The sequence below is a fragment of the Polypterus senegalus genome, unplaced genomic scaffold (assembly GCF_016835505.1).
Source record: "Polypterus senegalus isolate Bchr_013 unplaced genomic scaffold, ASM1683550v1 scaffold_2407, whole genome shotgun sequence".
NCBI classification, from domain to species: domain Eukaryota; kingdom Metazoa; phylum Chordata; class Cladistia; order Polypteriformes; family Polypteridae; genus Polypterus; species Polypterus senegalus.
The window spans coordinates 1-57,270 of NW_024383620.1; the positions used below are offsets into that span (position 1 = coordinate 1).

At 50.7% G+C, this 57,270-nt stretch overlaps 9 non-coding genes across 9 annotated transcripts; 6 read left to right on the forward strand and 3 right to left on the reverse strand.

The window, feature by feature from the left end:
* Window positions 1-19,827: 19,827 nt before the first annotated feature.
* On the forward strand, window positions 19,828-19,900 carry trnad-guc. Its single transcript has one exon. It is a non-coding gene; the product is annotated as a tRNA-Asp (tRNA).
* A 98-nt stretch (window positions 19,901-19,998) lies between these two features.
* On the forward strand, window positions 19,999-20,070 carry trnaw-cca. Its single transcript has one exon. It is a non-coding gene; the product is annotated as a tRNA-Trp (tRNA).
* A 301-nt stretch (window positions 20,071-20,371) lies between these two features.
* trnan-guu lies at window positions 20,372-20,445 on the reverse strand. Its single transcript has one exon. It is a non-coding gene; the product is annotated as a tRNA-Asn (tRNA).
* A 907-nt stretch (window positions 20,446-21,352) lies between these two features.
* Window positions 21,353-21,425, forward strand: trnad-guc. The gene has a single exon. It is a non-coding gene; the product is annotated as a tRNA-Asp (tRNA).
* Window positions 21,426-21,524: 99 nt separating this feature from the next.
* Window positions 21,525-21,595, forward strand: trnaw-cca. Its single transcript has one exon. It is a non-coding gene; the product is annotated as a tRNA-Trp (tRNA).
* A 296-nt stretch (window positions 21,596-21,891) lies between these two features.
* trnan-guu lies at window positions 21,892-21,965 on the reverse strand. The gene has a single exon. It is a non-coding gene; the product is annotated as a tRNA-Asn (tRNA).
* A 19,952-nt stretch (window positions 21,966-41,917) lies between these two features.
* trnaw-cca lies at window positions 41,918-41,988 on the forward strand. The gene has a single exon. It is a non-coding gene; the product is annotated as a tRNA-Trp (tRNA).
* A 293-nt stretch (window positions 41,989-42,281) lies between these two features.
* trnan-guu lies at window positions 42,282-42,355 on the reverse strand. The gene has a single exon. It is a non-coding gene; the product is annotated as a tRNA-Asn (tRNA).
* Window positions 42,356-43,410: 1,055 nt separating this feature from the next.
* On the forward strand, window positions 43,411-43,481 carry trnaw-cca. The gene has a single exon. It is a non-coding gene; the product is annotated as a tRNA-Trp (tRNA).
* The last annotated feature ends 13,789 nt before the right edge of the window (window positions 43,482-57,270 follow it).

Consider the following 57,270-nt stretch of genomic DNA (forward strand, 5'->3'; position numbering starts at 1 on the left):
GGGGAAACTACGGGCCGGGGGGCCCCCGTGGGCTGAACCTTGGCGGTACGCGCCTTTGGGAAGGAAAACAATCAGGTAAGGGGAGGCGACAGGTTAACGCGAGCCCCGGTTGGACGACCGGCCCCCCCGGCCAAGGCAGGAAGGAGGAAGAGAGCCGGCCCCGGGCCATGGGCCGGCAGGAGGAAGGACGAATAGGCCGCGAGCGGCGACTTGCAAGGTTATGGGAGAACAGTGAAAAGGCAAAAACAAGCTCAACCAAAAAAGCCCGCAAAAATCCCAAAAAAAGAAAAATAATAACAAGACGGTAAAAAATAATAAACCGTAATAAAGTAAAGAATGTCAAATTAAGGGATACTTTATCAAGCGCATAACCCTAAACAAAGTTATAAGAAGTAGTTTTTACACCTGAACCCCGTAACCCAAAAATATAAAACATAAAAAATTACTGCAACATACCCAATAAAAAAATAATGAAAAAAATCAAAAATCCCCGCAAGAGGCAAAACGATTTTACCCCAGTAAACACTCGCCTCATGCCGTAGGGTTATACCATGTGTTGGAACGGGGCAATTCCCAGGGGGTCGCGACAGGGGCTCCCTTCACAAAGCGCCCTTCCCATTTGGCCCAAGAGTGGGAGCCCCCCGTGGAGCCGGGAAAACCCGCGGAGGTCGGGCCCAGCCCCTGTTCCCCCCAGCGCCCTCCCGCCAAAAACCCCTTCGGCCCGCCGAGGCAAAGCCCGGACTAGCCCCTGCTTAGGCCGAAGGGGTACGAGCGCGCGAGGCGCTCGTGTTAACCGCGGAATGGTGGCAGACCCCTTGGCTTTGACCCTTGGAACCCCTCCTGATGAAAACCCCCCCGAACTCCCCGTAACGCAAGCAACCCGCGGACCCCGGGGGGACTGCTGGGAAGCTTGCTGACCCCGGCATTTCGGGCAGGAGCCATCCTTAACGGAAAAAGGGGGTTTTTGGGGGAAAACAGGACCTTGGCCGGGGGAAGCGCCTCGATTTTGTGCCCGGCCGACCCGGGGGCCCTGGCCCGGGGGCCCCAGAGGGTCAGGCCGGCCCAACGGTTTCCGGCCGGGAAAGGGCCACCGGCGATCGAATTGCCAAGCCAGTTAAAAAAGGCAAATGTAAAAAAAAAGAAAAAGCATACTTATAAACAAATTCTACTACTCCACTACTACCGAAAAAAATAAAAAAGAAAAATAGAAAGGCAAAAAATCGGACCAAGAAAAAGAAAAGTGCTTAAGGCGGTTTAACGCCTTTTTCAATTCCGGAATCAGTCCCAATGACTGCTTAAAAAATAAAAATCAAACTAAATAAACCAATTACAATACTACTCCCACTTAAATGAATATTAAAAAATGATAAATTAAAAAAAGAAAAAAAAACGCTAAAAAAAGTTCCCTGAAGGAATTTTGCCCTCCCGTGGGGGAACCATCCTCTATTCCAAGGATGGGTTTCCCCCGGGTTCTTCCCCGCCGGACCCCTTTAACTTAACCCCAAAAAGGCCCTCCACTTTGGCAATTGAAACGCGTCACCCCAGGCCAGGGACCCATAGGAGCGTTTTCCGCGCGCCTGACCCGACGCCCCGTCTCCCCCCACCCCCACCAAACCCGAGCGTTGGCCCCCCGGCATGGGGGGTTTTTCTTACCGGTAAGGAGTTTTCCCCCACCAGCCCTTTTCGGGTTGGCTTTGGGGGGGAACCCTGGCGGCAGTGCACTTCAGCGCCCATGGCCCCCGCCGAAACCTTAAATGGCGCTACGAAAGAAGCAGCCGCCGCCGGAGCAAAAAGGCCTGGAGTACTGGCGCCTTTAAGGGATGTAATCCCCGTCTGAGGGCGACATAAGAGCCTCTTCAGGAACGCTGGCGAACGCGTACTGATTAGGCCACAGAGACTAACCGGCTGGCCAAGGGGAGGTGGAGCAGCCCAGTGGGTCGAGCAGGATGGCTCCAGGCGGATGCAGCAGCCGGCCTCCTTAAGGAATTGAAACGATCACAGAGCTAGCCAAATCAAGGATGTCACGTCAGTTTATGGCAGGAAGAGGACCGGTCAGTACGGACCAGATAGAACAATAATTCACCACACTATAACAAGTAAGCACCAATAAGAACGAAAGGGAGTCGAGAAACGCCGCACAAGTTTAACTCCAGGCCCGGGAAAAATGGACAGTCACAGGGCAGATCGTAATCGCTTCAGCCAACTGGGTTAACATGGCAAGTGTCAATTAGTCCGAAAACAAAAAAGATAATAAAATGCAATGCCTTATATAAAATATCAATAATACCACCTAAAAGCTAATAATTAAAAAATAAAACGAAAATTAAATAAATGAATAAACTGGTCAAATAAAATAAAATAAAGCAAGCAGCCCATAATGAAGGAAAAGCGATGCTCCATTTTTCGCGACGCTGTAGCGTCCTAATCATCTGTGCCGGTAGGTTCCCCGAAGGTCGTCTTTCACCGGACCGGCGTTGCTGCGAAAAAATAATTGCCCCATCAATACTATATGCAACTGTCAATCTATCCCACTACTCTGGATTTCAAAATGAAAATAGCATGGAAAACTTGAAAGACAAAACACGCGCCCACGGAAAGGCATGTTCAATCTGTTCTAAGCCGACCGTGAACCCCTAGCTCATCTGCTCCTCGTAGTACCAGCGGGAGCATCCCCGCCCACGCGGGCCGGTTGATTCCCTAGGGGGCGGTCTTTGCCCTACCACCGTTTAGCTGCTCCACAGAAAGCACCAGCCCTCTTCGTGGCATCTTGCTACCTCGGCGGCGACCTGTGGGCAACGGTGCGCTCTGACTCGGATCAGAAGCGATGTTGAACACCCGGGTCATAGGCCCAACCCGACTTACGCAGGCTCAGCCGTACGTGCCCAGCCCACTGTAAAAAAGACTAGATGGAGCTAAGCTGAGCCCTGACTGATGGCACGCTCGACCTTGGCTTTTAAACGGGCAGTTGGTGCTCTTCCATCGGCGCTAGAGGAGAAAGCTCGGTGCTTAAGGCGCCGACGCCGACGTTCTGGGGGCTGCTTGCAACCGCCCACCGGGCACTTCGTAGAGGTTTGGTCAAAAGCACGCAGCCCTGGTGCGAACCACAACCTTTCGTTAAACCAAGCTAACCGATTGCGCAACAAGACTCGACAACCGGTCAAAGATGGTAGAAGCCCAGAAAATAAAAGAAAAATGACTGATACGGCAAGGACATGCAAGCTACTCCTTAAGGCAATGAAAGATAATCAGATGTCAAAGAAGTAGACGCAAGTTATGGCAGTACAAGCGGGACGTTGAACGAGCTCCTTTGCCTCGAGCTCCGCATGAAACGAATCGTTGCAGTTAACAGGCAGAATGCAAGAGGAAGGACGAGAATCCACACCATAAATCTTACTCAAGGCCAGAGAAAAGGATCTCACCATACCGTCATATTCAAATAGAAAGGATGGTTCAAACACTTGGCAAAGATAATAAAGAACCAGCAAGAAGTAAAATACATAAGCAATGCTTTAATACCACTGTAATACTCCCACTACTACGAACTTCAAGGAATCAGAATATCAAGAGACTGATAACTGCTCAAAAAAATAAGTCTAACCGCACAATGAAGGAAGCGTCTGCACTTTACGCCGACGCTGATGGCCCCAATTCATTCGGTTGATAAGAAGGACGGCGTTCAAGCACCAGGAACCGCTATCCCGACGTCAAATCCATGCTTATACCCAAAAAACGCAATCACCCCACTACCTGGTACATTCAATAACAATAACCTGCGGAGCTTGATGCAATAACACTTGCGCCAATAGGAAAAGGCGTGCTTATCTCCCTGAGTGATGACGCCCCTAGCGTCTTGCCCCGTGCATGCGAGGTACCCGGCCTCTGAGCAGGAACTGGACAATCCGACGGGAGGCTGTCTTACACCTGACACTTAGCCCTACATGAAGGCAGACAGCCCTTGCAGCAACTTAGGCTCGATACGCGGCACGTGCGACGGTGCGCTGCGCCAAGCAAGGCGGCAGCTGTCAAATAGGCGGCATAGCCCGTCTGATCGCAGGGACGCAGTCGGTCTTATCCCAGCCGCCAAAAAAAAAAAACCCCCAGTAGGGCAAATCAGCCTGACTGCAAGCGCAACAGGATTTAAAAGGGCCGGAAAAGTACTTCAACAAGACAGCTGAGGTCAGAAACTCGGCAGCAAAGCAAGCATAATCCATTCAAAGTGGAAGATAAAAATTAAGAAAAACAAACCTAGAGACATGCTGGCAGGATTTTGTAAATACCCTGGGCTGCACTGGTCGCATAACATACCTTCGGGTTAAAGCGAAGGCCAATGATAAGCCGAGACCGAAAGCTACGGCTGGCCAAGTGGTGAGCAGCCGTGATGCCAAGCATACTGATCCCAAGGCAGGATGGAAGCATAATGCCTTAGGAATTGAAAAAATAAATCAAAGCAAATAAGAAATAGGCAGCATGCTAGGCAGGGAACTACTCATCACGCTGAGTGATAAGGGAAACAACTAAGCACGCCTGAGTAGGGAGCGACTCCGCAGGAGGCGGTGCAGCCGCAGCCTAACTGTCTGCCCGGCGAGAAAAAGTGGAATCCCCACCAGGCAGTCAGTATGGCGCCGCCAAGTGCGTCAACATAGAAGGCCGCTAGTCCTAAAAAGTGAATCAAATCCTACATCATGCCGTCAAAGACAGCCACTTCCTACTTATACCCAGCAATAATAAAATAAAATACAGAAAATTACTAGACTGAAAACGGTCAAGACAATGAGCAAAGCACCTAAAAAGAGGAAAGGGTGCTGCACTTTTGGTACGTGGCGCGTCGACGCCCTAGTCTGTGGCCGTTCGTTCCCCGACGGGAGGCGTCTTTGCACCTTCGCCTTGCTCTCAAAATGCACCATGCTCGATGCAACTGCCAACCTCTCGCCACTGCTTGGTACTCCAATAATAAAAGACTGGACAACTGCCAAAGAATAAAACGGCCGCAACAAGGAAAGGCCTGACTGACTTTTCCCCCGAGTGAGCCGCCTAGCCATCTGCAACGTGATAGGGTAGATCCAGCTGTAAGGGAGACCGGGTTTATCTGAGGGAGGCGGTCTTACCGACACCGTTATGCGGCCTTACGGAGCGCAGCTCTTCAGGCAACCAGGGTCCACGGCAGGCGAGACACGGCACCGTACGGGCCTACGATCCAAGGCGGGAATACCCGGGTCTAGTCCAGCTGTACCAACGTTGTCAAACTTTTGCTCCAGCCATAAAAAAAAAAAAAAAAAAAAACCAAAGTAAATAACGCAATACTACTCAGCACTGCCAAATAAAATATAAAGCCCAGTAGTGAACTAAAAACGCTGAAGTAAAGAAAACAGGCTTAAGGAGAGGCGCCGATGTCCTTGGGAGGCTGTCTTTCAACCCTAACCAGGTCACCCTTGCTGGTTGGGATTTGCGAAGTGACCTACGAACCCTGTGGTCAAACCATAACCATCGTAAACACAAGAACTAAACGAATTGCACACAGAAGCGAAATACCGGCTAACAAGGAAATGGAACAACCCAGCTCCGTCTGACGGAAAGACCAGCAGCATAGCGCAGTATCTCTTCGATTGAATATAGAGATCAGCTAAGCAAAATGGACGACGGTTTATGCCACGGAAGCGATGCTTGCCTAGGCCCCGCTCCGCCACGAGCGACCCTCTGCATGTTAGGCAGCAGAGCTCCAGAGGAGGCGCAGCCAGAGCTAGCAGCCCTAACTGTTTGACTCAACAGGCCGGGAGAAAAGCAACGCACCGGCCAGCGTACGCTTAGCCCCTGGTTCAAACATTTGCCAAGGTGCAAGTAGTCCGTAAGAAGCAAAAATAAAAAGTAAGAGCATTCTTAAACCTATGCTCCCTGCTACAGCAACTGTACATAAAAATACAGAAATTAAATGAACGGATAACTGTCAAAGAAATAAGACTGCAACGCTGGCTAGAAGCGGAAAGGCCCATGCTGCACTTTTAGCCCCTGACGAAGGCGCTCCTATATCTGGCGGTCGATCCCCGAAAGGAAGAGGTCTTTGCACCTGACCCGTTGCAGAAGCGAAATATAAATCACGCAGTCTATAACACGTCAATCTACCCAATACTACTGTCTACAAGTAATGAAACTAAATGGTAACTTGGAAAGGAAGAAAACACGGCGCAGACGGGAAAGCTGCATTCCACGTTGATTAAGTAGCGCGTAGAACCGTGAGTCAGCTCCTGTTAGTAAGTGTGAGAGTACTCCCGACGCACAGGAAAGAATTGATCACGGAGAGCTATCTTTGCCATGACCACGTTAATTAGTCCAACAGAAGAAAGGCAACTATGAAATCTAGTCCATCAGTAACGAACCTGTAGGCGCAACGAGCGTCTGACTAGATAGAGCGCAGTAAATCACGCGAGGTATGTCCCAGCCCCAAGTCTCCGCCACGCAAGACGCTTCTCTTACCATAACCTAAAAAAGACTTAAACTGAGCAAGCCGGTCCGACTATGCAAACGTAGCTTTCTAAACAGCCGATGAGGTACTTCACACGGCAGCTGCGAGCAGAAAGCTCGTCTTAAGGCACGCTCATGGTTGTAAAGCAGTGACTTGAACCCTTAACGGGCAGCTCTGCGTTGGGATTTGCAATATTCTGCGCCTGAGGCCCGACCCAATCTTGGATTAAGGCGACCCCGGCAACCGGGATCGGCAAAGACTGAGCTGCCGCTGCAAGGGGTGGGCACCCTGAGCTGTACCGAGCGAAAGACGAATGCCAAGCGGAGACGCCTCTTTAAGGCATCGCATGACTACAGAGCTCAGCAGTAAGAGGATGGAGGACATGGTTTATGGCGAGAGGAGGCCGTTCTCTGGGAGCTTTCTTAACCCCCTGAGACCGCTTCTCAGTTAGGAGCAAAGACCGCTAGGCGCGCGCCTGAGGCCAGCAGCCCAATGGCCTTGCCAGGCGGAGAAAGAAGCCACAGGCCAGATCGATCGGTCAGCGGTTGGTTAACATTGGCAATGGCAAGCGTCCAGTAAAGAAGTTAAAAAAAATAAATAAGCACGTATTACGAAATACAACCGTATCTATGCATACGCGCTAATTCGAGTAATAGCGCAGAAAGACCAAGACTGAATAAGCTGGTCAAGAAACTAAAGTAGAAGACGGCACGTGAAGGAAAGCGCTTACTTTTTCAGGGAGCATGATACGCCTCTAATCATCTGGAGGGTACACTTCCGGACAAGGATCGTACTGAACCCCATGACTCTCGAAAAATATAAAACCAATACGCTAATAGTCATAATAACTGCAATATACCATACTACTGGAAATTAAATAATAAAACTGGATAACGAAAAGAATAAAACAACGCACCAGGAAGGCATACAGCTGCCACTTTTCAACCTGCGCAAGCGCTCCCAGCATCTGTATCATAGAAGGGTGAGATCCCACTTCACGGAACGGTTGAATTACCATGAGCTGTACTAACTGACAACCCATAGCTTCTGCTAAACGAAAGGCAAACAGCCCTTCCATGAGCAATTAGGTCACAATCGGGTGACCGGTCACGTAGGCGCTCCGACTCCGATGAAGGCTGCGTGTCTGAATCACGTCGAGGTCCATGGTCCCACCCCTGACCCTCAGCCAGCGCAACTTCTTATCCCACCCCGCAAAAAAAAAAAGCCTAATGACGTGAGCAAGCCCAGTCCGACTATTGCACGCGCTGGCTTAACGAAAGAGGTGCACATCACATCGAGCGTCGAGCAGAAACTGGGCTTCAAGCCCCGCAATGTGCTGAGCGGCTCTTTGCAACCTTACCTAGGCACTTGCTGCTTGGTTTTGCAAATGCCCTCGCGCCCTGGGTGGCTGACACAACCTCGGGTTAACCGCCGCGGCTTACCGCTCCAAGACCTCGACCCCCGGTGGCAAGGTGTGAGCAGCCCAGCTGCGGAACTGAACGCGACTGCCGAAGGCAGGATCATAGCTGGCCCTTCAAGGCAATTTGAAACAGATATCAGGCTCGGCACAGAAGGATGGCTCGACTGGTTATGGCGGACGAGTACCGTTCACTGGCCCGGAGCCAGCCGGACTGACGCCGGCTGCAGTTAGGCCGGAAGGCCCAAGGACGCGCGGCCGGAGGGCAGCCCCAGGCTGACCCAGGGAGGAAGTGAAGCCCAAGGCCGACGTTGCAGGCGCCAAAGTTAGTAAATGGCAATGCAAACGTCAGAAAGAGTTGGGTAAAAAAAAAAAAAAATGCAATCATACAATAAATACAACTATAACTACGCTCACTAACGCTAAAATAAACAATACTACGAAAATTAAATAGAACTGAAAAACGGCAAGAAAATAAAAGCACACGACGTAATCAAGGAAAGCGTGCTGCATTTGTCACGCTGCGCGTATAGGCTCCCTAATTCATTCCGGGTTGATTCCAGCGGTAAGGTCGCTTTGCACTGACCCGTAGCCTCGAAAATAAAAACCAATCCCAATACAAGAAGCAATGTCAAACTTCCACTATACTGGTACATTCAAAGTAATGAAAATAGACTGTAAATTGAAAGAAATAACACCCCGCATTGAAGGGAAAGCGTGTATTCCCGCTGACGTGATAGACGCCCAGCCACTCTCCGTTAGTATAGTGGTGAGACGCCTCACCAGGAGACCGGGTCTCGAACCCGAGGAAGGCGTCTACCGCCAGCCAGTTAGCGTCCCTCCACAGAGAAGGGCAGCCCTCCGTCAATCTTGTCTATCCGGCGGCGACCTCGCGCCTAAGACGCAGGTCCTGACTCAATCGAAGGCCGTTCAAACCGCAAGGTCATAGTCCCACCTGCTTGCCTAACGGCCGCCTTCATATCAGCCCCCAAAAAAAAAAAAAAAACCCTCGAGACTGGAGCAAAGCTGGCTCTACATAGCCACTGGCGCCCTTGGCTTTTTAAAGGCCGAGGTGCCTACCGGCAGCTGACGTAGGGAAATGGGCTTAAGCCGCCGCGTCGGTTCGCTGGGAGGGCACTTTGGAACCCTACGGCGCCTACTGCTGGTTGGCAATGCAGCCCCGCCGTGGCTCGAACCCAACCTTCGGTAAGCCGACGCGCAACCGGATCGGCCCAGTAGACTGAGACCGGCCAGGAGATCGAGCAAGCCAGCTGATGTCTCAGCGGTGAGCAGCCGCAACAGGATGGCAGGCTGGCCTCCTTTTAAGGCAATTTGAAACGATATATCAGAGCTCAGAAGTGATATGGCACGGACATTTATGGCAGCGAATACGACGATGAACCTTGCCCACTGAAACGACGCTCAGTTAGCAGGCAACCCAGAGAAAGTCGCCAGAGGCACAGCTATATGCCCTGCCCAGGGCGGGAGAAAGTGAAGTCCCAAGAGGCCAGTAATGATCCACCAATTGCCGTTCAAAATTGAAAAATTGCACCAGTAAGAATTGAAAAAAATAAAAAACTAATGCATTCTAAAATACAACGCAATACTACTCCACTACTACTGCATAATAAAAAACAGAAATTAAAGAGCTGAAAAACTGGTCAAAGAAAATACAGAATAGAACCGTACTGAGGAACAAGGAGTGCACTTTTCCCGAGCTGATGACGCCCCCTATTCATCTGCGTTCGATTCCGAGGAAGGCTTTGCACCTGACCGCCGTTAGCTCCATAAAAATAAAAACCAACCTAATCTAATGCAACGAATACACCCCACTACACTGGACTTTCAAATAATAAAATAGACTGGAAACTGAAAAAAATAACAAGCGCGATAGGCGAAACGGCTAGCTTCACTCTTTCCAGCTGGCGTGATCGCCCTAGCACTGCTCCCCCGTTGTATTGGATACCCGCCTTCACATCAGGACGGGTTGAAATCTAGCTGAGGCTGTCATCACCGACTCAGACGCTCTTCTCCGCCCAAGAGGAGCACAAGCCCTCCGTGGCAACTGGCAACGCATCCTGGCTTAAGCCGTGGGCACGCTAGCTGGCGACCAGATCAAAGCGCGGTTCAACACGGCCAGGTCAAGGCCGCTCTGGTCCTCGCACCTGCAGCGCCTTCTATTCAGCCTGCAAAAAAAAAAAAACTCGAGCTGGAGCAAGCCCCAACCCGTATGCCAGCGCCTTTGCTTACGGGCCGATGAGGTCCACACGGCAGAGCAGGAGAAAGCCTAGTTAGAGCGAGCCGCCACGGTTGACGGTAGACCCGTTTTGCAACCTAACTGGAGCCGTTGCTGGCTGGGATTGTAAATGCACCTTCAGGCCCAGGAGGCTCGAACACAACCTCGAAACATCGACCGCACCGACACTCAGAATGAAGCACCGAGGAGCAAGGATGGAGCAAGCCAGCTAGATCGCGGATGACGCTCCGGAAAGGATTGCACGGCAATCCATTTCGTCACAAGAACGATAAATAGAGCTAGTCATAAAGGAAGGATGGCATAACATGGCTTAATGGCAGACGAGTACATTAACAGAATACTGTCCCAACTCACTACGGAATAGGAAATATAAGACGGCAGAGAAGAGGCGCACGAAGGAGCGCCAATGGTTTGACTCAGCGGCAGAGAGGAGTGCCACCAGGGCCGTCATACCTGATCCTTCCAGCGGTTAAAAATTTGGCAATTGCTATCCATAAAAATTGAAAAAATAAAATACATATCCATCAATCAAACAACGTAAACTACCCACATACTACGCTAAATAACATAAAAATACAGAAAATTTAACGACGGAATAAACTGGAAAAAATCAAGCAAGCGCTTGCATGAAGGAAACGCGACTATACGAGACGTGCACCTGAAGACGCCCATTCTTACTGCCGGTTGCTACCGACGAAGGCGGTTTTGCACTGACCGCCCAGTGGTCTGAAAAACAAGTCCAATCGCAATACATAATCCAACTGTCACTACTCCACTATCGTATACCAAATAGAACCCGCATGGTAAAGCCTTAAAGAAAATAAAAAACGCTCAGAAGGGAAAGGCATGCTTCTCTAGGACGTGACCTCAGCTCATCTGCCTGTCATAGGGAGACCGCTGTCAGCGGGAGACCGGTCGATCGACGGGAGCGAGTCTTTGCACCTGCACCGTAGCTTCGTCTTCGCCGAAAGGCAGACAGCCCTCCCTGTGACTTAGGCTCCAATCGGTGACAACCAGCGTAACAGATGCGCTAGCGACAGATGCAAGCCGCATCAACTCGAGGATGCAAGCAGAAGCCCAGACTCACTCGGCAAGTGAAATAATCACAGCCCGCACAAAGAAAAGCCTGGAACGTGGCAAAGCGAGCTCCTGACTTGCGGCTCCCGAAGGTGTAAACTGGACTGAGGAGTGGAAATCTACATCCAGAGCACGAGAGAGCTCGTGCTAAGCGTCTGATCGGCCGCGATGGAGGCGTTTAACTAAAGCAGCCGCCGGTGGTTGCAAAATCTCAAGCCGCCTGGGCTGAAAAAAAACATTCCGTTAAAGTCAACGCTCCCAACGACAGCCATGACTACCGGCGAAAGGAGATGGACCTCCAGAACGTAAGCAGCACACGCCCTGGATGGCAGCTGCCTCCTTAAGGAATTTGAACGATATATCAGATCTGTCGTTAGGAAGATCAGAAGGTCATTCGCACAGCCAGGAGCCGAAATTATACCACGCAAAACCATTGCCTCCACTTGCCGGACCATCTGATTAAGGCAGGCAACCAGAGAAGGCAGCGAAGGCGCAGCAGCCCTAACAGGCTTGGCGCGCGCATGAGGCCCCAGGCCCAGATCTACGCCCTGTTGCCATGGTGAAGTCACACTTGGCCTGGGTGCAATAATCCCAGCAAAAGGTTGAATAAAATAAATCGCACCGCTTACAAAAGCACTGTCAATCTCTGCACTATTCTAAAATAAATGCTAATCGAAAGTAAAGACTGAATAACAGTCAAAGGAAAAGTCAAACGCGAGCTGGAGTGGAAAAGCGAGTTGCACTTTGTCACGCGAGCCTGAGAAGCTCCCGTACTCATCTGTGCCGGTATTGCCGCGAAGGAGGCTTGCCTGACCGTCGCGACGTCAAACCTGAACAATCGGTACAATAACGCCTCCAATCCTCAACGTTGGTCAATCCAATAAGACAGGTAGAATTGAAAAAAAATAAAACAACGCTCCTGGGCGAAAAGTCAATCTTCACTTTCCGCGAAGCTGATAGACGCCCCAACTCATCTGTCCTGCAGAAGTGGCAACCCGCCTGGCATGCGAGACGGGTTGACCCTGACGGGAGGCGTCTGCCGACCCCGTTGCATGCCCACAGAGAAGCAGCCAACTTCGTGGAATTAAGCTCATCGGCAGTCACCATTGCGCGCAACGTCCCACTGACTCACGATGAAGCTGTGGTTCAAATACGCAGCAAGCCCAAACCGAAACGAGCCTACGTCCTTCTATGCAGCATGCAGACCATCTCGAGACGTGAGAAAGCCTGAGCCTGACTATTGGCCAGAGCATCTTTGGCTTAAACGGCGAGAGACGCTTATTATCAGCCGCAGAAGGGCAAGCTCCTGCTAAGCGTCTGCAATGTCGCTGGAGCTGTTTTTGCAACTAACCAGGAAGCCTTGCGGTTAAGGATTTGCAATCACTATCACGCCCTGTGCTCTACCCAATCTTCGAAAACACCGACGGCAAGCGGCTCCAAGACCGAGCGTCTGAGCAAGGAGTGGAGCAAGCCCATATGCCTAGGGCAAACTCGCCGAAGGACATGGCAGCGGCGGCTTTAAGCCATTTAAAAATGAATCAAGCTCAGCAAAAGAAGGCGCTGACTCACTTGGCGCAGCGATGACGGTTCCACAGGCGTCTTGCGAGCCCCGCAAGGGATGCGCTCTGATTGCAGGAGAGCACCAGAGGGGCAGCGCGGCCCAGCCGAATGCTTGACTTCAGGGCGGGAAAGACGAGTCGACCCCAGGGCCAGACAGTATCGCGCTCAGCCAAGGTTGATTCAACTTGGCAGGGCAGTGTCCATGAAAAGAAAATAGCAGCAAATCGCCATTACTAGCAAACCACTGATGTATCAACCCAGGCTGCTATATTAAACCAATCAGCAATTAAATAGACTGAATAAACTGGCAAGAAAAAGTAAAAACGCTGCAAATGAAGGAAAGCACCGACTTTATCACGTGGAACCTGAAACCGCCTAATTACATTGCGGTTAGATTCCAAATGAGGTCGGCTTGACCGACCGCCACTTGAGCTCCTGAAAATAAAATAACCAATCGCTATTAATAATCAACAGTCAATACTACTCCCACTACCGGTCATTCAAAATAATGAAAATGAACGTAAACTTGAAAAGAAAAAACAACGCGCACAATGAAGGAAAAGCGAGCTACTCTCAGTCAAGGAGTGAATGAGACGTCTAGCAATGGCTCCCTTATACCTGGAGATACCTCACGCAGACTGTATTCTCTAGACCGGAGGCTGGCTTGACCTGACCACCCGTTAGCTCTTCCCACAGAAAGGCAGCAGCCCCCTGGGGGCAATCTTGGCTCCTCCGGTCGAACCTTGGGCAGCAAGTACGCGCGTGACTCAGACAGAAGGCTGGTGCTAATCAGTCAGGTCAAGTCAGCCCAGACTCCCCTAAGCAACGCTTTCTACCTAGCCTGCAAAAAAAAAAACCCCTGAGAACGTGAGCAAAAGCCCGAGCCTATCCATCGCCTTGGTTAAAGCCAGTGAGGTGCACTTCATCGGCAGCTGCGAGGGCAGGTGCCTGTAAGCTGCGTGACGGTTCAACGCTGGGAAGGCCTTCTTGCAATCCTAACCTGGGACCCTTGCTGGCTTGGATTATGACAAATGCACCAACTGCCTCCAGGGTGGCGACCCCAACCTTCGGTAAAGCACGGCTCACTTTCGCCAGATGCGAGCTAGCGCCCGAGAGGTGGGACCCACTATGTCTCGACGGGACGACTGCCCAAGGAGGATGGCGGCTTTCCCTGAACGATTGAAACGTATATCAGAGCTCAGACGAAGGCTGGCAGCTTGGTTTAGCGAAGACGGGCGTCGACTCGGGCACTGCCGCCGGAACTGACGGACGCCTGCAGTCAGGCAGCAGGCCGGAGACCGCCGAGAGCCAGCAGCCCAACTGGTCTTATCCAGGCCCGGAAAAAGCCAAATCATAAGCGAAAGCAAAAGCGTTCGCAGCGTAGCTAAATTGGCCAAGTAGCAATAGTCCAAGGTGTAAAAAAAATAAAAAAAGCAAGCCCATTCAAAAAGCTACGTATTCTCCATCTGCTAATACAAAATAATAACCAATTAAATAGAACTGGAAACTGGTCAAAGAAAACAAAGTAAAGCAACGTACAAGAAGGAAAAGGCAGCTGATTTTTGTCACTGCTGAGCTGATAACGCGTATCCTGTCCGTGGATTCGACGGAAGGTCGTCTTGCCCCGACGCAGTGATCCGAAAATAGAACCAATAACAAATGGACATTCAAACTACCCTACTGGTTATCAGAAAGATGACAAGACTGGAAACTTGAAAAAACATAAAACAGCCCGCAATGAGGAAAAGCGTGTCACTTCCACGTCTAGACGTGAGACGCCTAGCATCTGCCTCGTTATAGTGGCACAGCCTTCACGCGGAGACGATGATTCCCACACTGGAGGCTGGTCCTTGTACGCCACCGTTAACTTAACATCAACACAAGAAGGCACAAAGCCCGTGCAATCTAGGCCCCTACCGCTCGAACGGATGCAACGTAGCGCTCTGACTCCAGATAGAAGGCGCGTGTCAAATCACTGGCAGTCTAGCCCCGACTCGCATAGCCTACGCTCTTCCACCCTGCGAAAAAAAAAAAAAACCCTAGAACGTGGGAAAACGCCGATCCACCATTCGGACCTTCAACATGGCATTAAGCAGGTATAAAATCACGGAGGGACAGGCAACCTTGTTAAAGCGGCCAGCGACGACGTGCCGCGGAGGGCTCTTTGACTACCGCAGCCTTGCGGCCTGGATTCTGAAATGCCAGTCGCCCTGGGTGGGCAGAACACCACCTTCGTTAACAGCAAGCGCCACCGTTGCCCAAGGGACTCGAGCGGCTAGCTTAGAATGGAGAGCCCAGCATGTTCAAACATGCAGATGCCCAAGCGGAGGCGCGAAGTCCATTAAGGCAATCTGAAAAATATCAGAGCTCAATCAACAAGCGCATGGACATGGTTTATGGCGTAAGAGGCGAAGACAGCCACTCGCCTGTGCCCGGTCGCACTTGACGGAAGCTCATTAGCAGGAGAGACCGAGGAGGGCGTTAGAACGCCAGCAGCCTACTGGCTTGGATTTCCGGAGATAAGTAAGTCCTCCGGGCCAATATAACCTTACAGCCAAGTGGTTCAAACATTTGGCAAATGCAAGTCCAGTAAAAGAAGTTAAAAAAAAAAGCAATGCCATTACTAAGACTGACTCCAATATACCCACTACTACTGGAAATTAAAAATAAACTACAGAAAATTAAATAGAACTGAATAATGGTCAAAGAAAATAAAGAAAGCAACCGTCAAAGGAAAAGGCATCTGCACTTTTGGTACGCTGACGCGATAGAGCTCCCTAATTCATCTGTGCCGGGTTGATTCCCGCGGAAGGTCGGTCTTTGCACCTGACCGCCGTTGAGCTCCTCGGAAAATATAAAATCCAATCGGCAATATAATAGCAACTGTCAATACACTCCCACTACTACTGGTACATGTCAAAAATAAGAAAATAGACATGGATAAACTGAAAAAAAATAAAACAACCGCCCAATGAAGGGAAAAGCATTACTTTTCACGTCTGACGTTGATAGACGCTTAACTCATCTGCTCCTCGTTAGATAGAGTGAGTATCCCCGCCTGTCACGCAGAACCGGGGTTCATTCCGACGGAGGCTGGTTAGCACCTGACCACCATTTGCGTCTCGTCTCCACAGGAAGGCGCTGCACAGCCCTCTTCCGGGAATCTTAGTCCATCGCGGTCGACTCGTGGGCAACGGTACGCTCTACTCCGATCAGAGGCTGGTGTTCAAATCACGCCAGGTCATAGTCCCGCCCCTGACTCCCGACGGCTCGCCGTCTTATCCCAGCCCCTCAAAAAAAAACACCCTGGGATGGAGCAAGCCGAGCCCTGACTATTGGCCACGTCCACCTTTGGCTTTAACGGGCCGAGTGAGGTGCACTTCACATCGGCAGCTGACCGGCAGAAGCTCGGTGCTTAAGAGCCCGCTTCGTCGATCTGGTTTGCTGGGAGGGCTGTTTCTTTCAACCCTTAACCTGGGCAGCCCTTTGCTGGCTGGGATTTTGTCAAATCACTAGGCGTCCCTGGGTGGACTCTGAACCATCAACCTTCGGTTAACAACCAACCCTAACATTCGGCCAGAGAACTCGAGCTACTGGGTGGCCAAGGCGATGTGGGCAAGCCCAGCTGATGTGTGCAAGTGACTGACGCCCAGAAGGCAGGATGGCAGCGCGACCTCCTTTGCAGGCAATTTGAAAGCGATATATCAGAGCTCAGTCTAAAGGAAGGATGGCACGGCATGGTTGAGGAAGGCAGGACGTTCGACTGGCTCCCCAGCTTCAAGCACACGGACCGCTCTGCATGTTAGGGGCAAGAGCACAGAGGAGGGCAGCGGGAGAGCCCAGCAGTCCTAACTGGTCTTGACTCAGGCCGGGAGAAAGTGAAGTCGCCACTAGGCAGATCAGTAATCGCGCTCAGCCAAGGTTGGTTCAAACATTTGGCCAAGGGAAGTAGTCCAGTAAAAGAAGTTGAAAAAATAAATAAAATGCAACGCCATTACTAATAATCAACTGTCAATACTACCCTACTACTGCTAATAATTAAAATAATAAATACAGAAAATTAAATAGAACTGAATAAACTGGTCAAAGAAATAGAAGTAAAGCAACGCGCAATGAAGAAAGCGAGCTGCATTTTATCGTCTGACGCGATAGACGCTCCCTAATTCATCTGTGCGGTTATTCCCACGGAAGGTCGGTCTTTGCACCTGACGCCCGCTGAGCTCCTCGAAAATATAAAATAATCGCTAATACTAATAATGCAACTGTCAATACTTCCATACTACTGGTACTATTCAAAATAATGAAAATAGACATGGGTAAACTTGAAAAAGAAATAAAAACGCGCCCAATGAAGGAAAAGCGGCTTCACTTTTCTCACGCTGGACGTCTGATAGACGCCCCTAGCTCATCTGCCCTCGTTAGTATAGTGTGAAGATCCCCGCCTGTCACGCGGAGACCGGTTCATCCGACGGGAGGCTGGTCTTTGCACCTGACCACCCGTTTAACTTCTCGTCCACACAGAGAAGGCAGCACAGCCCTCTTCCCTGGAATCAAGCCTCCATCCGCGGTCGACCTGTGGCGCACCGTAGCGGCCTGGGCTCAGATCAGAAGGCTGGTGTTCAAATCACGCGGTCATAGTCCCAGCCCCAGACTCCCCGCAGCGCCCCCCGTCCTTTCTTATCCCAGCCCTGCAAAAAAAACCCTCGAGAACGTGGAGCAGCCCGAGCCCTGACTATTGGCCACGCCGTACCTTTGGCTTTTAAACGGCCGCAGGAGGTGCACTTCCATCGGCGCTGACGAGGCAGAAAGCCTCGGTGCTTAAGAGCGCCAGTCGATCCGTGTCTTGGAGGGCTGTTTGCAATTTAACCGGGCAGCCCTTTGCTGGCTGGGATTTTGTCAAATGCACCTCGGCGCGCTGGTGGGCTCGAACCACCAACCTTTCGGTTACAGCCAACGCTACAACCGATTGCGCCCACAGAGACTCGAGCACCGGCTGGCGGGGATGGTGGAGCAAGCCAGCTGATGTCTCAGCGAGGACGATCGCCCAAGGCAGGATGGCAGCGCTGACCTCCTTTTAAGGCAATTTGAAACGATATATCAGAGCTCAGTCATAAAGGAAGGATGGCAGACTGGCTTTATGGCAGGAGCGGAGGACCGTACTGATGGCCCTGTGCCCGAGCTCCGCACTTGAGGACGGGTCTGCATGTTGGCAGGCAAGAGCACCAGAGGAGGGCCGCCCGAGAGCGCCAGCAGCCCTAACTGGTCTTGACCCCGGGCGGGAGAAAGTGGAAGTCGCCACCAGGGCCAGATCAGTGAAGCGTCCAGCCAAGTGGTTCAAACATTTGGCCAGTGTGCAAGTAGTCCAGTAAAAGTGAAAAAAATAAATAAAATGCAACGCCATTCTAATAATACATGCATACACTCCCACTACTACTGCTAATAATAAAAATAATAAATACAAAAATTAAATAGAACTGAATAAATGGTCAAAAGAAAAATAAAAAAAACAGACGACAATGAGAGAAAAGGCGATGCTGCACTTTTTGTCACGCTGGACGCTGATAGACGCTCCCTAATTCACTGTGCGCTTCGACCCCCGACGGAAGTCGGTCTTTGCACCTGACCGCCCGTGGCTCTTCGAAAATATAAATCCAATCGCTAATACAATAATGCAAACTGTCAATACTAATTCCCACTACTACTGGTACTATTCAAAATAATGAAAATAGACATGGATAAACTTGAAAAGAAAATAAAACAACGCTCCGCAATGAAGGGAAAAGCGGCTCACTTTTCTACGCCTGACGCTGATGACCCCCCGCTCATCTGCCTCGTTAGTATAGTGGTGAGATCCCCGCCGTCCGCTGGAGACGTTCGACTGCGGGGCTGGTCTTTGCACCACCCCCGTTTAGCTCTCTCCACAGAGGCAGCAGCCTCCGGGCAATCTTAGGCCGCCGCGGCACCTGGCGCAACGGTGGGCCTACTCCAGCGAGGGGTGTCAATCTCGGTCATAGTCCCAGCCTGACTCCAGCGCCAGCCGCCTTTTATCCGCCGAAAACCTCGCGGGAGCAAAGCCGGCCCGACTATTGGCGCCACTTTGGCTTTAACGGGCGGGAGGTGCCTACCGGCGCTGGAGGCGAAAGCGTGCTTAAAGCACCATTGTTTGCTGGAGGGCTGTTTTGCAACCAGGGCAGCCTTGCGGCTTGGGATTTGTCAAATGCGCCCCTGGTGGGCTCAAACCAATTCGTTGTAAGCGAACGTGCCACAGGCGGCAGTGGCAAGGGATGGTGGAGCAAGCCCAGCTGAGTCTCAGAGACTGACTGCCAGGCAGGAGGCAGCGCCCTTGCAATGAACGTTCGAGCCAGCAAAGGAAGGATGCCGGACATGGTATGGCGGGCAGGCCGGTTCGACTGGCCCACCGTCCGACACGCCTGCATGTTAGGCAGGCAAGAGCACCAGAAGCAGCGGCAGCGCCAGCAGCAACTGGTCTTGACCAGCCGGAGAAAGTGAAGTGTCACCAGCCAGATCAAATCTCAGAAGGTTGTAAACATTGGCCAAGTGCAAGAGTCCAGTAAAAAGTTGAAAAAATAATAAAATGCAATGCATTCTAATACAACTGTCAATACTACTCCCACTACTACCGCTAATAATTAAAATAATAAATACAGAAAATTAAATAGAACTGAATAAACTGGTCAAAGAAAATAAAGTAAAAGCAACCGTCACAATGAAGGGAAAAGGCGATGCTGCACTTTTGTCACGTCTGGACGCTGATAGACGCTCCTAATTCATCTGTGCCGGGTTCGATTCCCCGACGGAAGGTCGGTCTTTTGCACCTGACCGCCCGTTGAGCTGCTCGAAAAATATAAAATCCAATCGCTAATACTAATAATGCAACTGTCAATACTACTCCCACTACTACTGGTACTATTCAAAATAATGAAAATAGACATGGATAAACTTGAAAAAGAAAATAAAACAACGCGCCGCAATGAAGGGAAAAGGCGATGCTTCACTTTTCTCACGTCTGGACGTTGATAGACGCTCCTAGCTCATCTGCTCCTCGTTAGTATAGTGGTGAGTATCCCCGCCTGTCACGCGGGAGACCGGGGTTCGATTCCCCGACGGGAGGCTGGTCTTTGCACCTGACCACCCGTTTAGCTTCTCGTCTCACACAGAGAGGCAGCACAGCCCTCTTCCGTGGCAATCTTAGGCTCGCATCCGGCGGTCGACCTCGTGGCGCAACGGTAGCGCGTCTGACTCCAGATCAGAAGGCTGCGTGTTCAAATCACGTCGAGGTCATAGTCCCAGCCCCTGACTCCCTGCAGCGCTCAGCCGTCCTTTCTTATCCCAGCCCTGCAAAAAAAAAAACCCCTCGAGAACGTGGAGCAAAGCCCGAGCCTGACTATTGGCCACGCCGTACCTTTGGCTTTTAAACGGGCCGAGTGAGGTGCACTTTCACATCGGCAGCGGGACGAGGCAGAAAGCTCGGTGCTTAAGAGCGCCGCCGTCGATCGTGTCGTGCTGGGAGGGCTGTTTCTTTGCAACCCTTAACCTGGGCAGCCCTTTGCTGGCTTGGGATTTTGTCAAAATGCACCTCGCGCGTCCCTGGGTGGGCTCGAACCACCAACCTTTCGGTTAACAGCCGAACGCGCTAACCGATTGCGCCACAGAGACTCGAGCTACCGGCTGGCCAAGGGATGGTGGAGCAAGCCCAGCTGATGTCTCGAGCGAAGTGACTGACTGCCCGAAGGCAGGATGGCAGCCTGCCTCCTTTAAGGCAATTTGAAACGATATATCAGAGCTCAGTCATAAAGGAAGGATGGCACGGACATGGTTTATGGCAGGAAGCGAGGGACGGTTCGTACTGGGCGTCCTGTGCCCGAGCTCCGGCACTTGACGGACCGCTCTGCATGTTAGGCAGGCAAGAGCACCAGAGGAGGGCAGCGGCCGAGGCGCCAGCAGCCTAACTGGTCTTGACTCCAGGGCCGGGAGAAAAGTGAAGTCGTCCACCAGGGCCAGATCAGTAATCGCGTTCAGCCAAGGTTGGGTTCAAACATTTGGCCAAGTGTGCAAGTAGTCCAGTAAAAGAAGTTGAAAAAAAAATAAAATAAAATGCAATCGCCATTACTAATAATACAACTGTCAATACTACTCCCACTACTACTGCTAATAATTAAAATAATAAATACAGAAAATTAAATAGAACTGAATAAACTGGTCAAAGAAAATAAAGTAAAGCAACAGCGTCAATGAAGGAAAAGGCGATGCTGCACTTTTTGTCACGTCTGGACGCTGATAGACGCTCCTAATTCATCTGTGCCGGGTTCGATTCCCCGACGGAAGGTCGGTCTTTGCACCTGACCGCCCGTTGAGCTGCTCGAAAAATATAAAATCCAATCGCTAATACTAATAATGCAACTGTCAATACTACTCCCACTACTACTGGTACTATTCAAAATAATGAAAATAGACATGGATAAACTTGAAAAAGAAAATAAAACAACGCGCCGCAATGAAGGGAAAAGGCGATGCTTCACTTTTTCTCACGTCTGGACGTTGATAGACGCTCCTAGCTCATCTGCTCCTCGTTAGTATAGTGGTGAGTATCCCCGCCTGTCACGCGGGAGACCGGGGTTCGATTCCCCGACGGGAGGCTGGTCTTTGCACCTGACCACCCGTTTAGCTTCTCGTCTCACACAGAAAAGGCAGCACAGCCCTCTTCCGTGGCAATCTTAGGCTCGCATCCGGCGGTCGACCTCGTGGCGCAACGGTAGCGCTCTGACTCCAGATCAGAAGGCTGCGTGTTCAAATCACGTCGAGGTCATAGTCCCAGCCCTGACTCCCGCAGCGCTCAGCCGTCCTTTCTTATCCCAGCCCCTGCAAAAAAAAACCCTCGAGAACGTGGAGCAAAGCCCGAGCCCTGACTATTGGCCACGCCGTACCTTTGGCTTTTAAACGGGCCGAGTGAGGTGCACTTTCACATCGGCAGCTGACGAGGCAGAAAGCTCGGTGCTTAAGAGCGCCGCCGTCGATCGTGTCGTGCTGGGAGGGCTGTTTCTTTGCAACCCTTAACCTGGGCAGCCCTTTGCTGGCTTGGGATTTTGTCAAATGCACCTCGCGCGTCCCTGGGTGGGCTCGAACCACCAACCTTTCGGTTAACAGCCGAACGCGCTAACCGATTGCGCCACAGAGACTCGAGCTACCGGCTGGCCAAGGGGATGGTGGAGCAAGCCCAGCTGATGTCTCGAGCGAAGTGACTGACTGCCCGAAGGCAGGATGGCAGCGCTGGCCTCCTTTAAGGCAATTTGAAACGATATATCAGAGCTCAGTCATAAAGGAAGGATGGCACGGACATGGTTTATGGCAGGAAGCGAGTGACCGGTTCGTACTGGGCGTCCTGTGCCCGAGCTCCGGCACTTGACGGACCGCTCTGCATGTTAGGCAGGCAAGAGCACCAGAGGAGGGCAGCGGCCGAGAGAGCGCCAGCAGCCCTAACTGGTCTTGACTCCAGGGCCGGGAGAAAAGTGAAGTCGTCCACCAGGGCCAGATCAGTAATCGCGTTCAGCCAAGGTTGGGTTCAAACATTTGGCCAAGTGTGCAAGTAGTCCAGTAAAGAAGTTGAAAAAAATAAAATAAAATGCAATCGCCATTACTAATAATACAACTGTCAATACTACTCCCACTACTACTGCTAATAATTAAAATAATAAATACAGAAAATTAAATAGAACTGAATAAACTGGTCAAAGAAAATAAAGTAAAGCAACGCGCCAATGAAGGGAAAAGGCGATGCTGCACTTTTTGTCACGTCTGGACGCTGATAGACGCTCCTAATTCATCTGTGCCGGGTTCGATTCCCCGACGGGAAGGTCGGTCTTTGCACCTGACCGCCGTTGAGCTCCTCGAAAAATATAAAATCCAATCGCTAATACTAATAATGCAACTGTCAATACCTCCACTACTATGGTACTATTCAAAATAATGAAAATAGACATGGATAAACTTGAAAAAAAAACTTACTCCTAAGAAAAGGCGATACTTCACTTTTCTCACGCTGGACGTTGATAGACGCTCCGCGTCCATCTGCTCCTCGTTAGTATAGTGGTGGCCCCATCAGAGCCGGGTCATCCGCCGCTAGGCGGTCTTGCACCGACCACCCGCAGCTTTATCTCACCAGAGAGCACAGCCCTTACGGGGAATCTTGGGCTCCTCCGCGGTCACCTCGCTGCACGGTACGGCTAGATAGTGCTTTCAATCCGTGAGTCAAGTCCAGCCCTGACCCCGCGCATCGTCCTTTCTATGCCAGCCCTGAAAACCTGGAGCTGGAGCAAATCCGGCCCACTCCCGCGTACCTTGGCTTTTAAACGCTCGCAGTGAGGTGCACTTTCACCGGCAGCTGACGAGGCAGAAAGCTCGGTGCTTAAGAGCGCCGCCCGATCGATGTCTCGCTGGGAGGGCTGTTTCTTTGCAACCCTTAACCTGGGCAGCCCTTTGCTGGCTTGGGATTTTTTCAAATGCACCTCCGCCCCTGGGGGTCAACCACCAACCTTTTGTTAACAGCAACCCAACCGGTGCGCCACAGAGACTGGGCTACCGGTGGCCATGGGGGAGCAAGCCCAGCTGATGTCTCGAGCGGGACTGACTGCCCGGGCAGGATGGCAGGGTGGCCTCCTTTAAGGCAATTTGAAACGATATATCAGAGCTCGTCAAAAAAAGGGAGGGCCGGGCATGGTTTTTTGGCAGGAAAGGGGGCCGTTTGGACTGGGGCCCGGCCCCCGGGTCCGGGACTTGCGGACCGCCTGATGTTAGGCAGGCAAGAGCCCCAGGGGGGGCCCAGAAGCGCCGCAGCCCCAATGGCTTGACCCGGGCCGGGGGGAAAAGGAAATCGCCACCAGGGGCCCGATAGAATCGTCAGCCAAGGTTGGTTCAAAAATTTGGCCAAGTGTGCAAGTAGTCCAGTAAAAGGTTGAAAAAAAAAAAAAAATGCAATGCCATTACTAAAATACAACTGTCAATACATCCCACTACTATGCAAAAATTAAAATAATAAATAAGAAAATTAAAAGAACTGAATAAACGGGCAAAGAAAATAAAGTAAAAACAACGTCCAAAAGAAGGGAAAAAGGCGATGTGCACTTTTTTTCCGCTGGGCGCTGATAGACGCCCCAACATCTGTGCCGGGGTTATTCCCCGAGGAAGGTCGGTCTTTTGCACCGACCGCCCGTTTAGCTTCTCGAAAAAAATAAAAACCCAACGCTAATACAATAATGCAACTGTCAAACACCCCCCCCACTACTGGTACTATTCAAAATAATGAAAATAGACATGGATAAACGAAAAAAAAAAAAAAAACCCCCAAGAAGGGAAAAGGGGATGCCCTTTTCTCCGTCTGGCGGATAGAGCCCCCAGCTCATCTGCTCCCGTTAGTATAGGGAGTATCCCGCCTGTCCGGGGAGACGGGGTTCGATTCCCCAGGGAGGTTTGGGCTTTTTCACCCGACCACCCGTTTAGCTTTCGCTCACACGAGAAGGCACACAGCCCTTCCGGGCAATCTTAGGGGTGATCCGGGTCACCCGGGCGCAACGGTAGCGTCGACTCCAGATCAGGGTGCTGTTCAAATCCGCGAGGCAAATCCGGGCCCTGACCCCGGCCCCCCAGCCGTTCCTTTTTTATCCCCGCCCCTGCAAAAAAAAAAAAAACCGAGCGTGGGCGCCCCAGCCCTGACTATTAAAGCCGTCCTTTGGCTTTTTCGGGGGAGTGAGGTCCCTTTCACGGCGCTGCGGGCGAAAACTCGGGGCCCAAGAGCCCGCCCCCATCGGGTTTTGTGGAGGGCGTTTCTTTTCAACCCTTAACCCGGGCAGCCCTTTGCTGGTTGGGATTTTTTCAAAATCACCCGGCCCTGGGGGGTTTAACCACCAACCTGGGGTTTAACAGCAACGCGCTAAAATTTTGGGACAAAACTCGGCTGGCTGGGAAGGGGGGGGTGGAGGCCCGCTGATGTCCCGAGCGAAGGACTGACTGCCCGAAGGCAGGATAAAGGGTGGCCCCTTTTAAGGCAATTTGAAAAGAAATCAGAGTCAGTCATAAAGGGGATGGCACGGGCATGGTTTTGGGGGAAGGAGGGACGGGTTTACGGGGGGCCCGTCCCAAACCCGCACTTGACGGACGCTCCTGTGGCGGCAAAAGGGACCAGAAGGGGGGGAGCCCGGGGGCCAGGCCCAACTGGTCTTGACTCCAGGGCCGGGGGGAAAGTGGCGTCCCCGGGGGGATCAGTAACGCGTTCAGCCGGTTGGGTTAAAATTTGGCCCAAGGGGAAGAGCCAGAAAAGAATTTAAAAAAAAAATAAAATAACGCCATTACAATAATACAACGTAATTACCCCCACTACTGCTAATAAATTTAAAAAAATAAATACAGAAAATTAAATAGAACTGAATAAACTGGTCAAAGAAAAAAAAGAAAACACGCCTAATGAAGGAAAAGCGATGCTGCACTTTTGTCACGTCTGGCGCTGATAGCGCTCCCTAATTCATCTGTGCCGGGTTCGATTCCCCGACGGGAAGGTCGGTCTTTGCACCTGACCGCCCGTTGAGCTCCTCGAAAATATAAAATCCAATCGCTAATACTAATAATGCAACTGTCAATACTACTCCCACTACTACTGGTACTATTCAAAATAATGAAAATAGACATGGATAAACTTGAAAAGAAAATAAAACAGCACCGCAATGAAGGGAAAAGCGATGCTTCACTTTTCTCACGTCTGACGTTGATAGACGCTCCTAGCTCATCTGCTCCTCGTTAGTATAGTGGTGAGTATCCCCGCCGTCACGCGGAGACCGGGGTTCGATTCCCCGACGGGAGGCTGGTCTTTGCACCTGACCACCCGTTTAGCTTCTCGTCTCACACGAGAAGGCAGCACAGCCCTCTTCCGTGGCAATCTTAGGCTCGCATCCGCGGGTCGACCTGGCGCAACGGTAGCGCCTGACCAGATCAGAAGGCTGGGTTAAAACACCCGAGGTCAGTCCCAGCCCCTGACTCCCGCAGCGCCAGCCGCCTTTTTATCCCAGCCCCTGCAAAAACCCTCGAGACGGGAGCAAAGCCCGAGCCCTGACTATTAGGCCACCGACTTTGGCTTTAAACGGGCCGAGTGAGGTGCACTTCACATCGGGCAGCTGACGAGGCAGAAAGCTCGGTGCTTAAGACGCGCCGCCGATCGTGTCTGCTGGAGGGCTGTTCTTGCAACCCTAACCTGGGCAGTCCCTTGCTGGCTTGGGATTTTGTCAAAATCACCTCGCGCCTGGGGGCTCAACCACCAACCTTCAGGTTAACAGCCACGCTGCAACCGATTAGCCCCATCAGAGACTCGAAGGCTACCGCATCAAGGGATGGTGGAGCAAGCCCAGCTGATGTTTTCGAGGACTGACTGCCCGAAGGCAGGATGGCAGCGTGGCCTCCTTAAGGCAATTGAACGATATATCAGGAGCTCAGTCCAAAGGAAGGATGGCACGACATGGTTTTATGGCGAGCGCAGTGACCGGTCTCGTACTGGCAAGCCCGCCTGAGTCGCACTTGACGGACGCTCTGCATGTTAGGGGCCAAGAGCACCAGAGGAGTGGCAGCGCGAGAGCGCACAGCCCAACTGGTCTTGACTCCAGGCCGGAGAAAGTGAAGTCGCTCCACCAGGCCAGATCAGTAATCGTGTCAGCCAAGGTTGGGTTCAAACATTTGGCAAGGTGTGCAAGTAGTCCAGTAAAGAAGTTGAAAAAATAAAATAAAATGCACCGCATTACTAATAATACAACTGTCAATACTACTCCCACTACTACATAATAATTAAAATAATAAATACAGAAAATTAAATAGAACTAGATACGACTAGGTCAAAGAAAATAAAGTAAAACAATAGCGTCTAATGTAGGGAAAAGCGATGCCTGCACTTTTGTCCGCGTCTGGGCGCTGATAGGCGCTCCCTAATTCATCTGTGCGGGTTGATTCCCCGGCCAGAAGATTGGTCTATTGCACCTGACCAGCCCGTTGAGCTCCCCTCGAAAATATAAAATCAATAAACTAATACCAATAAATGCAACTGTCAATACTACTCCACTACACTACTGGTACTATTCAAGAAATAATGAAATGAACATGGATATTAAACTTGAAAAGAAAATAAGGCTCTTTAGCGCGCAATAGAGGGAAAAAGTGATGCTTCACTTTTCTCCGTCTGGACACGTTGATAGGCGCTCTAAGCTCATCTGCTCCTAAGTTAGTATAGTGGTGAAGGTATCCCCGCCTGTCACGCGGGAGACCGGGGTTGATTCCCGACAGGGGAGGCTGGGCTTTTGCACCTGACCACCCGTTTGGCTTACTCGTCTCCGCACACAGAAGGCAGCACAGCCCTCTTCCATGGCAATCTTGGGCTCCCATCCGGTAGGAGGTCCACACCGATGGCGCCTTGATGGCGATCCTGACTCGAATCAGAAGGCTGCGTGTTCCAAATCACGTCGAGGTCTGGTCCAGCCCCTGACTCCCATGGCGCTCAGCCCGTCCTTTCTTATCCCAGCCCTGCAAAAACCCTCGAGCGTGGAGTAGAAGCCCGAGGCCCGACTGGTGGCCCGCGCCGTGCCTTTGGCTTTTAGTCAGGGCGGTGAGGTGCACTTTCACGCCGGCGGCTGACGGGGCAAACTCGATTGCTTAACACTAGAATTACCAGAGCCTACGAAAAACTGTGTAATTCCGTCCCACCTTAAACTGCTTCTTAAATCCCTTCACACCCCTCTCTCCACCAGCGTCCCTTTGTTCTCTAAACGTGCTTTGATAAAGAGAAGCCAGCTATTTCATCCCCCCACCAATTTAAAACGTGCACGAACTTCTCTCAGCTCATGCCCAGCGATTGGTATCTGGGAGTGAAGTGGAGTTTTAGAGTGTAAATAGTCGTTGTTTGGAACACCGCATTTCATGTCTGTTCCGTTTCTACAGTAATCTGTGTGTCAACACATTGTTAAAACAGAAACTTTTATATTCCTAGTAGTAGATATTGACAAAATGTAGGCGCAAACTATATAATGTATGAGCCTGAAGTCAAATAGCAAAGAAACATTTCCACAAGAACAACAGAATTGCACTTTTATTCAAACATATAACTGCAGAAAGCGCCAATATAACATGCGACATTGACACCACTTTACTATGGTGACTCTGTGGTTCAATAGATACAATACCCAGCTTGGGAATCAAGGGGTCACAGGTTCGATCCTCGCGCCCCTCCACTTTTGAGAAGTAAACTGTGCTTAGTCTTACTGTTTTAGAATAAAAACATACACTTTTGATTTCGATCTGTAACAGCCGGTGCAATTTATGATCTTTGTAAGGTTAGCTTTTTTTTTTTTTTATTCACTTTTCACTCTCTCAATACGTTCAGAATCAATCCATACCACCCCATCTGACACGGCTGTTTTCTACCACTAAAGGCAGCGCTATAGCTCTGCAGTGTACCACGATGCATATAACGCCCCCGCCCACGGTTCCTGACACCTGGCAGCTGGCAGAGCTGCCTTCTTCATCTCTCACACCGTCACTTGCTTTTCTTTTATTCAGTTGTATTGAGGTGTTCCTGCCAGTCCCCCGCATGTTGCTGTATGCTTTTTCTTTTTGCACCCATGACATGCAGAAGAGAAGAATAGTAAAGACAACCGGTAGCTATATGCAATCATCAGACACTCCCCCCATCTGCCAGTATCCGTTTCAAACACAGGAACATATATTGGTGTAAAAGTATAACAAAAGTGCACACTTTTATTCAAGTGCACTTTTTCCATACTTTCCTGTAGAAACAGTGTACACACTTCTCTCTATGCTGTAGTTTCTATTACACAACTGAAGAAAGACAATATATAATGAAAATATAATGCACTAATACAATATTATTTGAAAGCGAACAGGGTCAGATGGGGTACCAAATTAATGCAGGAACTGGAAATTCTCTGATCACGGGACCTTCCCCAGGGAAGAAAGTACAGTGTCGGGTGCTCGTCAGTGTAATAGAAACCATAGCACAAGAGGTGTGTACACGCTTAAAAAGTACGTGTCGTAAATACTTAGGAAGGACGGTCCTTGGGTGTGTGGAACTATTAATACATTTGAATCGTGATTTTATATATAGCACGGAATGAAAATCTTCACTTCTTAGCATTGCACCATGCAAGGTCCTTCATTATCAATGCGCCTACTGTATCTCTTGCTTTCTTTTTCTTGATTATACAGTTTTTGAATAAAAGTGCACTTGTTTTTTGTTTACTTGAGAAATGAAGTGTCTGCGTGCACTTTCGTGGCGTGCACGTGTATTTTTTTGAGAGCATTACCCGTTTGAACGGTATAAAAAGTATTGAAAGTATAACAAAGACAACGGGCAGATGGGGAGTGTCTGATGATTGCATATAAGCGCCCGAACTTACTGCTCTTTTACTATTCTCTCCTCTCGTGCCCTGGGTGCAAAGAAACAGAATACAGACGCGCTATAGCTCTGTGCTGTACCACGTGCATACTAACGCACCCCCACCCGGTTCCCGACACACAGGCGCTGGCAATGCTTCTTCGTATCTCACCGTCACTTGATTTTCTTTTATTCAGTTTGTGGAGTGTTCCTGCCAGTCCGATCTGGCTGTTAAGTTTTTCAAATAATATTGCATTAGTGCGATTATATTTTCACATATATTGTCTTTCTTTCGGGTGTGTAATAGAAACCACAGCATAGAGAGGAATTATTTTTGCTTCTTACAGGAAAAGGCGATGGAAAAAGTGCACTTGAATAAAAAGGATGCACTTTTGTTATACCACACCAATATATGTTCCCTGTTATGTTGTTTGACACGGGCAGATGGGAAGTGTCTGATGATTGCATATAAGCGCCGAAGTTGGTCTTTACCATTCTTTCTTCTGCATGTCATGGGGTGCAAAGAAAAACATACAACAGCTTATGCGGGAACTGGCAGGAACACTCAATAAAACTGAACCAAAAACAATGAAATCTGAAAGGCAGCTTAAAATAGCGCGTAATGTCAGGCTGAAAGCGTTCAACCTCCCCATCATCTCTGAAACTATAGCCATCTTTAAATGGCTGCTTACGTGTCAGATGGGGTTGTATGGATTGATTCTGAGCAGCGACTGAGAGTGAAAAGTGAATAAAAAAAAAAAGCTAACCTTTACAAAAGATCATAAATTGCACGGCTGTACAGACTGAAATCAAAGGTATGTTTTTTATTCTAAAACAGTAAGACCCAAGAGTTTACTTCTCAAAGAAAGGAGGGCACAGGATCGGGCCCGTGAGCCGCGGTTAACCAAGCGAAGGTACCAGCCGAACCACAGGAGTCAGTGTAAAGTATTAACAAATATTAAGCATTTCTTTCTGCGGTCTATGACGGTAAAGACACATTTATTCTTTGTGAAATGTTTCTTTACTTATTTGAACTTCAGCTTTCGCCACATTACCAGTTTATACCTACAATTGTCATCACATAAAAAGTTTCTGACACCTTTAATGACCGACAAGCAGGTGACGCCAGCGTGTGTTTCGCTCCCTTCGATAAATCGGCGAACCGCCATTGTGGAAGCGCAACCTCTTTATCAGCATTAAAGACGAGGGCATGTTGCTTTTGAAAGGTATTGAAAGAGAGATTTAAATGCAGTTGAGACAGGTGTATTTGCAAACTTTCTAATGGTCAGATGTTAGAAGCGCCGCCGTCGATAGTGTCGTGCTGGGAGGGGCTGTTTCTTTTACAGCCCTTAACCTGGGCGGCCCTTTGCTGGCTTGGGATTTTGTCAAAATGCCCTCCACGCGTCCCTGGGTGGCTCCGAACCACCAACCTTGGTTACACCCGAGCAGCTAACCGATTGGCCACAGAGACTCGAGCTCGGCTGGCAAGGGGATGGTGGAGCAAGCCCAGCTGATGTCTCGGCGAAGTGACTGACTGCCCGAAGGCAGGATGGCAGCGCTGGCCTCCTTAAAGGCAATTTGAAACGATATATCAGAGCTCAGTCAAAAGGAAGGATGGCACGGACATGGTTTATGGCAGGGCGGTGCCCGGTTGACTGGGCGTCCTGTCCGAGCTCCGCCGGCGGCCCGCTCTGTTAGGCGGGCAAGAGCACCAGAGGAGGCAGCGGACGAAGAGCCCCAAAAGGCTAACTAGATTTGACTCCAGGGCGGGAAAAAAAGTGAATTTGTCCACAGGGCCAGATCAGTTCGCGTTCAGCCAAGGTTGGGTTCAAACATTTGGCCAAGTGTGCAAGTAGTCAGAAAAAAGGGTTAAAAAAAAATAAAATAAAATGCAATCGCCATTACTAAAAACACAACTGTCAATACTACTCCCTACACTGCTAATAATTAAAAAAAAAATACAGAAAATTAAATAGAACTGAATAAACTGGTCAAAGAAAATAAAGTAAAAGCAGCGTCTATGAAAGGAAAAGCGTGCTGCACTTTTTTCCCGTCTGGGCGCTGATAGGCGCTCCTAATTCATCTTGCGGGTTCGATTCGGCGGAAGGTGGTCTTTGCACCTGACGCCAGTTGACTCCTCAAAATATAAAATCCAATAGCTAATACTAATAATGCAACTGTCAATACTACTCCCACTACTACTGGTACTATTCAAAATAATGAAAATAGACATGGATAAACTTGAAAAAAAATAAACACTTGGCCAATGAAGGGAAAAGCTGCTCACTTTTCTCCGTCGGGGCGTTGATAGACGCTCCTAGCTCATCTGCTCCTCGTTAGTATAGTGGTGAGTATCCCGCCTGTCCGGCGGAGGCCGGGTTCATTGCGGGGAGGCTGGTCTTTTGCACCTGACCACCCGTTTCTTCTCGTCTCACACAGAAGGCAGCACAGCCCTCTTCTTTGGGAATCTTAGGCTCGCATCCGGGCGACCTCGTGGCGCCGTGTGGCCCTCTGACTCCAGATCAGAAAGGGTCGTGTTCAAATCCGTCGAGGTCATGGGCCCGCCCTGACTCCCGGCGCTCAGGTCCTTTCTTATCCCCGCCTGCAAAAAAAAAACCCTGAGCGTGGGGGCAAAGCCCCAGGGCCCTTTACTATTGGCCACGCCCGGGACCTTTGGCTTTAAGCGGGCGAGTAGGTGCACTTCAAGGCGTGCCCGGGGAAGCTCGGGGCTTAAAAGGGGCCGCCGTCGTCAAATTTGTGCTGGGAGGCTGTTTCTTTGCAACCCTAACCTGGGCAGCCCTTTGCTGGCTGGGTTTTGTCAAAATGCACCTCGTGCGTCCTGGTGGGCTCGACCAAACCTTTCGGTTAACAGCGAGCGCACTAACCCGGTCGCCACAGAGGCTCGAGCTACCGGCTGGCCAAGGGATGTGGAGCAAGCCCAGCTGATTTGGCGTGATGCTGCCGAGGCAGGATGGCAGCGCAGCCTCCTTTTAAGGCAATTTGAAGCGATATCCGAGCTCAGTCATAAGGAAGGGGATGGCCGGACATGGTTTATGGCAGGAAGGCGGGGGCCGGTTAGTACTGGCGTCCTGTGCGAGCTCCGGCACTTGACGGACCGCTCTGCATGTTAGGCAGGCAAGAGCACCAGGAGGGCGCGGCGAGGCGCAGCAGCCTAACTGGTCTTGACCCCGGGGCCCGGGGAAAAAAGGGTGAAGTCGTCCACCAGGGGCCAGATCAGTTGGTTAAACCCAAAGGTTGGGTTCAAACATTTGGCCAGTTGCAAGTAGTCCAGTAAAGAGTTAAAAAATAAATAAAATGCAATCCATTCCCTAATAATACAACTTCAATACTACTCCCACTATTTGCAAATAGTAAAATAATAAATACGAAATTAAAAGAACTGATAAACTGGTCAAAGAAAATAAAGTAAACAGCAGCGTCAAATTGAAAGGGAAAAGCGTGCTCACTTTTGTCACGTCTGGACGCTGATAGACGCTCCTAATTCATCTGTGCCGGGTTCGATTCCCGACAGGAAGGTGGGTCTTTTGCACCTGCCCGCCGTTGGCTCCTCGAAAAATATAAAACCCAATTTAATACTAATAATGCAACTTCAATACTACTCCCACTACTACTGGTACTATTCAAAATAATGAAAATAGACATGGATAAACTTGAAAAAAAAAATAAAACAACGCCTAATGAAGGAAAGGCGATGCTTCACTTTTTCTCACGTCTGGACGTTGATAGACCTCCTAGCTCATCTGCTCCTCGTTAGTATAGTGGTGAGTATCCCCGCCTGTCCCGGGAGAGGGGGGGTTCGATTCCCCGACGGGGAGGCGGTTTTTTCCCCCTGACCCCCCGAGTTTCTCGTCTCACACAGAAAGGCAGCACAGCCCTTTTCCCGTGGCAATCTTTCGCATCCGGCGGTCGACCTCGGGCGCAACGGTAGCGCGTCTGACCCCAGATCAAAAGGGCTGCGTTTTCCCAATCACGTCGGGTCATGGCCCCACCCCCTGACTCCCCGCGCGCTCACCGTCCTTTCTTACCCCAGCCCCTGAAAAAAAAAAAACCCTTTCCCGGGACGGGCAAAAGCCCGACCCCTGATTTTGGCCCCCGTACCTTTGGTTTTTAAAGGGGGATGGGGTGCACTTCACGGCGCTGACGGGCGGCTCGGTCCCAAGGCCCGCCGTCGATCGTGTCTTCGCTGGACTTTTCTTTGAAACCCCCTTAACCTGGGCGCCCTTTGGCTTGGGATTTTTAAAAAATGCACCTCGCGCTGTGGGCTCAACCCCCCCTTTCGGTTAACACCAACGCACTAACCGGTGCGCCACAAGACTCGGGGCTATTTTGGCCCGGGGATGGTGGGCAACCCCGCTGATGTCTGGGAAGTGACTGCTGCCCAAGGCGGATGGCAGGGTGGCCTCCCAAAAGGGAATTTGAAACGAAAATCAGGCTCAGTCAAAAAAGGAAAGGGTGGCCGGACGGTTTATGGCAGGGGGAAACGGTGACCGGTTCGTACTGGGCGTCCCGTGCCCCACTCCGGCATTTACGGAGCTCTGCATGTTGGCGGGCAAAAGGGACCAGAGGGGCGCGGCCGAGAGGGGCCAGCGCCCCCTTTGGGCTTGACTCCGGGGGCCGGGGAAAGGGGGAAATCTCCCCCGGGGGGGAGATCAGTAATCCTTCACCAAGGTTGGGTTCAAACATTTGGCCAATTGCAAAAAAGTCCCTAAAAGTTGAAAAAAAATAAAAAATCAATCCCAAAATTTCTAATAATACAACTTCAATACTACTCCACTACTACTGCTAATAATTAAAAAAATAAAACGAAAATTAAATGAACTGAATAAACTGGTCAAAGAAAATAAAGTAAACAACGCGTCACAATGAAGGAAAAGGGGATGCTGCACTTTTTTTTACTCTGGACCCGATAGACGCTCCCTAATTCATCTTCGGGTTCGTTCCCCGACGGAAGGTGGGCTTTTATGACCGCCGTTAGGCTCCTCGAAAATATAAAATCAAACCTAATACTTAAAACAACTTCAATACTACTCCCCCTACTGGTACTATTCAAAATAATGAAAATGACATGGATAAACTTGAAAAAAAAAAAAACAACGCGCCGCAATTTAAGGGGAAAAAGGGGATGCTTCCCTTTTTCTCACGTCTGGACGTTGATAGACGCCCCCCAAAAGCTCATCTGCTCCTCGTTGGTATGGTGGTGGGTATCCCCGCCTGTCACGGGGGGAGACCAGGTTCGTTTCCCCCCGACGGGGGGGCTGGTCTTTTGCCCCTTGAACCCTTTTGGCTTCTCGTCCCCACACAGAGGGCGGCCAGCCCTCTTCCGTGGAAATCTTGGGCTCGCATCCGGCGGTCGACCTCTTGGCGCAACGGTAGCGCGTCGCCCCAGATCAGAAAGGGTGGGTTTTCCCCTCACGTCGGGTCCCCGGGCCAGCCCTGACTCCCCGCCGGGGTCAGCCGTCCTTTTTTATCCCCGCCTGCAAAAACCCTTCGAAGGGAAAGTGGGAAAGCCCCAGCCCCGACTATTGGCCCCGGGCCTTTCGGGTTTTTTAAAAGGGGCCGAGTGGGGTGCACTTTCCCCATCGGCGGCTGGCAGGGCCCGAAGCTGGGGGGCTTAAAAAGGGGCCGCCGTCGATCGTGTCTTGCTGGGGGCTGTTTTTTTGCAACCCCCTTTAAACCCGGGCGGCCCCTTTTCTGGCGGGATTTTGTCAAAAACACCCTCGGCGTCCCCGGGTGGGGAACCAAACCAAAATTCGGTTCAGGCCCCAGCAGCTAACCCATTGGGCCCCAGGGCTTTGGGGCTACCCGGCTGGCCCAAAGGGGGTGGGGGGAGCAAGCCCCGCTATGTCCCGGCCCAAATGACTGACTGCCGAAGGGAGGATGGCAGCGTGGCCCTCCTTTTAAAAGGGAATTTGAAACATTTTATCAGGCTCAGTCCAAAAGGGAAAGGGTGGCGCGGGACATGGTTTTTTGGCAGGAAGCGGTGACCCGGGTTGTACTGGGGGGTCCTGTGCCCCGGGTCCAGACGGGCCGCTCTGCATGTTAGGCAGGCAAAAGCACCAAGGGGGGGCTTTGGGGGGCCAGCAGCCCCCTGGTCTTGACTCCAGGGCGGGGAGAAAAGTGGGGAAGTAGATCCCCCCAGGGCCAGATCAGTTTTCCCCGGGGTTTAGCCAAAGGGTTTGGGGTTTAAACATTTGGCCAAAGGGGTTTCAGTAGTCCCGGGAAAAGAAGTTGAAAAAAAAAAAAAAATAAAATCAATGGCCCTTACTAATAAACAACTTAATACTACCCCCCACTACTACCTAATTTAAAATAATAAAACAGAAAATTAAATAGAACTGAATAAACGGTAAAAGAAAATAAAGAAAAAAAGCGTCTAATGAAAAAAAAGCGTGCTGCACTTTTTGTACTCTGGGCGCTGATAGGCCCCTAATTCATCTGTGCGGGTTCGATTCCCCGGGGAAAAAGGGGGGTTTTGCATGACGGGACCCCTCGAAAAAATAAAACCCAATCGCTAATACAAAAATCCTTCAATACTACTCCCACTACTACTGGTACTATTCAAAATAATGAAAATAGACATGGATAAACTTGAAAAAAAATAAAAAAAAGCCGCAAGGGGAAAAAGGGGTGCTTTTTTCCCCCCTCTGGGCGTTGATGGCGCTCTAAACTCATCTGCTCCTCGTTAGTATATGGTGAGTTCCCCGCCTGTCACGGGGGCGGGTTATTCCCCGAGGGGGGTGGTCTTTCACCGAAACCCCTTTAGCTTTCGTCTCACAAGAAGGCAGCCACCCTCTTCCTTTGGGAATCCAAACGCATCCCCTGGGCCTTGGCGCACGGGGGGCGTCTGACTCAATCAAAAGGGTGCGTGTTCAAATCCGTCGGTCATAGTCCCGCCCCCTCCCGCGGGGGCTCGGCGTCCTTTTTTTCCCCGCCCCTGCAATAAAAAAAAAAAAACCCCCCGGACGTGGAGCAAAACCCCAGCCCTGACTATTGCCCCCCCGACCTTTTGGGTTTTTAAACGGGCGGTGGGGGGCACTTTCCCGGCGCTGGGGGCGAAAACTGGTGCAAAAAGGGGCCCCCCTCGTCATTGGCTGGGAGGGGTGTTTCTTTGCCCCCAACCTGGGAAGCCCCTTTTCGGGGGGTTTTGTCAAAATCCTCCCCTCCCCGGGTGGGGGTCGAAACCCAACCTTTTTGGTTAACACGAGCGCTATCCCTGGGCCCCAGGCTCGAGCCCCCGGGTGGCCAAGGGGGTGGTGGAGCAAGCCCCTGATGTCTCGGCGGGGACGCTGCCCGAAAGGGGGATGGCAGCGCTGGCCTCCAAAGGCAATTTGAAACGTATATCAGAGCTCAGTCATAAAAAGGGGTCCGGACTGGTTTATGGCGGAAGCGGTGACCGGGTTGTACTGGGGGGCCCCGTGCCGGGGCTCCGGCCGACGGACCCCTCTGCTGTTGGCAGGGAAACACCAGAGGAGGGGAGCGGCCGAAAGGGGCCAGCAGCCTAACTGGTCTTGACTCCCGGGCGGGGGAGAAAAGTGAAGATCCACCAGGGCCAGATCAGTAATCGCGTTCAAGGTTGGGTTCAAACATTTGGCCAAGTGTGCAAGTAGTCCAGTAAAAGAAGTTGAAAAAAAATAAAATAAAATGCAATACGCCATTACTAATAATACAACTGTCAATACTACTCCCACTACTACTAATAATTAAATAATAAATACAGAAAATTAAATAGAACTGAATAAACTTCAAAGAAAATAAATAAAGCAGCGTCTAATGAAGGGAAAAGCGTCTGCACTTTTGTCCGTCTGGACTGATAAGCCTCCTAATTCATCTGTGCGGTTCGATTCCCCGACGGAAGGTGTCTTTGCACCTGACCCCGTTGAGCTCCTCGAAAAATATAAAATCCAATCGCTAATACTAATAATGCAACTGTCAATACTACTCCCACTACTACTGGTACTATTCAAAATAATGAAAATAGACATGGATAAACTTGAAAAGAAAATAAAACAACGCCTTAATGAAGGAAAAGGCGATGCTTCACTTTTCTCACGTCTGGGCGTTGATAAGGCGCTCCTAGCTCATCTGCTCCCTCGTTAGTATAGTGGTGAGTATCCCGCCTGTCAGCGGAGACGGAGTTCGATTCCCCGACAGGGAGGCTGGTCTTTTCACCTGACCCCCCGTTGTTCTCGTCTCACACAGAGAGGCAGCACAGCCCCTCTTCCGTGGCAATCTTAGGCTCGCATCCGGTGTCGACCTCGTGGCGCACGGTAGGCGCTCTGACTCCAGATCAGAAGGCTGCGTGTTCAAATCCGTCGAGGTCAGTAGTCCCAGCCCTGACTCCCGCGGCGCTCAGCCGTCCTTTCTTATCCAGCCCTGCAATAAAAAAAAAAACAAAACCCTCGAGCGTGGAGCAAAGCCCGAGCCCTGACTATTGGCCACGCCCGGTACCTTGCTTTTAAAGCGGGCGAGTGAGGGTGCACTTTCACGCCGGCAGCTGGCCAGCGAGGCAGAAAGCTCGGTGCTTAAGGCGCGCGCCGTCGATCGTGTCTTGCTGGGAGGGCTGTTTCTTTGCAACCCTAACCTGGCAGCCCTTTGCTGGCTTGGGATTTTGTCAAAATGCACCTCGGCGTCCCTGGGTGAGCTCGAACCAAACCTTCGGTTAACACGAGCGCGCTAACCGATTGCGCCACGAGACTGAGCTACCGGCTGGCCAAGGGGATGGTGGAGCAAGCCCAGCTGATTCTCGGCGAAGTGACTGACTCCAGGCAGGATGGCAGCGTGGCCTCCTTTAAAGGCAATTTGAAACGATATATCAGGCTCAGTCATAAAGGAAGGATGCACGGACATGGTTTATGGCAGGAGCGAGTGACGTTCGTACTAGGCGTCCTGTGCCCGAGCTCCGGCACTTGACGGACCGCTCTCATGTTAGGCGAGGCAAGAGCACCAGAGGGAGACAGCGCGAGAGCGCAGCAGCTAACTGGTCTTGACTCCAGGGCCGGGGAGAAAAGTGAAGTCGTCCACAGGGCCAGATCAGTATAGCGTTCAGCCAAGGTTGGTTCAAACATTTGGCCAAGTGGCAAGTAGTCCAGTAAAAAGTTGAAAAAATAAAAATAAAATGCAATCGCCATTACTAATAATACAACTGTCAATACCTCCACTACTACTCAATATAAAATAATAAATACAGAAAATTAAATAGAACTGAATAAACTGGTCAAAGAAAATAAAGTAAAGCACAGCGTCACAATGAAGGAAAGGCGATGCTGCACTTTTGTCCGTCTGGCGCTGATAGACGCTCCCTAATTCATCTGTGCGGGTTCGATTCCCCGCGGAAGGTGGTCTTTGCCTGACGCCCGTTGAGCTCCTCGAAAATATAAAATCAATCGCTAATACTAATAATGCAACTGCAATACTACTCCCACTACTACTGGTACAATTCAAAATAATGAAAATAGACATGGATAAACTTGAAAGAAAATAAAACAACGCGCCGCAATGAAGGAAAAGGCGTGCTTCACTTTTTCTCAGGGTCTGGACGTTGATAGACGCCCTAGCTCATCTGCTCCTCGTTAGTATAGTGGTGAGTATCCCGCCGTCACGCGGAGACGGGTTCGATTCCCCGACGGGGAGGCTGGTCTTTTGCACCTGACCACCCGTTTAGCTTCTCGTCTCACACAGAGAAGGCAGCACAGCCCTCTTCCGTGGCAATCTTAGGCTCGCATCCGGGGTCGAACTCGTGGCGCAGCGGTGGCGCGTCTGACTCCAGATCAGAAGGCTGCGTGTTCAAATCACGTCGGGTCATAGTCCCAGCCCCTGACTCCGCGCCTCAGCCGTCCTTTCTTATCCAGCCCTGCAAAAAAAAAAACCCTCGAGCGTGGAGCAAAGCCCGAGCCCTGACTATTGGCCCGCGCCTACCTTTGGCTTTTAAAGCGGGCGAGTGAGGTGCACTCACATCGGCAGCTGAGGGGCAGAAAGCTCGGTGCTTAGAGCGCCGCCGTCGATCGTGTCTTGCTGGGAGGCTGTTTCTTTGCAACCTAACCTGGGCAGCCCTTTGCTGGCTTGGATTTTGTCAAAATGCACCTCGCGCGTCCCTGGGTGGCTCAACCACCAACCTTTCAGTTAACAGCCAGCAGCTAACGATTCGCCACAGAGACTCGAGCTACCGCTGTGCCAAGGGATGGTGGAGCAAGCCCAGCTGATGTCTCGAGCGAAGTGACGACTGCCGAAGGCAGGATGGCAGCGCTGGCCTCCTTTTAAGGCAATTTGAAACGATATATCAGAGCTCAGTCATAAAAGGGAAAGGATGGCACGGACATGGTTTATGGCAGGAAGCGAGTGACGGTTCATACTGGGCGTCCTGTGCCCGAGCTCCGGCGCTGGCGGACCGCTCTCATGTTAGGCAGGCAGAGCACCAGAGGAGGCAGCGGCAGGCGCCAGCAGCCTAACTGGTCTTGACTCCCGGGCCGGGAGAAAAGTGAAATCGTCCACCAGGGCCAGATCAGTAATCGCGTTCAGCCAAGGTTGGTTCAAACATTTGGCCAAGTGTGCAAGATAGTCCAGTAAAAGAAATTGAAAAAAATAAAATAAAATGCAATCGCCATTACTAATAATACAACTGTCAATACTACTCCCCCTACTACTGCTAATAATTAAAATAATAAATACAGAAAATTAAATAGAACTGAATAAACTGGTCAAAGAAAATAAAGTAAAACAACGCGTCACAATGGAAGGAAAAGGGGTGCTGCACTTTTGATCCGTCTGGCGCTGATAGCGCTCCTAATTCATCTGTGCGGGTTCGATTCCCCGGAGAAGGTCGGTCTTTGCACCTGACCGCCCGTTGAGCTCCTCGAAAATATAAAATCAATCGCTAATACTAATAATGCAACTGTCAATACTACTCCCACTACTACTGGTACTATTCAAAATAATGAAAATAGACACGGATAAACTTGAAAAGAAAATAAAACAACGCGCCGCAATGAAGGAAAAGGGGATGCTTCACTTTTCTCCGTCTGGGCGTTGATAGACGCTCCTAGCTCATCTGCTCCTCGTTAGTATAGTGGTGAGTATCCCGCCTGTCACGCGGAGACGGGTTCGATTCCCGCGGAGGCTGGTCTTTGCACCTGACCACCGTTTAGCTTCTCTCTCACACAGAGAAGGCACAGCCCTCTTCCGTGGCAATCTAGGCTCGCATCCGGCGGTCGACCTCGTGGCGCACGGTGGCGTCTGACTCCAGATCAGAAGGCTGCGTGTTCAAATGTCCGAGGTCATAGTCCCAGCCCTGACTCCCCGCGGCTCAGCCGTCCTTCTTATCCCAGCCCCGCAAAAAAAAAAAACCCTCGAGAACGTGGAGCAAAGCCCGAGCCCTGACTATGGCCACGCCGTACCTTTGGCTTTAACGGGCGAGTGAGGTGCACTTTCACATCGGCAGCTGCGAGGCAGAAAGCTCGGTGCTTGAAGCGCCGCCGTCGATACTGTCTTCGCTGGGAGGGCTGTTTCTTTGCAACCCTTAACCTGGGCAGCCCTTTGCTGGCTTGGGATTTTGTCCAAAATGCACCTGCGCGTCCCTGGGTGCTCGAACCACCAACCTTCGGTTAACAGCCGAACCGCTAACCGATTGCGCCACAGAGACTCGAGCTACCGGCTGGCCAGGGGATGGTGGAGCAAGCCCAGCTGATGTTCGGCGAAGTGACTGACTGCCCGAAGGCGGATGGCGCGCTAGCCTCCTTTAAGGCAATTTGAAACGATATATCAGAGCTCAGTCATAAAGGAAGGATGCACGGACATGGTTTATGGCGAAGCGAGTGACGGTTCGTACTGGCGTCCTGTGCCCGAGCCCGCACGCGGACGCTCTGCATGTTGAGCGGCAAGAGCACCAGAGGAGGCAGCGGCCGAGAGCGCCAGCAGCCTAACTGGTCTTGACTCCAGGGCGGGGAGAAAAGTGAAGTGTCCACCAGGCCAGATCAGTAATCGCGTTCAGCCAAGGTTGGGTTCAAACATTTGGCCAAGTGTGCAAGTAGTCCAGTAAAAGAAGTTGAAAAAAAAATAAAATAAAATGCAATCGCCATTACTAATAATACAACTGTCAATACTACTCCCACTACTACCGGCTAATAATTAAAATAATAAATACAGAAAATTAAATAGAACTGAATAAACTGGTCAAAGAAAATAAAGTAAAGCAACGCGTCACAATGAAGGAAAAGGCGATGCTGCACTTTTTGTCACGTCTGGACGCTGATAGACGCTCCTAATTCATCTGTCCGGGTTCGATTCCCCGACAGGAAGGTCAGTCTTTGCACCTGACCGCCCGTTGAGCCCTCGAAAAATATAAAATCAATCGCTAATACTAATAATGCAACTGTCAATACTACTCCCACTACTACTGGTACTATTCAAAATAATGAAAATAGACATGGATAAACTTGAAAAAGAAAATAAAACAACGCGCCGCAATGAAGGGAAAAGGCGATGCTTCACTTTTTCTCACGTCTGGACGTTGATAGACGCTCCCTAGCTCATCTGCTCCTCGTTAGTATAGTGGTGAGTATCCCTCCTGTCACGCGGGAGACCGGGTTCGATTCCCGACGGGGAGGCTTGGTCTTTACTGACCACCCGTTTAGCTTCTCGTCACACAGAAGGCAGCACAGCCCTCTTCCGTGGGCAATCTTAGGCTCGCATCCGGCGGTCGACCTCGTGGCGCAACGTAGCGCGTCTGACTCCAGATCAGAAGGCTGCGTGTTCAAATCACGTCGAGGTCAGCTAGTCCAGCCCCTGACTCCCCGCAGCGCTCAGCCGTCCTTTCTTATCCCAGCCCCGCAAAAAAAACCCTCGAGACGTGGAGCAAAGCCCGAGCCCTGACTATTGGCCACGCCGTACCTTTGGCTTTTAAACGGGCCGAGTGGGGTGCACTTTCACATCGGCAGCTGACGGGGCAGAAAGCTCGGTGCTAGAGCGCCGCCGTCGATCGTGTCTTCGCTGGGAGGGCTGTTTCTTTGCAACCTTAACCTGGGCAGCCCTTGCTGGCTTGGGATGTTGTCAAAATGCACCTGCGCGTCCCTGGGTGGGCTCGAACCACCAACCTTTCGGTTAACAGCCGAACGCGCTAACCGATTGCGCCACAGAGACTCGAGCTACCGGCTGGCCAAGGGGATGGTGGACAGCCCAGCTGATTCTCGAGCAAGTGACTGACTGCCCGAAGGCAGGATGGCAGCGCTGGCCTCCTTTCAAGGCAATTTGAAACGATATATCAGAGCTCAGTCATAAAGGAAGGATGGCACGGACATGGTTTATGGCAGGAAGCGAGTGACGGTTCGTACTGGGCGTCCTGCCGAGCTCCGGCACTTGACGGACCGCTCTGCATGTTAGGCAGGCAAGAGCACCAGAGGAGGCAGCGCCGAGAGGCGCAGCACCTAACTGAGATTTGACTCCAGGGCCGGGGAGAAAAGTGAAGTCGTCCACCAGGGCCAGATCAGTAATCGCGTTCAGCCAAGGTTGGTTCAAACATTTGGCCAAGTGTGCAAGTAGTCCAGTAAAAGAAGTTGAAAAATAAAATAAAATGCAATCGCCATTACTAATAATACAACTGTCAATACTACTCCACTACTACTCTAATAATTAACAATATAATACAGAAAATTAAATAGAACTGAATAAACTGGTCAAAGATAAAGTAAACAACGCGTCACAATGAAGGGAAAAGGCGATGCTGCACTTTTGTCACGTCTGGACGGATAGACGCTCCCTAATTCATCTGTGCCGGGTTCGATTCCCCGACGGGAAGGTCGGTCTTTGCACCTGACCGCCACGTTGAGCTCCTCGAAAATATAAAAATCCAATCGCTAATACTAATAATGCAACTGTCAATACTACTCCCACTACACTGGTACTATTCAAAATAATGAAAATAGACATGGATAAACTTGAAAAGAAAATAAAACAACGCGCCGAATGAAGGGAAAAGGCGATGCTTCACTTTTCACGTCTGGACGTTGATAGCGCCCCTAGCTCATCCTCCTCGTTAGTATAGTGGTGAGTATCCCCGCCTGTCACGCGGGAGACCGGGTTCTGATTCCCTGACGGGGAGGCTGGTTTTGCACCTGACCCCCATTAGCTTCTCGTCTCACACAGAGAAGGCAGCACAGCCCTCTTCCGTGGCAATCTTAGGCTCGCATCCGGCGGTCGACCTCGTGGCGCAACGGTGCGCGTCTGACTCCAGATCAGAAGGCTGCGTGTTCAAATCACGTCGAGGTCAGAGTCCCAGCCCCTGACTCCCCGCAGCGCTCAGCCGTCCTTTCTTATCCCAGCCCTGCAAAAAAAAAAAACCCTTCGGAACGGGAGCAAAGCCCGAGCCCTGACTATTGCCACGCCGTACCTTGGCTTTTAAACGGGCCGAGTGAGGTGCACTTTCACATCGGCAGCTGACGAGGCAGAAAGCTCGGTGCTTAAGAGCGCCGCCGTCGATCGTGTCTTCGCTGGGAGGGCTGTTTCTTTGCATACCTAACCTGGGCGCCCTTGCTGGCTTGGGATTTTGTCAAAATGCACCTCGCGCGTCCCTGGGTGGGCTCAAAACCGCAACCTTTCGTTACAGCCGAACGCGCTAACCGATTGCGCCACAGAGACTCGAGCTACCGGCTGGCAAGGGATGGTGGAGCAAGCCCAGCTGATGTCTCGAAGAAGTGACTGACTGCCCGAAGGCAGGATGGCACCCTGGCCTCCTTTAAGGCAATTTGAAACGATATATCAACCCCAGTCATAAAGGAAGGATGGCACGGACATGGTTTATGGCAGGAGCAGTGACCGGTTCGTACTGGGCGTCCTGTGCCGAGCTCCGGCCTGACGGACCGCTCTAGTTAGGCAGGAAGAGACCAGAGGAGGGCAGCGGCCGAGAGCGCCAGCAGCCTAACTGGTCTGACTCCCGGGCCGGGGAAAAGTGAAGTCGTCCACAGGGGGCCCGATCAGTAATCGCGTTCAGCCAAGGTTGGGTTCAAACATTTGGCGTGTGCAAGTAGTCCAGTAAAGAAGTTGAAAAAAAAATAAAATAAAAATGCAATCGCCTTTCTAATAATACAACTTCAATACTACTCCCACTACTACTGCTAATAATTAAAATAATAAATACAGAAAATTAAATAGAACTGAATAAACTGGTCAAAGAAAATAAAAATAAAGCAACGCGTCACAATGAAGGAAAAGGCGATGCTGCACTTTTTGTCACGTCTGGACGCTGATAGACGCCCTCAATTCATCTGTGCCGGTTCACCCTCAACGGAAGGTCGGTCTGCACCCGACCGCCCGTTCGAGCTCCTCGAAAAATATATAAAAATCCAATCGCTAATACTAATAATGCAACTGTCAATACTACTCCCACTACTACTGGTACTATTCAAAATAATGAAAATAGACATGGATAAACTTGAAAAGAAAATAAAACAACGCTACCAAGTAATGAAGGGAAAAAGGCGCATGCTTCACTTTTTCTCACGCCTGGACGCTGATAGACGCTCTCCCTAGCCCATCTGCTCCTGCTGGGTATAGTGGTGAGTATCCCGCCTGGTCACGCGGGAGCAGACCGGGGTCTGATTCCCTCGACGGGAGGGCTGGTCTTGCACCTGACCACCCGTTTAGCTTCTCATCCTCACATACAGAGAAGGCAGCAAAGCCCTCTTCCGGCAATCTTAGGCTCGCATCCGGGCGTCGATCTCGCGGGCTAAACGGGTAGCTGCCTGACTCCAGATCAGAAGGCTGTGTGTTCAAATCACGCCGGCGTCATAGTCCCAGCCCCTGACCCCGCAGCAGCCTCTCAGCCGTCCTTCTTATCCCAGCCCCTGCAAAAAAAAAAAACCCTCGAGAACGCGGGAGCAGCCCGAAGCCCTGACTATTGGCCACGCATACCTTTGGCTTTTAAACGTGGCCGAGTGAGGTGCACTTTCACATCGGGTAGCTGACGCAGGCAGAAAGCTCGGTGCTTAAGAGCGCCACATCGCGGTTCGCTGGGAGGGCTGTTTCTTTGCAACCCTTAACCTGGGCAGCCCCTTTTGCTGGTTTGTTTTGGGGTGGGTTCGAAAACCACCAACCTTCAAGTTAACAGTCAACGCGCTTAACCGGACATGCCCACAGACCTCGAGCTAACGTGGGTTGGCCAAGGGGATGGTGAGCAAGCCCAGCTGATGTCCTCGAAAGTAAGTGACTGACCGCCCAAGGCAACGCTACCGCAATGAAGGGAAAAGGCGATGCTTCACTTTTTCTCACGTCTGGACGTTGATAGACGCTCCCTAGCTCATCTGCTCTTTGTTACTATAGTGGTGAGTATCCCCCTAGAGTCATATATAGGTAGACGCCACATTCCCTGTGTTGCCCAGTCGACACGATATGTCAGTGCGTCCGCCATTTTGCGAGTGTCAATAGTGCCGTTTAAACTAATACAGGTAGACGTGGAAACCGGGTTTTCTGATGAAAAACAATAACGTTTAAAACAGTATCGTTTACCTACAACAGATTTTGGTAAATCGTTAAAATACAATTATTTATATCCATTTATACACTAATAATGGCAATTATTAAATAATTGTAATTATTATTATTATTATTATTATTATTATTATTATTATTATTATTATTAATTATTAAATAATTCCTAACATATAAGTAACATTTCTCTGATTGCCTTACTCCATCTCCATAACATTTCTAGTCTTGTCCTGTTCAGACGCAACACAGTACTGAAGTATTGGTTAATGCCCTTGTCACCTCATGTATAGATTACTGTAATGCTATTCTATCTGGCATCCCACAAAATGTATCCATCAGCACAACTTTGTTAAAATTCTGCTGCCAGGATAATAACCTGCTGTTTTAAATCGACTGAACATATTACACCAATTCTCTCTCAATACAAATTACTGCTCTTAAAATTTAAAGCTCTCCACAACCTCACTGATCTCCTCCACACTTGCACTCCTCCCGCTCACTCAGATCCTCATCTGCAGCTCTACTTTCTGTACCACACATCAGACTCAGCTCAATTCAATAACACATTTTAAAACTGCCCTCAAAACTTATCTTTTTAAACTGGCATACCAATTGTAAATTTTGCACTGTTACTGCTAGTTATCTTTGTTTGTTTGCTAATTATTGCTTTTTGATTTATCATTCTCTTATTTTAATTTTACTAATGTTGTTTAGTTTTATTGTAAGGTGACCTTGAGTAAGATTATAAAACAGGATTTTCTAATGGACAAATCCAACAAAACAATCTTGCTTGGAGCATACAATGGTTTGTACAATCCCAAGCAGCACATGCGTGAGGTATCTTTAAATCCATTACTTCACCCACAGCAGTGCCACTCTCAATATGGCGCGGCGTTGACGTACGATGCTGCTGGTCATGCGGCGTCTAGTAATCCAATGTCTATGAGTATCCCCGCCTGTCACATGTGAGACTGCTGTTCAACCAATCTTATAACTCTTTGACAAGGAACCAGCCAATCATGGATTGTGTTACAGTGCTTCTATGAGTGGTTCTAAATAAAGACATCCCACTCTCCATTAAACAAGGCAAAGTTAGTCAGATAGGAGAGTCAACGCTAGTGCTGGCCAATTACACATTACTTTAGATGACTCTTACGCTGACCAATCTTATGACTCTTTGAAAATAAACCGCCAATCACCGATCACTTTGATTATGTCATGTAAATGAGGTGTTCCATTATTGTAAATTTAAGACCCATTTATTTCTCTTGTCTTCTTTTTATTCTGTTGACCACTTTTTCTGCTTTAGGCCCTTGATGTTTTTCCCCTGAGTGCCACCATTGCTGATTCTTACTTCCAGCCCTATTATAGATCAGCAGCCGCTGGTCGCGGCGCTGAGCCGGGAGAAAGTGAAGTCGTCCTGGGGCCAGATCAGTAATCGCGTTCAGCCAGGTTGGGTTCAAACATTGTGTGCGTGTGCAAGTAGTCCGGTAAAAGAAGTTGAAAAAAAAATAAAAGCCAAATGCAATCGCCGGTACTATTAACTCCATTAATACTACTCCCCCTGCCTGCTAATAATTCAAATAATAATACAGAAAATTAAATAGAACTGAATGACTGTCAAAGAAAATAAAGTAAAGCAACGCGTCACAATGAAGGAAAAGGCGATGCTGCGCTTTTTGTCACGTCTGGACGCTGATAGACGCCCTAAATTCATCTGGCGCAGGTTCAGTTCCCCGACGGGAAGAAGGGTTGATCTTTTGCACCTGACCGCCCGTTGAGCTCCTCGAAAATATAAAGTAATCGCTAATACTAATAAGCTGGCTATAAATGCCACTGGTACATTCAAAATAATGAAAATAGACGTGGATAAACTTGAAAAGGAAAATAAAACGCTTGCCGCAATGAGAGGAAAAGGCGATGCTTCACTTTTTCTCACGTCCGGACGTTGATGAACTCCCTGGCTGTCTGCTCCTCATTAGTATAGTGGTGGTATCCCCGCCCACCTGTCACGCAGGGGACGGGGTTCAGTTCCCGACAGGGGCTGGTGCGCGACCACCCGTTTAGCTTCATCTCACAGAGAAGCAGCACAGCCTCTTCCGTGGCAATCTGGGCTCGCATCCGGCGGTCGACCTCGTGGCGCAGGTAGCGCGTCTGAAACTCAGAATCAGAAGGCTGCGTGTTCAATCGCGTCGGGGTCATAGTCCCGGCCTGGCTCCCGCAGCAACTCCAGCCGTCGCCTGTCCCAGCCCGCCACAAAAAAAAAAAAAAAAACCTTTGAGGGCGTGGAAGCAAAGCTGAGCCCTGACTGTTGACACCCGTACGCTGGCTTTTTAAACGGAGGCCGAGTGATTTTTGCTTTCACATCGGCGGCTGACGAGGCAAGCTCTCGGTATACGAAGGCGCCGCCGTGATCGTCATCCTTCGCGCAGGAGGGCTGTTTCTTTTGCAACCCTTAACCCTGGGCAGCCCTTGCAAGCGAGTTTTATCAAAATGCACCTCGCGCGTCCCTGGGTGGGCTCAAGACCGCAACCTGGTTAACAATAAAACGCGCTAACCGGTGCGCCAAGAGACTCAAGGCTTCGGCTGGCCAAGGGGATGAGCAAAGCTGGCTGATGTCTCGAAACTAAGTGACTGACGCGAGGTAGAGATGGCAGCGCTGGCCTCCTTTGAGCAATTTAAAACGATATATCCGGAAGCTCGGTGTAAAGGAAGGATGGCGCTGGACATGGTTTATGGCGGAAGCGGTGACCGGTTCGTACTGGGCGTCCTGTTGCCCGAGCTCCGGCACCTGACGGATGCATGTTAGGCAGGCAAGGCACCAGAGGAGGGCAGCGGCCGAGAGAACAGCAGCCTAACTGGTCTTGACTCAGGGCGGGGAGAAAAGTGAAGTCCCAAGTCACACCGAGGGCCAGATCAGTAATCACGTTCAGCCAAAGGTTGGGTTCTGACATTTGACCAAGTGGCCACCGATAGTCAGTAAAGAAGTTGAAAAAAAAAAATAAAATAAATACAATCATGCATTACTAATAGCATAACTCAATGCCTCACTCCACTACTACCTTTAATAATTAAAATAATAAATACAGAAAAATTAAATGAAGATGAATAAACTGAAAGGTCCGAAAATAAAATGAAAGCAGCACTTTGCGTCACGTGAAGGAAAGGCGATGCGCACTTTTTGTCACGTCTGGACGCTGTTGAACCGCTCCTAATTCATCTGGCCGCGGACGAATTTGAAACCAGGAGGTCGGTCTTCACCTGATGACCGCCGTTGAACTCCACTCAGCCAAATCAATCCGCTAATACTAATAATACGCTTCATCAATACTACTCACTACCGGTACTACCAAAATAATGAAAATAGACACGGATAAAACTTGCGAAAAAGAAAATAAAACAACGCGCCGCAATGAAGGGAAAGGGCGATGCTTCCACTTTCTCGTCTGGACGTTGATAGACGCTCCTAGCTCATCTGCTCCTCGTTCAGTATGTGGTATCGCCCATCACGCAGAGACCGAGTTCAATTCCCCGACAGGGGAGCGATCTTTTGCTGGCCACCGTTTGGCTTCTCGTCTCACACAGAGAAGGCAGCTGCGGCCCTCGCTGGCGCGTGACGTCTTGGGCTCGAATCCGGCGGTGGAAGCCGCCGACGGCGCAAGCGGTGGCGCGACCGACAGATCAAGCTGATAATTTCAAATCACGTAGAGTCGCTGGTCAACCCTGATTCCTGGCACTCAACCGTGCTTCTTATCCCAGCTGCAAAAAAAAAAAAAAACCCTCGGAACGCGTGGACAAAGCCCAGGCTGACTATTGTACACGCCGTACCTTGCGGCTTTTTCATGGGCGGTGAGGTGCACCACATCGGCGACGAGGCGAAAGCTCGAACAGCAAGAAGCGCCGTCGATCGTCTTCGCTGAGGCTTTTCTTTAAACCCTTAACCTGGGCGACCTTTGCTGGCTTGGGATTTATCCAAAATCACCACCCTCACGCATCCCTGGGTGGGCTCAGACCACCAACCGCGATTAACAGCCGAACGCGCTAACCGATTGCGCCACAGGAGACTCGAGCTACCGGCTGGCCGAGGATGTGCGATCAGCCCAGCTGATGTATCTCGAGCGAAGTGACTGAAGGCAGGATAGCGGCAGCCTCACTGGGCAATTTGAACGATATCAGGCTCAGTCACTTCGGGATGGCTGTGGACGGCGGTTTATGGCGGGAGGCGGTGATGTGCAAATGCCGAGGCTCCGACGCGGCTGGGACCGCTCTGCGTAGGCAGCGGGCAGGCACCGGAGGGGAGGGCAGCTGACCCGAGAAGGCGCCAGCAAGCCCCTGGCGGTCTTGACTCCAGGGCGGGAGAAAAGTGGAAGTCGTCCACCAGGGCCAGATCAGTAATGCGTTAGCCAGGGTTAAGGTTCAAAACAAACTTGGCCAGGTAAATAGTCAGTAAAAGTTAGAAAAAAAATAAAATAAATTGGTACATTACTAATACATCAATACTACTCACCACTACTACTGCTAATAATTACCGTAGCCATGCAGAAAATTAAATAGAACTGAATAAACTGGTCAAAGAAAATAAAAATAAAGCAACGCGCGTCTAATGAAGGAAAAGCGATGCCACGCGCATGCGTCTGGGCGCTGATAGAGCGCTCCTAATTCATCTGTGCGGGTTTAAGTTCTGACGAGATTCCGGTCATGCACTGACCTTACGTTGACTCTCGAAAATATAAAATCCAATATTAATACTAATAATGCAACTATCAATACTACTCCCTACAATTTCTTAAAAATAATGAAAATGAACATGGATACTTGGCAAAAAAAATAAAACAAGCAGCGCGCCAATGAAGGAAAAGCGATGCTTCCTTTTTCTCACGTCTGGGCGTTGTGACGCTCCCTAGCTCATCTGCTCCTCGTTAGTATAGTGGTGATATCTACGCCTTTGTCAGGGAGACCGGGGTTCATTCCCCGACAGAGGCTGATGTGCTGCACAACCACCCGTTTGGCTACCATCTCACAGAGCCTTTGCAGCCCTCTTCCGTGGCAATCACAGGCTGCATCCGGTGATCGACCCTGCATTGGCGCCAGCAGTAGCCAGCGTCGCTCAGGTCAGAAGGCGTGTTCAAAATCACACATCAGGGTCATAGTCCCAGCTGACTCACGCAGCGCTCAGCCGTCCTTTCTTATCAGCCTGCAAAAAAAAAAAAAGCCGCCGAGCGTGGAATAGCCGAGCCCTGACTATTGGCCACGCCGTGCCTTTGGCTTTAAGCGGGCGGGTGAGGTGCACGCACTTTCACATCGACGGCTGACTGCGGGGCCGAAACTCGATTGCTTAAAGCGCGCGTCGATCGCTGGGAGGCTGGCTGCACGGCATAACAGAATGACCGCCGCTGTTAAGTTTGTCGAAATGCACCTGCGGCGGCGTCCTACGGTGAACTCGAACCCTGTACCCGGTTAACAGCCGAGCCGCTAACGATTGCGCTAGAACTCAAACTACCGGCTGGCCAAGGGGATGGTGGGCAGCCAGCACAGTATCTCCAGCCGTGACTGACTGCCGAAGGCGGACCGCGCGCCAACCTCCGCACAAGGCAATTTGACTTATTCTCATCAAACTCAGTCTCAAAAGGAAGGATCCTTGCGGACATGGTTTATGGCAGGAAGCGGTAGGCGGTGCGTACTTCGGCGTCCTGTGCCGACTCTCACGCGGCATAGCGGACGCTCTGCATGTTGGGCAGGCAAGAGCGCAGAGGAGGGCAGCGGCGAGGAAAGGCGCCAGCAGCCTAACTGGTCTTGACTCAGGGCGGGGAGAAAAAGTGATGAATCACCAGGGCCAGATGGTAATGTGATTCAGCCAGGTTGGGTTCAAACATTTGGCGGTATTCTACAAGCCAAATCCGGTAAAGAAGTTGAAAAAAAAGCCGATAAAGTAGTAGCCATTACTAATAATACTGACTGTCAATACTACTCCACTACTATCATTAATAATAAATACAGAAAATTAAGTAGAACGTTAACTGGTCCAAGAAAATAAAGTAAAGCAGCAGTCTATTGAAGGGTTTGAAGCGATGCTGCACTTTTGTGTCCGTCTGGACATGATGAGCTCCTAATTCATCTGTGCGGGTTGATTCTGACTAGGAAAATTGGGTCTTTTGCACCTGATAGCCAGGAACCCAGGCTCCTCGAAAAATATGAATCCATTATTTCATACTAAGCCGTGCAACTGTCAATACTACTCCCACTACTACTGGTGCTATTCAAAAATAATGAAAATAGACATGGATAAACTTGAAAAAAGAAAAATAAAACAACGGCAATGAAGGGAAAAGCGATGCTTCACTTTTACCACGTCCTGGGCGTTGATAGGCGACTCCCTATCATCTGCTCTCGTTGATATGGTGATATCCCCCTTACCATCGCGGCGGAGACCGGGTTCATTCCCGCTGGGGGCTGGTCTTTGCACCTGATGACGCAGGGTGCCAGCTTCGTCTACACAGAGAAGGCGGCGCAGCCCTCTTTAGTAGCAATCACCCAAACCGCATCGGCCGGTCGACCACCGATGGCGCATAGCGGTGGCGATCTGACTCCAGATCGAAAGGCTGCGTGTTTCAAACCACGTCGAGGTCAGGTCAGCCCTGACTCCCCGCCGGCGCTCAGCCACGTCTCTTTCTTATCGCCTACAAAAAAAAAAGCCGCCGAGACGTGGAGCAAAGCCGGGCCTGACTATTGCTTCCGTGGCGTACGGCATAAGCGGGCCGGTGAGGTGCTACGCCGACGCTGACTGAGGCAAGCTTCGGTGCCAAGAGCGCCGCGTCGATGTATCGCCGCTGGGAGCTGTTTCTTTGTATAACCTGACCGACGCCTTTGCTGGCTTGGATTTTGTAAAAAATGCACTGTTAATCCCACGGGTGTTCAAGACACAACACTTTAGGTTATTTGGCGAGCAGCTAACGATTGCGCCACAGAGACTGGAGGAGGCTGGTGGCCAAGGGATGGGCTGGGCGAGCTTAAGCTGATGTCGGCGGTGACTGTGCCCGAAGGCAGGATGGCAGCGTGGCCTCGCACAAGGCAATTTGAAACGATATATCAGGCTCAGTCATAAGGAAGAGATGCTGCATGGTTTATAGCGCGGAAGCGAGTGACCGGTTCGTGCTGGTGATCCTGTGCGAGCTCTTCCGGCACTTAGCTGGACCGCTCACATGTTGACAAGCCAGGCACCAGAGGAGCAGCGGCAGGCATCGCCATCGCTGGTCTTGACTCAGGGCGGGGAGAGAAAAGTGAAGTCGATCCACCAGGGCCAGATCGTGTCAGCGTTCAACCAAAGGTTGAGTTCAAAGCATTTGGCCAGGGTATTGCAAATAGTCAGTAAAAGAAGTTGAAAAAAATAAAATAAAATGCAATCGTAAGCACTAACCTAACTGACAATACTACTCCACTGCCACTGGCCATTCAAATAAATAGAAAATTAAATAGAACTGAATAAACTGATTCGAAAAATAAAGTAAAACAGCGTCTGTTAGAAGAAAAAGCGATGCTGCACTTTTTGTCCGTCTGGGCTGATGAAGCGGCTCTAAATTTCATCTGTGCAGTTTAAATTCCCGACGGGAGGGTGGAGTCTTTTGCCCTGACCTTGCATCCGTTGAACTCCTCAAGAAAAATATAAATCCAGTAGCTAATACTAATAATGCAACTGTCAATACTACTCCCACTACTACTGGTACTATTCAAAATATTGAAAATGAACATGGTGCTTGAAAAAAGAAAATAAAACAACGCGCAATGAAGGAAAGGCGATGGCTACTTTGCCTACGTCTGGAGCGTTGATGGGCGCTCTAGCTCATCTGCTCCTCTTGGTAATATGGTGGTGAAATCGCCTGTCGCAGCGGGGAGACCAGAGGTTGGGTCCCAAGCAGAGGCTGGTGCACACCTGACCGTTTGCTTTAATCCTCCACACAGAAAACCTTTGACCTCTTCATGTAATCTTAGGCTCCGAATCTGACCCCGGTCGACCTCGTGTTGGTATAGCGATGGCAGCGTCTGACTCAGATCCGAAGGCTGCGTGTTCAATCTGCGTCGGTCATAGTCCAGCCCTGATTCCCGCAGCGCTCAGCGTCTTTCTGTCAGCCTGCAAAAAAAAAAAAAAACCCTCGAGCAGGTGGCTGACCCTGACTGGCCCGCGGCCCGCTGGCTTTTCATGGTAAGTGAAGGTCCCTTTCCATCGACGGCTGGCCAGGCACCGGCTTCCGGTACTTCGAAGCGCCGCCGTCGCGATATTATCTTCCGCTGGGAGGCTGTTTTCTTTCAACCTCTTTCGGCCCTTTGCTGGCTTGGGATTTTGTCCGTCACCTCGCTGGCGTCCTGGGTGAGCTCGAACACCTGTGCAGGTTAACAGCGAGCAGCGCTGGCCGGTGCACCACAGGGCTCAGCCCCGGCAGCCAAGGATGGTGGAGCAAGCCCAGCTGATGTCTCGGCGGTGACTGACTGCCGAAGGCAGGATGGCGCTAGCTCCTTTGAGCAATTTGAAGCGATATATCAGAGCTCAGTCATAAAAGGAAGGATCGCGCATGGTTTATGGCAGGGCGATGTTGGTTCGTACTGGGCGTCCTGTGCGAGCTCCGGCACTTGACGACCGCTCTGCATGTTAGGCAGGCAAGGCACCAGAGGAGGCAGCGACGAGCGCCAGCAGCTTCGCGATCGCGGCTCAGGGGCCGGGGAGAAAGTGGGAGTCGTCCGCAGGGTAGATCAATGTCGCGTTCAGCCAAAGGTTCAGGTTCAACATTTGACCATTGCCGTCGTTGGTAAAGTTGAAAAAAAATAAAAATAAATCACAATCGCCATTTCACTAATAATACAACTGTCAATGCACTACTCCCACTACTACTGCTAATAATTACAATAATAAATACAGAAAATTAAACAGAACTGAATAAACTGGTCAAAGAAAATAAAGTAAGCGTCTAATGAAAGGAAAAAATGAGTGCACTTTTGTCACGTCTGGGCGCTGATAGGCGCTCCCCTAAATCACTTCTGTGCGGGTTTCGATTCCCCGGCTGAGAAGATCTTTTGCCGCCGTTGACTCAATATAAATCAATAATAATACTATCCAGCTGCAACTGTCAATACTACTCCCACTACTACTGGTACTATTCAAAAATAATGAAAATAGACATGGGTCGCTTGAAAAGAAATCAGCAGCGCATAATGAAGGAAAAAGCGATCACTTCCCTTTTCCTGCGTCTGGGCGTTGTTGATGACTCCTAGCTCCATCTGCTCCTCATTGGTATAGTGGTGAGCCTCCCGCCTGTCACGCAGCGGGGAGACCGAGGTTCGATTCCAGCAGAGGCTGGTCTTTTGCACCTGACCACCCGTTTAACTACTCTCACACAGAGAAGGCAGCACAGCCCTCTTCATTGGCAATCTTGGAGCTGGCATCCGGTCGACCTCGTGAAGCGCAGCGGTAGCGTCTGACTCAGATCAGAAGGCTGCGTTCGGTCGCGTCGAGGTCGCCAGTCCCAGCTGGCTCCCGCGCGGCTCAGCCGATCGCTGCCGCCAGCCTGCAAAAAAAAAAAAAAAACCCATACGAGCGTGGGCAAAGCCCGAGCCCTGACCAACCACCCATTTTACCGTACGCTGGCTTTTAAGCGGGCAGGTAGACCGCTTTCATCGGCGGCTGGCCGGGGGCCAAGCTCGGTGCCCGGCGCCGCCCGTGGTGTCTTCGCTGGGAGGGCTGTTTACAACCCCTTAAACTGGGCGGCCTTTGCTGGCTTGGGGTTTCCATCAAATCACCTTATGACGTCCCTGGGTGGGCTCCAGACCACCCAACCTTTGATTCTTCGTGACAGCTAACAGTTAGCCACAGAGACTCGAGCCGGCTGGCTAAGGGGATGGCGACAGGGCTAAGCCCAGCGATATCTCGGTAATGACTGCCCAAGAGCGGGATAGCAGCGCCTGGCCTCCTTTAAAATAATTTAGCTTGATATATCAGAGCTCAGTCATAAGGAAGGATAGCGCACGGACATGGTTTATGGCAGGAAGCGGTATTGGTTCGTACTGGGCGTCCTGTGCCGAGCTCAGCACTTGGCGGACGCTCACCACATGTTAAACGGTGAGCACCGAGAGGGCAGCTGACGGGGCGCCATGGCTAACGGTCTTGACTCAGGGCCGGGGAGAAAAGTGAAGTGCCACCGGGGCCAGATCAGTAACGTTCAGCCAGGTTGGGTTCAAACTTTTGGGCCCCGGGGGTTAGTCCAGTAAAAGAAGTTAAAAAAAAAAAATAAAATGAAACCCCATTACTAATAATACCCAAACTCCCCACTACTACTGCAATAAAAAATAATAAAAAAGAAAATTAAATAGAACGAAAAAACGGTCAAAAAAAAAAAAGAGAAGGCCACAATGAAGGAAAAGGGGACCCATTTTTGTCACGCGGGACGCTGATGACCCCCCCAATTCATTGTCCCGGGTTCGTTTCCCCCGGGAAGGTCGTTTTTTGCCCCCGCCCCCTTGAGCCCTCAAAAATATAAAACCCAAACGCTAATACTAATAATGCAACTGTCAATATACTCCCCAAAAACTGGTACTATTCAAAATAATGAAAAAAGACATGGATAAAATTGAAAAAAAAAAATAAAACAACGCCCGCAATGAAGGGAAAAGGCGTTTCACTTTTTTTCACGCCCGGGGTTGACGCCCACCTCTGCTCCTCGAATAGTGGTGGATCCCCCGTCACGCGGGAGACCGGGGTTTATTCCCCGACGGGAGGCTGGTCTTTTCACCGACCACCCGTTGCTTCTCCCACAAGAAGGCAGCACAGCCCTTCCGGGCAATCTTGGCCCATCCGGGGGGTCGCACCGGGCGCAACGGGGCCCCTGACCAGATCAGAAGGCGCGTGTTCAAACAGCGAGGTCGGGCCCACCTGACTCCCCCAGCAGCCGCCCTTTCTTTTCCCCGCCCTGCAAAACCCCGAAAAGGGGGCAAAGCCCGGCCCCCACTATTTGGCCCCCCCGGGGCCCTTTGTTTTTAAACGGGCCGAGGAGGGGCACTTTCCCCGGAGCTGACGAGGCAGAAAGTCGGTGCTTAAGAGGGCCGCCCGATCGTTTCCGCTGGGGGGGCTGTTTTAACCCTTAACCTGGGCAGCCCTTGCCGGGATTTTTTTAAATATCGGCCCTGGGGGGCCAACCACCAACCTTTCGTTTCAGCCAACGCGCTAACCATTGCGCCACAGAACTCCACCGCTCAAAAGGGGTGGTGGAGCAAGCCCAGCGATGTTCGAGCAAATGCTGATGCCCCGGGGGGATGGCACGCTGGCCTCCTTTTTAAGGCAATTTGAAACGATATATCAGGCCAGTCAAAAAGGGAAAGGGTGGCAGACATGGTTTATGGCGGAAGGAAAATGACCGGGTTTGACTGGGGCCCGGTGCCCGGAGCTCCGGGGGGGCCCCGGGGGGGGCCGGGGAGGGGCCGGCCCAATGGTTAAGGGGGGGGGGAAAAGGAAATACCAGGGAGCAAAGGCCCGCCTTGGGCCGGAAGGGAAAAAGCTTTTTTTTGTTCTTTAAAAATGTCTTAAATCCCCC